Source organism: Bidens hawaiensis, unplaced genomic scaffold (genome assembly GCF_021521415.1).
Source record: "Bidens hawaiensis isolate Kalapana, Puna unplaced genomic scaffold, B.hawaiensis_p1.1 tig00026942_1, whole genome shotgun sequence".
Lineage (NCBI taxonomy): Eukaryota > Viridiplantae > Streptophyta > Magnoliopsida > Asterales > Asteraceae > Bidens > Bidens hawaiensis.
The window spans coordinates 213,881-285,969 of NW_027494351.1; the positions used below are offsets into that span (position 1 = coordinate 213,881).

The 72,089-nt window shown below is 41.1% G+C and overlaps 3 protein-coding genes and 1 pseudogene across 4 annotated transcripts; 1 reads left to right on the forward strand and 3 right to left on the reverse strand.

Moving 5' to 3' along the window:
- Nucleotides 1–21,088: 21,088 nt before the first annotated feature.
- On the forward strand, nt 21,089–23,859 carry LOC143574485 (transcription factor bHLH62-like). The gene is made up of 7 exons (XM_077059093.1): nt 21,089–22,074; nt 22,400–22,549; nt 22,643–22,708; nt 22,827–22,895; nt 23,422–23,493; nt 23,585–23,692; nt 23,737–23,859. The coding sequence occupies exons 1-7, from the start codon at nt 21,475–21,477 to the stop codon at nt 23,857–23,859; spliced, it is 1,188 nt and encodes a 395-aa protein (XP_076915208.1). The 5' UTR covers nt 21,089–21,474.
- A 6,998-nt stretch (nt 23,860–30,857) lies between these two features.
- On the reverse strand, nt 30,858–33,514 carry LOC143574492 (peptidyl-prolyl cis-trans isomerase FKBP15-1-like). The gene is made up of 6 exons (XM_077059100.1): nt 33,328–33,514; nt 33,155–33,201; nt 32,146–32,208; nt 31,939–32,029; nt 31,596–31,700; nt 30,858–31,103 (listed from the first exon to the last, which is right to left on the reverse strand). The coding sequence occupies exons 1-6, from the start codon at nt 33,389–33,391 to the stop codon at nt 31,021–31,023; spliced, it is 453 nt and encodes a 150-aa protein (XP_076915215.1). The 5' UTR covers nt 33,392–33,514; the 3' UTR covers nt 30,858–31,020.
- A 20,952-nt stretch (nt 33,515–54,466) lies between these two features.
- LOC143574476 (putative glucan endo-1,3-beta-glucosidase A6) lies at nt 54,467–56,535 on the reverse strand. Its single transcript, XM_077059086.1, has 2 exons — nt 54,974–56,535; nt 54,467–54,635 (listed from the first exon to the last, which is right to left on the reverse strand). The coding sequence occupies exons 1-2, from the start codon at nt 56,316–56,318 to the stop codon at nt 54,586–54,588; spliced, it is 1,395 nt and encodes a 464-aa protein (XP_076915201.1). The 5' UTR covers nt 56,319–56,535; the 3' UTR covers nt 54,467–54,585.
- A 1,726-nt stretch (nt 56,536–58,261) lies between these two features.
- LOC143574486 (putative glucan endo-1,3-beta-glucosidase A6 pseudogene) lies at nt 58,262–60,140 on the reverse strand (annotated as a pseudogene). The gene is made up of 3 exons (XR_013142597.1): nt 59,071–60,140; nt 58,492–58,717; nt 58,262–58,318 (listed from the first exon to the last, which is right to left on the reverse strand). The product of XR_013142597.1 is annotated as a putative glucan endo-1,3-beta-glucosidase A6 pseudogene (transcript).
- Nucleotides 60,141–72,089: the final 11,949 nt, after the last annotated feature.

A 72,089-nucleotide genomic window follows, 5' to 3' on the forward strand; every position in this document is an offset into this window, starting at 1 on the left:
ATTATAATCAATGTAGGCAAGTATTATAGGTCGGGGTTCCATGCACAAAAACTACAATTGTACTTTGAAGAAGCTGCATAAAATTGAAACATGAAAGCGTTAAACTTGATTGTAAAAGATGCAATAGGGATATTGAACCAATGTGTAGAAATTAACTACAAATATATCTAAAAAAGATCCTTGCCATTATTAAGAAAGGTCAACAACTTATATAAAAGATAAAACTTAACAACCATGTTGATTGAAAATCCAAATACTCACGTAGGCAATTTGTCGAACAGTTGACATGCATAATTTCTAAACAATGTAGAAAACTTTGACTCTGTTCAATTCAGCCCCAAATTCACAACCTTACATAAGAATCTTTATAGATCATTAACTATTATTAAAATACAAAGTATCCAATGTACCAAATACAAAACAAGTACCTGCACGATCCATGAGTTTGTGATTGGGCAGAAGATGACGTCCTGCATCTTCATCTTCATTTCTTCTTGCTAACTCCTCGACAACAAACATGAGGAAACTGTAGTCGGTTTATAAACGTGATTTGGGAGAGATGAATTTACAATGTGTTCCCGAGTCTCATTTAATGAGGGGAGGGGAAGGAAAAGAAAATAGGAGAGAAAAGATATGAAATTAAAAGCATTATTTCGTGTTCCTGAGTTTGATGGGAGGGGAAGGAAAACAGCGGAATTTAAATGTTTTATGTGTTCCCGAGTTGGGGAGAAAAGAAAAGAAAGTTACAATTTTACTATTATACCCTTTAAGTGAAATAAAAATTGAAAATACATGGAATAACATTTGTTGGCTCTCCTCATTAACAAATTTTTGTCAAACAAATTGCACTTTGACCAAATCACTAACAATTATATTACTAATACGACTGTATGCCAAGTAATTCAACAAAGACACTCAAAGAAACTGATACAGGTTCTAGGTCGTTTCAATTTTTCAACAAATTTTTAACATTTTCATGAAACGGAACCAAGTCCTGTTTTATGGGGAGTATTTTAAGTAAATCATAATCAAGCATTTTTACATAACAGAAGTTTTGGCAAACCAGGAACATTTTGACATAGTTAATCTGAATAGTACCCAGCAAGTCTTGTAACATTAAAATTTCCCTCAGAAGGTTTATATCGTCAAGGCTCTTTTCATTATTACCATACAGGCATACATATACCTACACAACCTCTTCACATAAGAAATTTTTGTGAGAATTTTTCTAATGAATATAGTCAAATATTACCTCATTAATAAGCGATTTACCAATAAAATCTACATGGGATGTTTGATAAGCAGTTATTTTTCGTGTTTAAGTAAAAAGTTGCCTATTTTGACCTTTAAACGGGCCAAATCTTGGCTCGAGCTCGACTATGAAGAGTTAACTAAATAATTTCATCACCCGTGAACTCGCGATGACTAACTCTTTCAAGTATTTTATTGCTCTCCTGAATAATTTTATTACTTTCGGCAATAGCATTAGCCACACTACCAACACCATTCATAATCATTGAGGCTAAACCATCATCTTCTTGTTCGACTTTTCTTTTTCTACTCTTATATTTCTTTGCACTTGAAGATTACTCAGGTAGAGAAGACGTAAGATCAACCACATGCCAAACAAATTGCCAAACTTCACTTTAAAAAAGAAAAAAACAAAAATCTATGAATATTAATTGTTATTAAGGCTGTGTTTAACTGTATATGCATTACAATATATGAGCATTCATAAAGCTTAACCATTACATCATAAGGTTGCATATGTTACAGAAACCACAAAACACACAGTTAATTAACTAATTTCAATACAACATAAGTTTTCCAAACCCTAAGTCTCAAGTATTACACATGCATAATAAATATATCAGCATTCACAAAACTTAACCATTACATCATAAGGTTGCATATGCTACAGAAACAACAATACACACAGTTAATTAACTAATTTCAACACACATAAGTTTTCCAAACCTTAAGTCTCAAATACTATATATGCATAACAATAATTAAAAATTGGATATTAATCTTCATATGAGTCAAGCATGAAGATTGGGCCCCTAAATTATGGTGGTTTGAAGCTGTCGAAGATAGAGTTTTCAATATACAGTTTGGTCCAACAAAGTGCATATATATATATTCAAAAGATGTTTTCAATTAGGACAAAATATGAAATAATTGATAGGAAAAAGCTAACCTGATTCAGGATGAGATGATTCCAGGATGATGAGTGATGAGAAGTTGAGCAGACTTTAGGTTGCGCCAAAAAGAACTAACAGTGTCGCCAAAAAAAACTGCAATTTGGGATATGGATGTCACACCCTCAAATTCCACTTACGGAGTTTTACCTTCAGAGGGTGTGAACTAACAGGATCGGAATCATTAGTTATAATCAAACCATAAAAACGTTTAAATGAAATTAAGTGCGGAAGCGAAAAAACCAAAAGACAAAAGTTGCGTCACGCAGGACGACTTAAAAACCCAAGTAATAATAGTTAAAACATGTTTGCATATCAGAATGTTCAAAAACCATGCATGATCCTATACCGCGCGCCCGCCTCGGCTACCTGAGAATAACATACTAAAAGTGTCAACACAAGGTTGGTGAGTTCACAAGTTTAAATAAAATAAAGCGTTTAGCGTTTGCGTTCAGCGTTTTGCGTTCAGCGTTTTGCGTTACCAGATAGTGTTAAATCAATTATATATCGATAGGTAGCTAGCCTATACAACAAGTATTACTAAGTGTTCGACACCGAAGCTGACTGTTTATCAAGTGCCTTGTCACCAGGTCATCCAGACCATGGTACGTGTTAGCCAAAATTACACCCGCTCGACCTCCAGTCGAGTTTAGCGTTGGGTGGGGTTTGTCAAACCCAGTAGTACTGCTCAACAGTGACTCGCTATTCCAAATATTAACCGGTTCGATGTGTAGGACTTCAAATGTTTCGTTTGCCACTTAGCCTTTACAAGTGATATATAATTTACTAACAAAATCTTAAATGCGTTTATCGGAGTATGTTATCTCCCCCAAGTGAAAAGCGTTTAAAACAGTTTAAAGGGGTAAGTAAAACTCACTGTTTGCGAAGAATTCCCAAAATAAATCACCAAGTGATGCGCGTCACATAAAACTCTCTCTAGCGTTCTAAAACAACAAGGAGATTTTCTAAGTATCGGAACTAATATCGAGTCTCTAGACCCGGCACATAATTCCTAATCACAAGATACGTTTCGTGTTTGTTTGTGAATCGTGTGTGACTTAACGAGTACATTTGTGATACGATACGTGTGTGAGCAATTATTTACGGGTCATGAATTAATAATGTACATCACTAGCAATTACTCCCCGTAAGGGCAATTTGGTCACACATAACAATTAACTAGCAATTTTTCCCCGCAAGGGCAATTTGGTCAAATCATGACAATCAATTAGCAAGTATTCCCCGCATGGGCAAATTGGTCAAAACATAACAATTAACTAGCAATTGTCATGTTTCATGCATTTTCACAAAATTCAGCAGCTAGTTTCACCGAGACAGAAATTCTACTTGAAAGATTGTACTATTCCACCGATCATAGCATCTCAATTAATTTACCAAAAATCATCACTAAAGCATGCATGTGTTAGGTTTCCAGAACATATTTTATCTTATTTTTATTCCACATAGATTTCTCATAATGATCAAAACACTACAGCAAGCTCATAACAGTCAAATTCATGCGCAACAGAATGTTATTTGAAATTCCCGTTAAATGAAAAATCCAACAAATGCAAGACCACTTGGGTTAGGTTCCTAACTCAATAAGTCAACTTCCAGAAGCGGAACCAACGCAATTGGTCTCGTAGTTCATGAGATATAACATTTACAAAACAACCTAACAGCAGGTCTAACAACTCAGCTTTGCACAACGTTTTTGTAAAATCATAAAAGTTAACTTTTACTTGTCCAAAAATTACAAGTTTGGACTTTATAGAAACTAGACTCAACATAGCACCTTGTAGTGTTAATAACCTCGACCAATTTCCACATTAACATTTAGTTACAGTTGTTTAATCATAACTTACAATCTGTCCAGTACCAGTTTTGACCTTTAATTACATCTAAATCATTTGACTAACCAAAACACCTCCAAATTAGGCGTGGTTGGACTTTCTGAAAACTAGACTCAGAGTACTACCTTGTAGACTCATAATTAGCTCAGTTTGATTTTATATTTAACAAGTTACACATCGTTCAAGTTTAACAATCACTGCTGTCAAAACTCAGCAAGCATAAACGATCATCTAACATGCATTCTATGCATATGACATAACTCCAAACATGTAAAGAACGTAACTAATCACCAAAATCAGTAATAACCCTCTAGGGTTTACAAAAAATCAATGATTCATCAATCTTTCACCGTTCAAAATCACATATGACTATCAATATCAAACACTAACACATAATCAATCATCCTCTAGCCAATACCAATCATAAAACACTTAATACATGATATTCAATAATTAGGGTTTCATATTTTATACCTTAAAAATTCAGGAATAGCCAAGAGACATGTGAGAGGTGCTTAGAAACGAGTGTAGGATGCTTCAATTGTGAAAACCAAGATCAAACAAGGGTGGTATGGTGGTGGTGAGGGGCTGCCGATCGCAAGGAGAGGGAGAGAGAGGCTGGCCGTCGGGTTTAGGGAGGGGGGAAGAGGGAGTTAGGGTTTATATTAATATTATTATTAATAATACATGTTACATCTAGGTCCCTCAACATCTAAATATTACTTATCTAGCTTAAACTAACTTGTTTACATCTTGAGTTAGTGTTTTAACCAATATTATCACATAACACATAAGTCTAACACATAATTATCACATAATTATTGTTTTGACGTTTTTCGTTTATTCACCAATTGTTTGCGTCAACTCGTTTGCGTTTTGGTGCAATTCCCGAAAGACTACACATGTAGTAAGTGTCAAGCGTCATTTAAAGCCTAGTTTAAATGTAATGAGGTGTGCGTTACAGATTCAAAGATCTTAAGTTTGAATTGACAGAGTTGAGTTAACGGAGTTAACGGAGTTAACCTGAAATTGACGATTGTCACAATGGAGAATGTGATGGTAGTGTTTATAACATGAGGGTAATTTAGGAAATAAAAAGGAGATAAAATTATGCCAGATCTTTTCTCTCATAGTCTCTCCAAATTGGGAAGACATATTTTCATTCCAAGTTTTTGGTCTTTTCTCTTCCCCCTCCTCTCATTTTTTCCATAAAAATCTTGGAAACATGAATTTTATACATTTTCCTCTCCTTTCCTTCCCCTCCTCTCATTAAATGAGACTCAGGAACACACCTTTAGAGGATGTGAAACCAGTGAATTAGTTTTGGGTATAGAGTGGGAGGGATATCAAATATTAAAATATATAGCGGGAATTTGAAAAAAATCAATTTTGGTTCTTAAATGGGAGGGAAATCATAGATATAGAAATATCGAGAGGAATTTGAATGAAAATAGGGAGTGTAACCAATATATATATATATATATATATATATATATATAAAGCAGTTATTATTTTTTATAACAACTTGTTCTTGAGTTTTTTAATCAAGGAAAGGAAAGGAAAGGAGACGGAAGAATAAGAAAGAGAAGGGAAGGGAATAAATTCTTTTTAATTAGGTGTGTTCTTGAGTTGGAAGGAAATTAGAGGAAAGGAAAGGATAACTATGTTATCCTTAGCAATCATCTCATTTTTGGGAGGATAATTTATTTTGAAAAAACATAAATTTAATCCCTCCTAACTCCTCCTACTCTTTTCCTTTCCATCCTAAAAAAAACTCAAGAACACTCATTTCTTAACTATCCTTAGTTTTTCTTTCTTTTCCTCTTTAAAAAAAATCAAGAACAGGAATATACCAATAAGTAATAATAACATTGATCATAATAGCTATTATTAAAGAAAACTAGTTAAAAAATACCATGCATTGCGATAGCGAGTCCATAAAAATCCGGTCATTATCGGTTAAGTTTATTACAGTAACGGTACTAAATCCAAAATATAAATGAATAGACAACCAAAATAGTATCAACACTCATATAACTTATGCTAAAGAAATTAAACGCCAAAAATAGTATCACCACTATAGCTTATGATATGCTTATATTTTTTGATTTTAAGTCGAGCTGTTCGCGAGCTACTTGAGCTCAAATAGAAAAAAAAGCTCGAAACAAACAACCCGCTCGCTAGTTATTGAGCTCGGGTTGATAAAATAAAACTTGAATTGATACAAGCCCGAACCTCAAATAATGCTACTTTAGTTATTGAGCAAAAACTTGAGCCTTGTAAGGGAAGCTCTTTTAGGCTCGTCGAACCTTACTAAGCCTTGTGTATTTTTTTAGTTTCTCTCTTTTGCATTTAAATGTAATAATTTCACACAACACAATCAACTCTTCCTTCGCTTTGCACGGAGGATCTCCTTTGTAGTAGATCCAACTCTTATATTTACATATACACATACATGCATACAGACATAATAACAATAATAATTATTATATAATCATATAGTTAAATCAAGAGGTGGCAATATTAATGGGTATGGATTAGATAATGAGTCAGAAAAAGTTTGGATTAGAATGAGATTTTTACAAAAAAAAAAAGTTAGGATGAGTATGATTCAAAATGGATAAAGTTAACCCATCTTAACTCACGTAAAAGTTATAATACAAAGGGTTCCAAAAACCCCTAATAAAATTCAAAAAAATCAATAAAAATATAATAATTTAAAATATAAATAAAAAACGAAAAAAAGTAAACTAACTAAATGTTTCCCCCGTCGTCCTCGTTCATTAAAAAATCTGGTTTAGTCTCGATTTAGGTTCGGTTTTTTGTGGTTCTTTTTTTTTGTTTTGGTCGGTTTCAATGTTTTTGGTTTCTATTCGGTTCCGATGTTTTCGGTTTATTAGGTCTTGTTTGAAATAGATTAGGATGAAGCTTGTTTTAGTTCATTTTAACCCATAAACCAACTCATTCTAAACCATAATCAAAGTCACTAGTATTTTTCCAACCAATCTTAACATTTTTGAAAAATTGTTTTGATTCATCATGACATGTTTCAATTTTAAAAGTTATTCATATTGGACCCAAAACAACCCATTTGGGGTTTATTTGGCCACCCCTAGTTACATCTTAGAGATTGTAATGACACTTGACGTTGGGAATTCGATGGGGGTGGTGAGGTAAGTATAAACGAGCTCGAGCTCAGCTCGTTTACACCAGGGCCGGCCCTTAGGGGTGGCAGGGTGGCCGGCGGCCACAAACCCGACACCCTGCTAGGCCCGAAATATTTTTTTTTTAAAATTTATATGTATTAATATTAAAAACAATATGTATATTTAATGTTAAACTTATTTACATAATTACTAGCTTGCTCTAGTGGCAAATGGGTAGTACTCCCAACCAAAAGGTTATGAGTTCTATTCTCATGTGAGACATTTTAATCTTATTTTTATACAAAAAGTTTTTTACCAAGCCCAAATTATAACTTAATAACCCATATAAAATAATGTTTAAACCTAACAAAATACTCATTTTACTTAAAGCCTAAAAAATTTTCGCCTTCGGCCCAAAACTTTTTTTGCTTTCTTGGAGCCGGCCCTGGTTTACACTCATTAGTTATATTTACTTTGTTATTAAAAATAAATAGATATGTATTATCACTAATATATATATATATACATTTGTTTTTTTTTCTTTTCTTTTTTTCTACTTTGACAAAAAAGTATTGAATTAAAAAGTAAATTAATACATATTACTGTCATCATCGATATGCATTTTAGATTTAAAAAATGTATAATATTATAACAGTAATCTAGTATAAAAAACAGTAAATTTTTATACTGTCACTATTATTACTAATAATAAATATAACTAATTATAAATAAAACAATTATTATATTAAAAAGTAAATATCAATAAGAATTAATGTGTTGGAATATTTCCTACACATTTTTTACGAAATCTATTATTTATTTATTTTGTTTGTTTTTCTTACGCATTTCTCACAAAAATGTTAAATAAAAGCGTACAACAATTATTTTGTAGGAAATGCGTAGGAATGTTTGCTACGCATTTCCAACACCTTTGCCTTTTGTCATTATCTTGTCACAATTTTGTTGCAAGTTTATGATTTTCTTTTTTCGTTAGAATTTCGTTGAAAATGCGTAGGAAGTGGTGTTCGTAAGAAATGCGTTGGAAAGTTTTGTAGGAAACATTACTCTTTTCTAGTAGTGAATATAATGTTGATTTTATTCGCTCTAAGAGCATTCTCATCCTATTCTCTATAAATATGCGTTGGAAAGTTTGTAAATTATGAAACTTAAATTATTCGATGTAGTAGACTAGTGGTTTCTCTTATTTCGATGCAACGAAATAAGAGAAACCACTAGTCTACTACATCTAAGACTATGAAACTTAAATTATTCGCTCTAAGAGCATTCTCATCCTATTCTCTATAAATATGTGAGGGAAGTTTGTAAATTATAGGGTGGGGTGATGAGTGGTTGTGAGTGTAAATTATAGGGTGGAGAGAGAAATGTAGTGATTTTTTGTAAATTTGGTAAAACATTTGGGAAAACATTGTTTTCCCTATTTATTTTTTAATATTTGTTGGATTGGTTGTGAGTAGAGGAGAGAGAAAACTGTAATGATAAATGTATAAAAAATACTATTTAATTAAGCATGAGAGAGAAATGTAGTGTTTTTTAGTGTAATTATAGGGATAGAGATGGGGAACGGATTGAGAATGCTCTTAAAGTGCGAATAATTTTCATAGTGTTGATTTTATTTCTAAATATGTAAATAAAGAAACTAAAAAAAATTAAAAACAATTTAAGTTTTCTCAATATGATGAATTTATTTAGACAATAAGTTTTTTCACTTATGATGAATTTCCACCTAAAGGTGATATCTAGATCGGCAGGGCCGGCCCAAAGGTGTGGCAGGTAGTCGACGGCCACATGCCCGACACCCCGTTAGGCCCGAACTTTTTTTTTTAAAAAGTTATATGTACTTTTTTGAAAATTATATGTATAATCAATGTTCAACACAAGTATATACCCACTAGCTTGGTCTAGTGGCAAAGATGTATGACATCTAACCAAGAGGTTGTGGTTATATTTTTATTTGAGACATTTTTAATTTTATTTTTATACAAAAGTTTTATATACAACTCAAATCATAACCAAGTAGACATATTCAAAATTAAATTGTTTAAACCCAACAAAATGTTCCATTTACTTAAGGCTTAAAAAAATTTTCGCCTTTGGCCTCAAAATTTTTTCGTCTTCTCGGAGCCGGCCCTGAGATCGGGACTAAAGTATGAGCTACCATTTGAGGACGTGTCAGCCTAGCACCCCATGATTCCGTATTTAAGGAATGGAGATGATTGATGGGCCGATTACCCGTCTGTAATCCAAATTGCCGTTAAAAAGAAAGGGGTTTGTCTACTTATAGTTTAGTTGCATGGTTGTTTAACATGTTATATATATGTATGTGAAGAAACACTAACCGGACCCCGGACAGATTACGGGTAACCTGGGGGTTAGATAGATGTTTCCCACGAGGGGTTAGACCCAGCAAAGATGGTTCTTCTGATAACCTGCAAAACAGACACCGTGAGCTTGTCACTGAGAAGGGGGGGTTCCTCCTTGTGACCACCCTCCGGCGTGAGAATCAGACTAGATTGCTCTTTAAATATAAATGTATATTAAGAGATTGCTAGAGCATATATCAGGTATAATATGATGATAATGTGATAAGATATGATAAGATGAGATGATCATACCATTTGTGGTATTTATAGCCGAAGGTAGGTTTCCAAGGAGGTGTGGCCGGCTGAATAGTATTCCTGTTCCACCAACTGTGGCCTACGCACGTGCTCTGCTGGTAGTTGGTGGGTAGGCAGCGGCTGACAGTGACCAGGCCTGCTGTGTACTATTCCTTTTCCACCAACTGCCGGCTATGCACGTGGTATGACAGGAGTTGGTGAGTAGGCAGCGGCTAATAGTGACATACAGTACAGGAGCATGCTGCTCGCCATACTGTTGTCAACAAGCTGTCGTATCTTTAGTCAGATCTTTTGCCCATACCTCGTCAGGTACAGTACAGAAGATCTTCCCGTATCATACGGACTGGCTTTTGGGTGGGAGTATTCCCCCTCCCGCCTTTGTGCAGGATTGTTCCCGGCTTTGCTCATTCCTTCAGGTGACACTGAGTGATTGAGAGCTAAGTGCCTTGTGCGTGTAGCCTTGCTGCGCGGGTGGCCTTCCCTGATGGCTTGTATCCGCAGCTGCGGGAACAGGCAGATTACTTCACCATTGGGAGGCGTTTCCTGCGGGAACAGCTTGCGTACTGCGCGTAAGGACGTCACGTCTCTGAGCCTGGTGGGTCCTGCGGCTCCAGTTGGTTTCTGCGCAGACGTCCCTCTTCAAGGTGAGTCTTGCGGGTCCAACTGGGCTCTGCTGGGACCTACCTCTTCAAGTCCCCCCAGTCCAATGTTCTCATGAATGTTTAATAAAGTGAGGTGAACTTTTGGACTTAAGCAAAGGGTTTTGAAAAGGGTTTTAGTTTTAAGGTTTTCCACGGGGATTCTTCCCGCGGAAGTCCTTGTCACTTGCGGAAATTCCCGACTTTCCTGCTTGATCTTTGGGTATGATGCGGGTAGGTCTGTAACCTCCTCGCAAGTCAGGAGCGTTGAGTCCTAGTGTGGATTCTCCATGAGGTTTTGGTAGTTTTGAACATAGTGATCAATTATGTTAAAACCACCAATTCCATCCTGGAGCTTCAAACAATGTAGTTCTCGACGTTCCCGCTATGCGGGGATGTTATTTCCGTTTCAGTAAGCATTGCCCAGAAGATCCTTCTTGGTTTCAATTCTCTGCGGAGCGCTAGGTATGTGAAAGGTTTTGCCTTAACACTGTACCCGCGCTCGTCTTACGGTTACTTTACTTCCAAGGTATTCCTGGCGTCAATTCCCTGCGGGTGCTAGGTATGTGAAGGGTTTTGCCTTAACACTGTACCCGCACCCGTCTTATGGTTACTTGGTTGCCGAGGTATTCTTGGCTTCAATTCCCTGCGGGTGCTAGGTATGTGAAGGGTTTTGCCTTAACACTGTACCCGCACCCGTCTTATGGTTACTTGGTTGCCAAGGTAAGGGGTATTTTCCCGCTTACTTTTGAATCTTTTTGAATTTTGAAATTCGAAGAGTTGGTGAAAGGATAAGAACAGTCCAAACGTCTGAAACGTCGTGCGACGGTTTCTTCTGACTGTGTCAGGACGTGCAGGAAGTTGTGACGTGACAGTACATGGTCATTCCAGACGCTTTTTCAGGCGCGTGGGCGCGATTCTTCGGGCGCGTGGCCGCGAAATTAATGGTACACGTCCTTTCAACAGCTGTTGCCAGCTTGCTTTTTGCCACGCGTCATAGTTTCATTGCACCTTCGATTTCTCTCTCCTCCGCATTAAATTCATCGCATTAATTGCGATTAGTATATAAAGGGGGAGAGGGTTCTTTGTAATCCACACTTTTCACTTTTCTCTTCATCTTTAACGATTTCCGGCGAATACTCATATTTTCAGTCGAGTCATTCCCTTGAAATCGTTTTCTTCTTTCATCTGCAAGATGTCTTCACGTGATCTCGAATCTACAGCCGATGACAAGAGTACTGCTGGCGAGTGCCAGTGTGCTCTGCCTGTCGATCTGTATCAGTACATCGTCAGGAAGTTCATGCTCGAGTCTCTCGAGCCTGAGTTTCCTGAACCCCATCAGACGGTGTATGATGCCCCCAGAGGCAAGATCGGGGTATATGCTGCATTCTTTGTCTATGGGAATCTTAGGTTCCCATTGACAAAGTTTGTTTACCGTGTCCTGAAAAGGCACGGTGTTCACTTGACCGAGGTGCACCCGATGGCGATCGCCAAGATTCGCCACTTCGAGTGGGTGTGCCGGATTCTGGGCATTGAGCCCTTCGTCGACCGCCTGATGACCTTTTACACTTGGAGGTGCATCCAGGGGTGGTATACGTTGATAACCCGGATTAAGGGTTTGAAGATTTGCGCAACCGAGCGCAGTCTTCGCTCGTGGAAGCGGGAGTTCTTCTACATCTCCGCTCGCGCCATCCCCCTTGCCATGAAGTTCAAGAATGGGCAAGCACTTCCCAGCCTTCACGCCTCCAACTACGAGGAGGCGGAATGGTTTTCGAAGATATCCCGAGTCCAATCTCCGGTTTACCGGTTTGCGGAGTCCGGGATGGTAATGCTCGGGATGAGCCGGGTGTGGAAGGATGCGGATGCGCGAAAGATCCCGATCGTCCTCGAATACGGTTCGAACTCTGTTCCTTACGGTATGCTTTGTTTCTTTTTGTTGATTTAGAATCTCTTCTAACTTCTTTCCTGTTTATTTCAGAGGGGAACGACTTGCAGTCGCTCATGTACCCGCGGGAGGCTGATGGTCCCGCTCGGATGGGTACTCGCGCTCTAGACGAGAACGAGTTGCCCATCCTAGAACAAACGGCGGATCGGTTCGTGGAGGTCTACCCGCTAGGCCACGAGATCCTTAGGGCCAGGCGGCCAGGTAAGGCGCTATTCAACCCTCGACCCCTCAATGTTGAAACCTCTGCTGGAATTCCTCTAATCGTATGTTCTGATGAGGAATCCGCAGATGGTCCTCCGTTGGTGTGGAAGAAGAAGGCTGCCGGCGGGAAGGGGAAGGAGAAGGTGGCCTCCACTGCCGATCCGGTGCCTCGGTCTGATTCGGAGACCGATAGCGAAGAGGTGGCGGGGAATCCCGGTGGTGATAAGACCACTGCTCCGGAGGCTGCGACGATTGTCACCTCCGGAGAGCCCCGGATGACGACGGTGAGCGGCGCAAAGAGGCCGGCTCCATCGGGTTCGTCCCCGCCTGTCCGTACCTTTAGGCTCAAGAAAACCCGTAAGTACAAACTTCCTTTATCTTTAACTTCATAGCTTAATATCATTAACACTTTTCTTCTTTGTGCAGGCGTGGATGTTGACGCATTCCAGGGTGGAGCGCAGAGGAGTACCCCTCCGCCAATGACGGTAGGCTTGGTCAGCCTACCTGAGGCGACGACCCAGGCGCCTGCGCCTGCTTCCGCTGGTTCAGTTGCTCACTCCTTTGAGCCGACTGTTCCAGCTGTGATGACGTCACCGCCGGCTGTGAGTGCCATTTTTACCGCATCTTTCACCGAGCCGGCGGTTACTTTTGCTGCGGATTCCGCAGCGGCGACCGTGGCGCCGCGGTGGCCTTTACCATGCCTCCTTCGTCATCGGCAACGACGGCCGATCCTTCAGGTATGCATGGGGCGTATCGCCAACCTCTGCCACCTTCTCATCTGCCTGACCTCTTGGATGGATTTCCCTTGGGTTCAGGTGATGGGTTCGGCGGCTATCGGCCTGTTATTGACCCTACAGGTGCGTAGGGTTCTTTTAGCCTATTTTATATTTTTCAATCATCTTTTCCTAACTGCTCTTTGTTTTTTGCAGTGTCGGATTCCAATGAAGTGTATGTTCCACGATGGAACATTCGCCGAGGAACAACCCTTCGCACCCTGTGGAGTGCGTGGAGTGGGCTCGTCACGCTGCTCCTAGTGGTGCGTTGGGGGAAGCCATGGCTAGCTACCAGGAGGGTAGGCTAAGCAATGAGCTTCGGGTTCTCCTGGCCCGGATGCAGCCGCGCGTCGAGCTGCTTTGTCGTGAAAACGACAAGTTAAAAGCAGCTCGCCTTCAGGAAGTAGCTCAGGCGCGGGCTGTCCGGGAGGAGAATAGGAGGCTCTCCGCCGCGGCGGCGGAGAAGGAGAAGGCGTTCAAGGCCCTTGAAGTTGAGGTTCAGGCCCGTCTCGAGGCTCGCTCCAAGGCTGCCCAAGCTGTTAATGAACAGCTTCGGCTGGCCAAGGAAACTGCTAGGAACGCAACTGAAAGGGCCACCAAGGCTGAAGCTGTTGCTGAGCCTCTACGCCTGGAGAATGAAGAGCTTAAAGCCAAATTAGAGGCTCTCCAGCATGCTCATGATGCCTTGGCGATGGAGGACGCGAAGAAGCTCCAAGAAATCCTGGACCAGAGGGGCGTGCTTGACCATACTGAGCGGAAGCTAAAGGGCGTCGAAGAGGCTGCTGCAAAGGAAGTGTTGCTTGCCAACCTTAATAAAAGTGAAGCCAAACGCGCCTGTACCCAAGCTCAAGCCGCTCTCCAAGAAGCTCTGGTTGCCAAGGAATGGCTTCTTCGAGAAGCGTTGTCTCAGGTAAGCTTTTCATGTCTTTACGCTTTTCTTTGTAAATAGAAAAGGTTCTGATACTTGTATATTTTCTTTTGTAGGTTGTGCATCGAGTCTTCACTGAGACGTCTTATGACGATGCTATGAGCGCAGCCCTCAACGCTTCTCATGAGGATGGGGAAAAGGCCGGTTTCCTGCTTGGTCTAGGGTTCGTTGAGAAAGGCATCCCGCCTTCCAACTTCCCTTTATTTGATGTAGATACTGAAGCTGTATACGACCAAGCAGTGAATCAGTATGCCGCCTTCCCGCATCCGGTGGTGGAGAAGGTAAACGAAGTTGCTGCTGCTGATGATGGGCTAGCTATCCTTAAAGCTTTCCTTGAACTGCCACGCTCTACTGATGGTGATGGTCCAAGTGGAAGTGGCCCTGAAGCCTGATCCTGAAGATCCCTTCCCACTGCTAGGATAGATTTAGCTTGTATAGATTTATTTTATTGTAGGCGGGTAGTTACCCGGCCATTGTAATGAATCATTTTGAAATATAAATCTTTGTGCGGGTAAGACCGCTATTTTCTCTGGATTCCTTGCTTTATAAACGTTATATGACTTGCATACTTTAGTTTAAATTAGCAATTTTCCAAGTGTTTAGAATAAGTTAACCTTTGAACGTGGTAGATAATAGGTTGAAGTTTTGCTTCCTCTTTCGTGATTGTGCGGGTAGGACCGTCACTTGCACTTAGTAGGATGGCTAAACTTTACCATCTGACCTGCGTGGAGGTTTTCCTCATCTTTTTTTTGAAATTTCTAAGTCTTTAGTATAAGTTAACCTTTGAACGTGGTAAATAATAGGTGTGAAGTTTTGCTTCCTCTTTCGTGATTGTGCGGGTAGGACCGTCACTTGCACTTAGTAGGATGGCTAAACTTTACCATCTGACTTGCGTGGAGGTTTTCCTCATCTTTTTTTTTGAAATTTCCAAGTCTTTAGGATAAGTTAACCTTTGAACGTGGTAAATAATAGGTGTGAAGTTTTGCTTCCTCTTTCGTGATTGTGCGGGTAGGACCGTCACTTGCACTTAGTAGGATGGCTAAACTTTACCATCTGACCTGCGTGGAGGTTTTCCTCATCCTTTTGTTAGAAATTTTCTTGAATAAGTTAACCGTTCGACGCGCGGTTGTCAATAGGTTAGTGTTCAGTTTCCTCTATCATGATTCATGCGGATAGACCGGCACTTTCATTTAGTGGGATGACTGAACTTTTCCCCTTCAACTGACCTGCGTGAAGGTTTGCCGTTTTTTGGGTTTATGCGGGTTTTGCCGCCTTCCCCAACCAACGACTTTCCACTTAATTATGCGGTGAAAACCGGCATATTAGTGTTGAATAAATTAACCGTTCGACGCGCGGTTGTTAATAGGTTAGTGTTCAGTTTCCTCTATCATGATTCATGCGGATAGACCGGCACTTTCATTTTGTGGGATGACTGAACTTTTCCCCTTCAACTGACCTGCGTGAAGGTTTGCCGTTTTTTGGGTTTATGCGGGTTTTGCCGCCTTCCCCAACCAACGACTTTCCACTTAATTATGCGGTGAAAACCGGCATATTAGTGTTGAATAAATTAACCGTTCGACGCGCGGTTGTTAATAGGTTAGTGTTCAGTTTCCTCTATCATGATTCATGCGGATAGACCGGCACTTTCATTTAATGGGATGACTGAACTTTTCCCCTTCAACTGACCTGCGTGAAGGTTTGCCGTTTTTTGGGTTTATGCGGGTTTTGCCGCCTTCCCCATGCAACGACTTTTCACGTAATTATGCGGTGAAAACCGGCATATCCGTGTTGAATAAATTATAAAGTATAAATGTAAAATCATCAGCGTCGATGTTCTAAGGAGAATCATTTCCATTAGAAGTGGCTCTTGGCATTTTCTTTACAAATTTGGAATTGATCTACATGCAAACTGTGTAATTGAGCTCCCTTCCATGTTGTTGGGATGGGAGTGCCATCGAGCCGATACGCACCTGGTTCGGGATCTCGTTCTTTACGCAGCATGTAGTCTCCACATTGAAGCTGGAATTTTTATTCGTGTTTTCCCCAGCTGGGGTTCTACACGCATCAGCCTGCTCAGCGTTCATTGCGCCACGAGGTGCGCGAGCGTCCCATCTCTGACAAATGCTTCGACCATGTCCTTCACGTCTGTGCATTCTTCAGTGTTGTGGCCTTTTGTCCTGTGAAAGTCACAGTATTTGCTCCGATCAGCATTGGGACGATGTCGGATTATTGGAGGCTTTGGCCATGGGAGCTCCTCAGTGGCGAATATCTCGGTGACGCTTTTGGTGAGCGGCGTCCATCTGGAGTTCTGGTTCGAATGTACGTTACCCCTTCCGCCTAACCGATGTTGCAAGCCGGATGAGGTGTCAAAGTTTACCCTTGACTGCTAAATGCCTAGCTTCCGCTTTTTGTTTAATCGGGCGGTAAGGACGTTGTCTTCTCTTATTTTCTGGGTGTAGAGGTTTGTGCTCTGTGGGAGATCTCTACCCAGTTGCTTCTCCGTTTCCGCAAAGCGTTTAGCTGCTGTCATGATGGCATCCCATGTGGATGGCATGCCATCTTTACCCGTTAAGGTGCGGATGAGCTCTGGGTCGTTCGCGCCCTGAATAAAAGCAGCGCGAACAAGATCTTCGCTAATGTTACCCAGACTTAGCTTCTTCGAGTTGAAGCGAGTGATGAAGTCTAGCAAAGATTCATCTTCCTCTCGAATGCATTTGAGGATTGTCCATTGCTCCTCGGTATACTTTCTTTGCTGGCTGAAGTGTTGGCTAAACTTCTGTTGGAAGTCTGCCCAGTCGTAGATGTGGTTGACCGGTAGACGATCGAACCACGCTCTAGCAGCCCCAACAAGCGTCATTTGGAACATGTAACACCACGTAGGTTCCGTCCAACTACTGACGGTTGCCCCCGCTATGAATCTGTTCAAATGATCATCTGGGTCAGATATACCATCATATGTGCCTATGCTGGACATTTGTTTGGCACTTTTTGGGGCAATTGCTTCCGCAATGTCCCTTGCAAATTTGGACGTTCCCGCATTTGCAACGTTTGGTCTGAATGTTTTGGAGAAGTCACGTGGACTTCCACCTGTGTTTTTTGGTTTGAAGGCTTCTCCAAAATGCCTTCTCGGTTGGGAGTCCGTTTCCTTACGCTTCCCTTTTGCCCTATGGCGAGGGTTCGCGTCGGTGTCGGATTCCTCCGAGTCATCGTCCAAGTATTCTTCGAATTCGTCAGCCTGTTGGACGGAACGCAATCGTTCGTCCAACTCAGCTTGGAATTCCTTTTGACGTGCCTCCGACCATGCCTTAACTTCATCGAGTGTTTGGCGGGGGAGTCTTGTTCGTTTCTCTAACTGGGTATCGGTGAATCCCAGTGAGCGATTATTTACTGCACTTGCCCCAGCTTGGGTAACTGGGGTAGTGTTCGTAAAATTTACTTCACTTGCCCCGGCTTGGGTAATCGGGGTAGTGTTTGTAAAAACTGTGTAGCCGGTATTCCCCCCAGTAGCTGGGGTTGTGGTTACCGGAGTTTCTTTAACCATCTTTCCAGAAGTTTGAAAAAACTGGAGAAAAATGAAGTTCTAGCTTTATGCACGGATGGCGCCAATGAAGAAACACTAACCGGACCCCGGACAGATTACGGGTAACCTGGGGGTTAGATAGATGTTTCCCACGAGGGGTTAGACCCAGCAAAGATGGTTCTTCTGATAACTTGCAAAACAGACACCGTGAGCTTGTCACTGAGAAGGGAGGGGTTCCTCCTTGTGACCACCCTCCGGCGTGAGAATCAGACTAGATTGCTCTTTAAATATAAATGTATATTAAGAGATTGCTAGAGCAGATATCAGGTATAATATGATGATAATGTGATAAGATATGATAAGATGAGATGATCATACAATTTGTGGTATTTATAGCCGAAGGTAGGTTTCCAAGGAGGTGTGGCCGGCTGAATTGTATTCCTGTTCCATCAACTGTGGCCTACGCACGTGCTCTGCTGGTAGTTGGTGGGTAGGCAGCGGCTGACAGTGACCAGGCCTGCTGTGTACTATTCCTTTTCCACCAACTGCCGGCTATGCACGTGGTATGATAGGAGTTGGTGAGTAGGCAGCGGCTAATAGTGACATACAGTACAGGAGCATGCTGCTCGCCATACTGTTGTCAACAAGCTGTCGTATCTTTAGTCAGATCTTTTGCCCATACCTCGTCAGGTACAGTACAGAAGATCTTCCCGTATCATACGGACTGGCTTTTGGGCGGGAGTATTCCCCCTCCCGCCTTTGTGCGGGATTGTTCCCGGCTTTGCTCATTCCTTCAGGTGACACTGAGTGATTGAGAGCTAAGTGCCTTGTGCGTGTAGCCTTGCTGCGCGGGTGGCCTTCCCTGATGGCTTGTATCCGCAGCTGCGGGAACAGGTAGATTACTTCACCATTGGGAGGCGTTTCCTGCGGGAACAGCTTGCGTACTGCGCGTAAGGACGTCACGTCTCTGAGCCTGGTGGGTCCTGCGGCTCCAGTTGGTTTATGCGCAGACGTCCCTCTTCAAGGTGAGTCTTGCGGGTCCAACTGGGCTCTGCTGGGACCTACCTCTTCAGTATGACATTATAGGAGTTATTTTCCATTCCATGTCTTCATGTATCGTGAAGGTTCCAAATGTCTGTCTGTCCTATGATCACAGGCGATTAGTTTAGTTCACAATCATTTAATGATGTCATCCATGACTGCATTTGGAAACGTTTAGAAAATATAGAGGGTCTAGCTGCACTTAAGTCAAAGTTGAAGGGCTTAACTAATTTACAAAGGACTGTTCACACCGAAGAGGATTTTGTCTTCAAATGAACTTTCAAGGAAGTTACAGTTAAGCCCCATTATAATTCATGCCAGACATTTGTTGACCCTAAAAGACATGGCCACTATGTTGGTACGATATATGTATAACCAACCCTTCAATTAGTACAAAATTCAAATGCATGGTTGTCTGGGGCCTTAGATCGGACCGACCCGATCACCGGATTGAGACAAAACACTTGAAAATTAGAATGTCTGCCAAACACATAACCTAAGTCATGTTTGTTGACTAAAATTTGTGAGTACGTGGTTCTTGAACTGTTGCCTGCCAAAGAAGAAGAATGAAAATCAATGTGTCGACTAGGGTTAAGAGTTACTAAGGAACATATTTTTTATCGAAATAAAATATGAATAGGTTAACGGTGTTTAACTTGTTTAGACACAAATTAAATTATGGCTTATACGTGCAAACATGTTTATTACACGAAACATGTTAAGCTGAAACCTAATAATAACAAGCCTAATTGTAAGAGTTGGGTAGTTCGAAGCGAATAACGCACAACCCTAATTGCAATGGTGAGATTAAAAATCTTGTCATCTAATTCCGTATGTAATAATCAATTCTAATCTAACAACATAAATTTGTTTCTTAAAATTTATTTTTCTAAATTTATAAGTACAATTACATAAAGAACTATTTAAGTTTCAACTATAATACTTATAAATTTAATGCATTAAAATGCCCTGATTGACAACACATAACCTGTTTCGTTACTTTCTGTACTTGTAATAAAAATCACCCCCTTACAACATATAAGTAAATGAGTTATGGGGTCGAGTCGATCAATAAGCCACTCATTTTAAATATTTGATTAGTTAACCAGTCATTTATGATACTCATAGATGCATAACTATACACATTGAAGATAATTCAAAATGGATAACACCAAGGTCAGACACTACATTAATATTACCCCACTGTCGTCGTCATCATCATCATCATCGTACTCAGTATATCCCACTAATAGCAAAGCTATGGTAGGGTCTGAGGAGGGTAAGATATAGACAGCCTTACCTCTACCCCATAGGGATAGAGAGGCTGCTTCCGGTGAGATCCCCGGCTCAATAGTGGTTTTGCATCAAGCCTTGGACATAAGGCACATATCACTCAATCATCAGAACACCGGTTGATCGGTGCATGCACCCTTGTCTTTCGGCTATTAACGCCACCACCTGATGCCTGATTAACCTTCCGCCACTTTTAACGTTATTTTCACGATATTAGTAAAATAACGTCAAAATTAGTGCAATTTCATTTTTGCAATTTCACGAGATTAGTAAAATAACGTTAAAATTACCCCATTGTCATAATGTTAATACAAACAAACATCATGGTGAAAACAACTTAAATCTTGCAAATGCACCCAAATCGCAATGATATAAACCAGTTTTTATCAATATAATGGTATTCTAGATATAACAGATTAATAGGTGGCTAAGTGTATGAAACCGAGTGTTATGTTGTATTCTAGTGTAGCCTCGCCTCATGCTAGTCTAGTAGTGATTTTTCATAACTAAAATGGTCGTTAAAAAATGTTTATTGACATACATATCATGATTTTATATATAAAACCGGTTCAGCTAGCTTGTAAGAAAACATGCTTACCAACTTGGCTAGCAGATTCTGCCAATACCAATGAAACCGAATCATAAACACCCCTAACTAATTTTATTCTTTTTTAAACAACCCTAATCTAATCCTACTCTACTCTAACAAATCCACTCTACATCTCAAATAAGGTTATAACCCAATACCTCATGGATGACCACCATACACCTTTACTAGCATGCCACTATAAATGATTGTAATATTCCCAAATTTTTTTATTCATGTTCTCCATTATTAATAAACTTTTTATGATGTTTTTAGTATGTAACCCGGATTTCAATGGCAGAAACCTTTTGGTGTTTTAACGTTGAAGGCCCGGCATTTACACTTTACCCGATTTTATGCCCCCACAAAACAACCATAATAAAAAATAATTAATAAAATAATAATAATAACCATTATTATGAGTTGTTCTATACTTCTATATAACTTCAACATAACTCACCCTATACCCTCCCCCTTCTATCAATCACTTATTCACTCCATAATATATTGCTTGTGTTTTCATCACCATCACACCAACCTCTCATCATCAAACCCAACTTCCACAATCACTCCATTTTCTTACTATAATAACTTCTTATATATATAAATGTAACACTTTCCATTTTTTCATATTTCACAACATTTTACTTACTCATTTTAACCAAACAATATTATTAATCTTTCACTTCAAATCTTCAACTCCTTGTTCCACCATGAACGGTGAATTCTTCCATCAATCTCCATGGATGCTCATGATGCAAATGCCCGATATTCCCGAGATCCCCACCGACGTCTTTTCCCGACAAAATTGGGACACCTTGTCCCCTGTTTCCTCTGTTTCCCCTGTTTCCATGACTAACACAACACTAAATTTGCCAATAATGGATAATTTAGTAAAAGAAAACTTACCCGGAAGCCGAAATTCGATGAATGTGAATGTGAACTTACCTATGTTCCCATCTGATCCCGGGTTTGCTGAACGGGCTGCAAAGTATTCGTGTTTTGGTAGTAGGAGTTTCAATGGAAGAATTGATCAATTGGGATTGAATTCAAATAAAACCGAGGCTCCGGTTGGATCGAATGTTTCTCCGGTGACCGGAAAGTTTAATCGGGTTTCAAGCAGTCCTGTTTTGAAAGTTGATGAAAGTAATGTTAATATGAAAGTCAGTAGATTATCTGGTTCTGCTTCAAACTCCAATGAGGGGTCCTCTGTTTCTGAGCAAATTCCAAGTGGATTTAGTAATCAAAACAACACGAATTCGAGAAAACGTAAAGGGGGGTCTTCGAAGGGAGTCGGATCGAACACGAAAAAGGTACTAAACCGGTTTTAGTTTCGCATCTGGTCTGTATCAGGGTCGGGTCAACCTTTTTAGAGTGCTAACACGTAAAAATACGATGTCACGCTATTCTTGTTTATTTTTATTTTTATTTTTAAAAGGTACATAGTGACAGATATTTCATATTAGAGTTGAAATGAGTTTTAGTGAAAAAAGAAAAGAAAATTTTTAAAATTTAGTCATTTGTTAAGACATGAAAATTAAACGAAGTTAAACCTTTAGAGACCGTATTTAAGTATTTTTTTTACAGTTAAGCCGTCATGCGAACTTGAATAAAAACTAAGAATGTGTGATTTTACAGGAAGAAGATGATATTAATGAGTCGAAAAGATTGAAGAAAACCGACGAAGGAAATGGTGAAAAGGCGAAGACACCGGAGCCACCGAAGGACTATATTCATGTTAGAGCAAGAAGAGGGCAAGCTACTGATAGCCATAGTTTAGCAGAGAGAGTAAGCTTTTGAAAATATTTCTTGGTTTGATAATGGCAATTTTCAAGATTCTGGTGTTCATAAAATTTACAAGTTTTTATATTTGGTTTCCAGGTTAGAAGAGAAAAGATTAGTGAAAGAATGAAACTTCTACAAAATCTTGTACCAAATTGTAACAAGGTGAGCATTAAAAAAGAGTAGTTATTTTTTTATTGTTAATAGTTATGAAAATGGTTAAATATGTTAACTTTGATAGTTTGTACAAATGGTGTAAATCTTTATACTTTGAATGATTTAGGTGACGGGAAAAGCACTTATGCTTGATGAAATCATCAATTATGTACAATCATTGCAAAGACAAGTTGAGGTAACATAACAATATTCAATTATGATGTTTTTATACCCTTTAAACCCATCAAAATTTTGTAAACGAAAGCAAGTAGGTTGGTTGCTCGGTTTATATGATTTATACAATTCGGCCCACGATTCAGTTTTAGTGGTTTAATGGTTTAGCCATCGGGTTGGAACTTGAAACCAATCATAAACCTCAACCCGACGGTTTTATTATTATTATTATTATTATTATTATTATTATTATTATTATTATTGTATTTTACTTTATATTTTAAATTTAAAGTTATCTATGTGTATCTTATTTGTAAATCATTTTTATCATCTTACAAATTTTAATACAAATAGTGACTTAACAAAATCAATATGAACAATTAAATTGTTTGAATTATTAAACCACTAAAACCAAGCGGTTTGACCAAGTGTCGAACTATTCAATCTGGTCAGTTTGTTATCATTATTCAAAATCCTAGTTAATTGTTCGGTCATAATTCAATTATTTTAACCATCTAACTTTTCTTGTAATCCTTATGTTTGTGTAGTTCCTTTCAATGAAGTTAGCTACAGTTAATCCAAGTCTCGATTTTGACACCAACAACTTAATCTCACAAAATGTAAGTCAATTTCTCAATACAAAAATCTATTTCTTTTTTATTTCACATTTTTAAATTTTAGTTTCATTCGTGGGTGTGAACCAAATTCCAGGTTAATCAATCAAATGGGAATTTATCTCAACAAACATCAACTTTTTATCAGCAAAACCCGGAAGTAGTCTTTTTATCAACTTTTTATCAGCAAAATCTTAATATTAATGTAGAATTTAATTAGGAATTTGAATTTTGTTATTGTGGATTCAGGGATTTGGTCAAGATGATCTTCAAAGCATTGTTCGAATGGGTTTTGGAGAAAATTTGGATGTTGATACATCGTTTTTTTATTCGGCACGTGATCAACAGTCTAACATGAAAATCGAGCTATGACTGCGAGTTTCAAAGACTAATGTATATACAAAAGAAGATGATTCTTATTTTGCTAATCGATCCGTTTTAGGTCTAATTGAAGCAAATTTTTTCCTAATAGTAGTTATTTTTTTGGTCCATTTATTATGCATTTGTAGTATGTATCATGATTTGTGAAATATTGTTTGTTGATAGAGAAATTGAGATGTGGAATCTACATCTTCAATGTTATCATTGACTTGTATCATCTTGTAATATGAATGACATACGTGTTTAATATAAAAACAAGTTTAAATATAGAACTATCATAAATAAAACAATATTTTCTGGTGTTAATACATATCTTTATTTTGTATTTAATTTTACTTTTATTGTTAAATATTAAATTTAAATGAATGATTAGCATAAGTTCTGCTGTGTGATTTCGCAGACTGACTTGTACACAGAAACTTCTGTTATTCCTACTTCATGATTACAGATATAAAAAGATATTAATTAAATAACTTTTAAAATCAATATTTACCTTTTGAAAGTTATTGTTAGAAAATTAAAGTTTGCCGTTAAAAAAAAAAAGAAAAGAAAATCGCACTAATTAGAAGAATCCCAGGTTGGCTTTGGTGAAATCTGACTAGACCCTGTGAACACAAACCTAACTTACAAAAAGCAAATAATAATAATAATATTAAATAAATAAAGTAACAATTAAATAAATCTCATACTTATTTTATATTATTATATATATATTTTTTAACACCTAATAAAGTTCCGCCCCGGTATACCCACTGGTAAAAATCAACACACGCTCAGGATTGCATAAGCGTTGTTGATCAGCCACCATCAATTCTAGGGAGTTCACCCTCCGACGAACCACTATGGTAAAACCCCTGCGTTAAGTACGGCGTTTCATTATGAACGAGACTCGAACATGTGATCTCCCCTAAAAAAGTCACCGGTGTACTGAAAAGATAATAACATTTTGATCTAAATCTATTTTAATGATCCCTAATGAGGTAATAATATCATAAAGTATAAAAAGAAAAAGAAATAGCATGTTATTTATATCTTGTAACATAGTTAATTAATTATTTAAGCGGTAAAAAGAAAAAAAATTAAAACTATACAATAATTTTACATGATGTAAAATAAGAAATATAAAAAAAATTCAGGAATATCACTACTTAAATATACATCACGTAATATATTCAAAAACATAAAAAAGACATTTATTTGGATGGAATTTTAAAAACTTTATTAAAAGTCTCGATGAATTTAGTGAAAGATGTCATTAGTTACAACATAAATAAAAAAATCAAATGGAATTTTAAATTTTAACCGGCTATTGAAGGATTAAAATTTATAATAAAACACACCAAACAAAAACCACACTAACAATATCCACCATTAGATGATCACATCCAACGTCTGATATTACTTCTCACACTTCTTACAAATAACTCAGTTCTTATTATAACCCCACCCTGTTTATAGAGCAAGGTTAAAATAATAAGTAAAACTATCCTAAGAAGTGTAAGAAGTGGTTTTTACCCTTAAAAAATAAAATACACTGAACAAAAAACACACCGAACTAGCAAAATAAAACACACCGAGCAAAAAACACACTAACAATATCCACCATCAGATGATCACATCCAACGCCCGATATTACTTCTCACACTTCTTACAAATAACTCACTTCTTATTCTAACCCCACCCTATGTTTTTATATATATATATATATTGTTTTAATTATTTTTTTTTTACTTTTGACCGTTGAACGGTATTATTAATATAATATTATTATTATTATTTAAACTCGCCGGCGACAAAAGAACCCTGCCGCCGCCCCAATTCGCCCACATATCGCACGGGGGGGGGGGGGGGGCGGTGTCCGCGCCCCTTCTAGCCCAATTTTCGCCCTAACCCGCGCCCACTACACATTGCCTAAAGGTTTAGGCCTTGGGAGGTCTTGGGTTAAAAAACAAAACAAAAACAAAGATGGCGTGTTTTATATTTATAATTTTAGTGGGGTAGTTGGTAAAAATCATTTTTAAGGGTAACTATTTAAAATGTTTTCGACACTTTGGACATTTGCAGCTTTACCCCTCCTTTTTATTATGGCTTGCATTATTGGATTGATTTTATTAATACAAAGATTCTTTGAAAATGATATGTTTGACAGAAGATTTACATTATATTAAAAAGTATATTTTTTAATTTTTAGTTATGTATTTACAAAAATGTCTAGATGCCAGAAACTATAATATATTAATATTTGTATTAAAGTCTTAATCACACAGTGAAGCTCTACCTGGAAGCAGAGGTATAATTCTTTTATATTTTTTGTATGAATTAATATCCATTACAAGAGAAAGTATTATAATAATTTATTGTATTTAATGTGCTATAAAGTCTTTGCTAGTATCTTCTTCGGTTGTTCCGTAAACAAATGTTGACTATTTACAGCTAGTTGTTACTCTTGTCAGAAATTATATTCAGTATATATTATCATGGAATAAATGAAAATTAGAAGTTAATTAAATCAATTTATGACTTAAACTCATGTGTTGGTACGATTATTAACGTGAAATAACTATAAGCAAATAAACTTGCAACTTTGACGTACATTTAATTTATTTATTTTGAAGTAGTGAAATCTTTTATCCCACAAAAGAAACACCACAACAAAGGCCACCAAGGGGCTCAGCCACAACAACAAACAAAAACTAACCATTTGTTACATGACCACGATCATGAAACTCCGACTACGGACTATTCTCTCCAATCCGTAATCGAAGACTTTGACCGACTAATAACCACAAACTAGTTCTTTAATATCTTCCACCACTCGGAAGGTCGAAGTAGTCTTCCCCTAAAAAACTTTGTCATTCCTAAACATCCAAATCCTCCCTTCAGTGATTAAAGATATATATAAGCTAAAAAAATAAATTAAATTGTTGTTTGTAGTAGAAAACTACTATTTACAAAATATAAGTATTTAATAATAAAAAGTTATTTTTAAATAAAAATAATTAATTTAAAAATGTTATCTGTGATATTAATTTAATTAATACATAAAAAAGTTATCTGTAAAATAAAATTTATGAATAAAAAAATTATTAATTTGTAATATATGCATTATATTTTGTGTGTACGCATTTTGTAAGGGGAGATCACAAAAGAACCATTCCTATACGTACAAACCAAAAAAAAACTCATTTTTGGCTACTTATTTACTTTCTATATAGTCTATTAATTAAAACAATTTCATTTAAAAATTCATAGTAGGACTTCAGGTGGCAGGTTTTTACCTTAACAAGAAATGTTGGGCTTGGGCTACCCAACGATGTTTTCGATCGCAGATGTATGAGGTCGTCTTTTACAATTGGATTACACCGGGTAGTTCAATTTTATTCTTTGGTGATTCAAAAATAATTTTAATTTCATTTATCAAATGAGATGAGTTTGTTTTTACATAATAAGTTCTTACCCATATATTTTATTTTTACATAACTAGTTTTTATTTCATGGGCATCATCTTTAAAGAAAAATTATTTTATTACATTGTATGTAATTCTTTTGGTCTCTTTTTGAAAGCCAATATCATTAAAAAACCAAAATGAACCATTACAAGAAGTACATGGTCAAGTTATATAAGAAATGAAAATAACGTATAAACAAACAATTATGACGAGGAATTTACAAAATTAATCTTTCATCACTTCTCTCAATCAAGACTAAAGTGTTTGCTTCAATACTTTATCCATAGAAAGAAAGTCGTTTTTATATCATTCATCACTTTATATATCGAGAAGAGGAGTGCTTATTCTACATTACATTATATGTAATGTAATATACAAATGAGAATCCAAAAATAATGGTAAAAGCAGACATAAAATGATTGATCGTACAATAATGAAATGTTTTAACGCGTTTTGCTTTTTAAGTATTTTTTTTAATTTAAAAGGAATCTTGAGAGCATATTTTAGATTAAAATTTGTGGAGTTTTTATTTGTGAGTCTTCATTCAATGCATGGGTTTCTTTTTATTAACTTCTTTTAAAATGAATGTTGATACTTTATCGAGAGCTATATTTAATTAAACACTTTGTATATTGGGTTTAAAATTTCGTTTGTCCAAGTGATGGGCAATGATCACATGGCATGTCTCCAAAGGACATTTTTTTGTGCTAAGTTGGTTTAGACCGGTTCAACAAAAGGTGCTAATTCTTTATTGAATAAGATAATAATTATATATTTAACTTCCATATATATACTTCATGATATACAAGTTATATGATAAAAATCTACCATTTTATTATGTATAGTTTGGAAAAAAAATCTATTTTAATTTGTGTAATTATATATATGGTTGCATAATCATATATATAAAGTAGCGATAGATAGCTAATGAATTTTCAGTCGGGTATACCTGAAACTTAATGGGTAATCACTTGATAAATAGTCGAAGAGTTTGGACTATGGAATGAGTTATACTAACCCGGTAAGGTATGAAATGTCTAACCATGTTACAAAGTAGACCCATTACCATCCCTACCTATATATTAATATATATTATATGTCGATATATATTATATGTCGGAATGAGGGTGGGCCGGGGGGGGGGGGGGGGTGTGTTCTAGAGGAAGAAGTTGATGGTGGTGGTTACACTTACACCCCATGATAATTTAGGGTGGGTCTCCGTTTACCACAATATCCACTTGCTTTGTTTCATTTAGATTCTTTTTTACTATTTGGAAAATATCTTCACTTAATAATTACAATATAATATATTATTATTCAAAAGGAAAAACCAGGATATTCATTATAACATTTTTAGGTGAGTTTCGTATGTCCATCTAAACAATTTTAAACAAGTAAACGACTAACAAAACCTGGTCATCGGGAGTACGTTTTTTGGTAAAAGGTCGCCCAAACATGCGATCACAGACAACGCTAATGACCCAGGCCGCTAACAATTCCCGGAAAAACCCTCCATCCAAAGGTCCATTGTGGTAAAACATTTGGCTCACACACGACATTTTGTCACGAACGAGAATCGAACCATTGACCTTCCTAGAGAAAGTCACTGAGGTATCGCGTTAGCATTGCTCGTTCAGCATACCCATCTAAACTTTAAAATATTGTTTTATTCTAAAACACTAGTTTCAATCTATAATACTACATAGTATGACGAAAAAAATATATGAAATTATATCATATTTTATATATTAGATAAGTATATAGTATTTTAAACTTTTTAGCATGGGTGGGTTTAAGTGTGGGTTTTCCATGGTGCCATCCAACGTGTGTGTTTTCCCCTTTTGGTCGAAAGCAACTTTCCGTTGGGCACACATGATGTGCCTACCTTCGGCAACCAAATCCTATAAATTTAGCCTTATGTTGTCTACCTTCCTTCATATGGGGCATGAATGGCATCCATAAATTAATATTTTATTATCCATTTTCTTCTATTATATATAAAAAAAAAAAAAAGAAATCCTGAATATTAGTGTTAGATCAATACCGTACATATATACCCTATGTATGGTTAGTCACAATGGTATATTTGCCTCAGTAATAGCTTAAAGCAATATAAGGCTCACCCTAATTATATTTATATCTTATAGTTTTATGATTTTGTTTAGCGAAAATGGTTACGCTATTATTTTGTCTTAGTATTGTGGATTGAAATTCATTACAATTGGGTAGCATGGCTCAAAAACAATAGCATGTAATTTTTGCTTTATGCATGGGTATGGTTTTTATTACAAGTTTGGCTTTAAAAAAAATAAACTATCATGGATTGAAAAGCTGATAGATTGTTTTTGTTAAATAAAAAATATAAAATCAAAATCGAAAGTTACCGTAACCGGCTAAATTATCCGAAAATATAAATTTCAAGAAGCACCATAACTTTTCTAAAATCTTCACGGTAATAAAATTAATAAATGAGGATTGATAATACAAACTTCATTTTAAGGTTACATGTTCAAATCGTTGCAGGACAAGGTAAAAGGTAGAATTTAGTTAAAAAAATCACATACCTTGTTCTTCTTTATGTCTCTTACTCTCTTTAACGTTGAATTATTGGTCCTGACATTTGCTAGCATTTATAAATTATATTTTATATTTTATATTTACATAATTGGCTGTCTTTATCATAATCTTTAGAAGATCCTAAGCAATGATAAAATGGTGCAATCTTCAACAATAAAGTTGAAATTGATAGCTTATTTGACCAAGAAAATTTTGCAATGAAATCACCAACTACCCTTTTTTTTATATTGCTACCTACAAATAGATACAAATCTTGAGATCAAAAATTTTAAATTGGCAAAATTGGGTCAACCTTTTATAGTGGGCACTTGGTCCATCTTAAGCCTAGCCCATAAGACTGGCCCTAACGGGTTTATGTGATGTCTACGGCCCAGTTTTGAGCTAGGGGAAAAAAATGAAAAACATTTCGTTCATTTATTCTCGTGAAAGTTCGTTCATTTAAATTCGTTTATGTTCATTCTTAATGTTTACGTTAGCTTACGTTAGTTACTATATTCATTTTAGTTTTTTTTGGTCAATTACAACTTATTCTAGTTTTAATAACTTATTAGGGCCAACACATTGTCTTTTCACATTACCTTTTAACTAGTTTAGCACATATGTTCATTCATTTGTGTAAAGTTATGTTTGTTCGTTTACGTTCGTGAATCGTTTGTTTATACCGTTAACGAATAGACATAAACAAGCATGAACATGTTCATTTTCTTAACGAAGAACACAAACAAGAAATCTTTGTTTGTTTAATTGCTCTATCCGATCATTTGTTCAACTAAAGTTAAATGAACAAACACGAGCATGTTCCGCTCGGTTTGTTACAAGCCTTGTTTCACGCTTACGACTTAATGGAATTAAGCATGGGCCGTCCGCCATAGGCCCATAACCTTGACTGTGATTCTTTGATAAAAGCTTAATGACCGATAACAGTTTATTTTCTCTTAAAAGTGATTATAAGATTATAGCATATTTTCATAAACCCTTTCACTAAATTTGGTCCAACAATTTAGATGGTGGAACAAAATTACAAACTGTCAGTCATGTTACAATTAAAAAACAAAAGCAAGTCATGCTGATGAAAATTTGATACAGTCTATAAGTATTAATGTATTATCATTAAGCTTTTTTGAGATCATAGCTCGCTTTTGTCGTCTCCAGCGACACCTTTTCCATTAACTGCAATAAGCTCCGTGTCGAATATAAGTGTGGCCCCACCTGTGCAGTAATCAGAATATTATTTGATTAGAAATTAGAAAACTATCAGATCCTAGTACACATCAAACAGTTCAGTTTAGCTTAAGCCCAACCCGACCCAAAAATACTTTTTTTTATTACTTTCTCTGTATTTAATAATGACAGAAGTGTTGGTTATGATTGTCGAAACTATCTTATTACAATAATAATAATAATAATCTAAACCATTTATTCTTTAAACAAGTTATTATCAGATTATATGCGTTTGAATACATTTTGGATGACTTTTGGCCCGTTTGAGCCATCTGACACGTTAAATTGAATCTTTTTAGCTTAACCCATTTGACCAATTTGAATTTGCCCAACCTTGGATGAATGCAAGTTACATTTGCCCAACCATTTGAGATTTGAGAAGCGATATGTTACGAATTAGCGAGCAAACTTAGTTCTTTTTAATTTGTATAAATTGTTCTTTTTATGGGTTTCTAGAAAACTACAAGAATGCTTTATTACCTGGGATTTTAGGAGGTGAACCCCGCTCTCCGTAGCCCATTTTGGCAGGTATCTTCAGTTTACGCTTCTCTCCAACGCATGCTCCCAACAGTCCTTGGTCCCACCCTGCAAACTTAATTAGTTAAACAACAATTTACTTGAAATATAATATATATATATATATATATAATGGTTGATATATAGATGGACTTATTTAGAGAAGCTTGATCACCATTAGATTACAAACACCTTTCACAGTAATGCAGAATAGAAGGAAACACAGTTTTTGTTATAACAGAATAGTTTCTAGGGTTAAATGTTTGGCTGAAACTTCTAAATTAATGGAAGTTAGCAGATTTCCTACCTTTAATCACTTGACCACTACCAAGCTCAAATTCAAATGGGGTTCCCCTTTCGAAACTGGAATCGAAAACAGTGCCATCAGTAAGTTTTCCCTGTAAAACAAGTGCAAGTTAAAATCTGTTTATTTGGATGTGTTTACAGTGGCATAATCATCTACCACTGAGTTCTACAACATAACATAGATCAACTCAAAAGACCATATTCTCACCCGATAATGAACCTTGATCTTATCGCCTTTGTGTGCTTGTATTTCGCAAGATGCCGGCTTATGCTGTAACAACAGTATATTCAAGGTTCAGGAAGATTAATAACATTAAAAGGTGTATGCTACTCATGCATCATTATGAAATCAACCCAAGGCATTACTAGTTTACAACCATAAGGCATCATCAAAGAAGAAACTAAACCAAATCACCAGCTTTATATAGGTAACAAAAAGAGCATATGGAATGAATAACACTATTAAATATGGCACAAGTTCATGCTAATGGAGGGTGACGACGTGACGTATTATAGCCAACTAACAAGTCATAAATCATTACAACTATAAATATGTAAATCTTAACTTTCCTCTTTTGTTATTTTTCAAATTGAAGAACACTGGCTAGGTGTGCTAGATCTATAGGTGCATTCAATTTCATAGGGGTGCAAACGAGCCAAGCAGCTATCGACAAAAAGCTCGAAACAACCCAAGCTTGTTTGAGCTTGAGCCTTGCCCGAGCCTCAAATAAAGCTCGTTTAGTTATCGAGCCCGAGCTCGAGCCTTAATGAGCTTTGTGTTTTTTTAAGTTGCATATCTTTTGGACTTCTGTGCATTAGTGTCACACTAAACAGCCGAGCTTTAGCCATTTAAGGTACTACACGAGCTAGACCGTGCTTAGGCTCGTTTAAGGTTTTCACAAAACTAAAAGAATATAATTAAAAACGTATAAAAATTAATTAAGTAATAACAAACGAGCCGAACTTGTAACTAATAAACTCATTTACACTCACAATTTCAATATGAATCTAGAGATCTATTCTGTTCCCTTGCTCAATCAATAACAGATCTGAACTAAAATATCACCTTAATCCTAAACAATCACACCAAACCATAATTTAATTAATAAAACTAGCCCAATTCATCAACAAAAATCGACATATTTTGAATGCAATACATAGCGAACATCAATATAATAAATAATAAAGGATGGATGTAAGTCGATAGTGTCTGTTACCTTGACGCCGATCTGCAACTCCGTCACATCTCCTGACTTAGCTGAAACTGTTTAATTAATTAGAATACATCAAATTGTTGTTTGATTTACACAAACAATGTGAAGACTGTGAATGCAAATTAATAATAATAATAATAATAATAATAATGTGATTCAGTTTCGATTATACGCACCTAGTGTAGCTGCGATTAGTAGAATTAATATTGAGCTTGCCTTCATAGTACGCAAATTCGCCATGAGAGTCAACTCGTCAAGTTAGTCTGACTCGATTTGCATTGTATGTCTTCATATCTCAGATGGTTGAAAACTTGATGACGAGTATTGTTCAATCAGGTGCAGCCACGTCAGCCTTCTAATATGAAAAAACAGCCACGTCAGAATCGGAGACCTAGAATTTAGCTGGCCGGATACGGCATGGATATGTAGTTTTCAATATATTCACTATTAATTAATAAAGAATAGTGGAATTTGATATGAGCCCGTCCGATAATATTTAAGATTGAATATTGGTCGTTCGATAACGATGGATTAAAAAGCGGTTGCTTTTCCTCACATGTAACTACTCCACTATACATTTTTCCTCATATGTAACTACCCCACTATACATTTTTCCTCGTATGTAACCACCCAACTACACCTATTTATAAGGGTAACCACCCACTACTAGATTTATTTATATAAACTTTGAAGCATGTTTTATGCATACATCAACAACTGCACACAGGATAGAAGAAAACCAAAGTGATAAATATGTCAAAGTAATGTGCAATACATACATAAGTTGCTTTTGTCTTTCCTTCATCATTTAATCATATTATATGTAGATGATTATGTTGTATTTTTAATTGTAATGATAATGTACCCTTAATGTTTTCTTTTGTTGCTTTGTAGTCTTGCTTATTTTTAGACATGATGTGAGGGTGTTGAAGTTGTGTCACTGGACCCTACAGTCCGTACAAATCATAACTTTCTCGTGAATTCAACGACGAGGTAGTTTGCATGAAGTTCTTCCATTCGACTTTTAATGTATTTATGTCTTATTGAGTTTATGAACTTCCAACAAACAAATTATTTATGTTTTGTAGATCCGTGGTATATAGAAGAAAAGAAAAGGAACCGGATGCTAGAATGGAAATGGAATGACATTGTCGAAATCAGCAGTTTAACAGGTGTAATTATTAGGGCTATATAAATAGATTTGTGATAGTCGAGTTGCTAGAATTTGGTTTTGTTTCTCAATGCAAGTTTTAATCACATGTTTTTGTAATGTGTAATGTAACCGAATTGAATAGTGGTTGTGTTAGTGGAGAGTTACTAGGGGTCTGTTTGGTATAGGGTAATGGAATGGACGACGGGATGGAATGGACGTGGTAATGGAATGGACAAAGGAATGGAATGGGTTATTACCATTCCAATGAAATGTTTGGTTACCACATGGGAATGAAATGAATTATTACTTTGTGTTGTTGGTAGGTAAGAAAACATAAAAAAATAAAATTAAAATGGTAGTGAGTGGTGGTGGGAGCGGTGGTGGTAACGGTGGAGGTGGTGGTGGCGGTAACAGTGGAGGTGGTGGTGGGTAGCGGTGACGGTAGGCGGCGTGTGTGATGGTGGGGCGATGATTGATGGATGCAGCGGGTCGCTGGAGGTGATGGGTGGCTGGCACTGATGGCGATGGTTTGTGGAGGTGGGTGGTGACGGCGGTGAAAGCCGATGGTGGTGATTGGTGACAGTGGCGGCGGTGGTGGGAAATCTTGAGATATATGCGATGGGCGGCTGGCGGTGCTAGGTGGCTGGCACCGATGGCGATGGTTGGTAGAGGTGCCGGTGGCGACGGCGGACGGCGATGGTGGTGGCTGGTGGCAGCGGCGGCGGTTGGTGGTGGTGGTGGGTGTTGATGTTGGGTGGTGGTGGTGTTGGGAGGGTGGTGGAGGCGATGTATGGTGAAGGAGAGAATGGAATGAAAAAAACATAGGGGTATGGATGGAATGAAATTGAGGTATTTTAGAGGGAATAGAATGAACTAGGTAATGGGTCATTCCATTCCTTTGGTCAACCAAACACACTATTTTTCATTCTCTCACAATGAGTCATTTCATTCCAACCTCCATTCCTGCATACCATACGCTACCTAGATATTTTAGGTTTTTATTATTTAGATACATTCGGCCCATTTTCTAACTTAGTTTTTCGTTTACTTATACACACACACACATACAAATTGATAAAACTTCCAATTTGCTAGGAATTTGGTTAACAATATATGAAACGCCAATTAACTCCATTTTCCTATTAATTATGCTAACTAACACTGTTATATGTAGCAGTTAACTTTTCTGGATTTTAAAGTAATTCACTAATCACAAGTTATTATTTGCATTGATATTTATGTAAGCATGCATACCAAGTGACGGTTATAGATATATATACTCAACATTCAAAGTAATAAATCTTTCTATTATCCTAACACCCACTAACCCCATTTACATATAACTCATGATCTCCCACAAAATAGGGGCTGTAGTTTATGAGAGGGAACATGTTTTAAAACAACATTTTTAAAAATGTATACCACTTTATAACTGCTATATCTTCATTCATATTATACGTATATATTATATGGTAAACTATTCAATTAAACATACTTTCACACACAAACAGAAAATCATGAAAGATGGCTTAATCTCAAAAGATTTTCTTCATGTCAATGTAAAAGTATGAGTGTTTCATTTTCCCTTATATTTTCTATACTACCATTCTTATTAAGAGATATCAATATTTTTAGTTATATGACATATTGTGCCGAAAATTATGCCAACAACTAATAAAACATAGGTTTTTTCATCTATTACATTATCCTAAATTCGTTACTACAAACTCTTATTTGTAATTCTAATAAGTCATAGCTAAGATTATAAATTTCGTACTTACAACTTAACTTAAATGGTGAACTTAAATACCAAACATGATGAAGTTGAGCATGAGAAAACACCACCTTCTCCTAATGACACCAAGGTATTTATAACTTAAGTCAATTTCAATCAAATTAATTGTTTATTAATTTAAAATACACTAATCTTATTACATTTGTTAATATCATGTAATAGTAATAGTGACAGTATTCAGATTATTGACTTCAGTCCACACTTTAGTCCGTACAAATCTCAACTTCAATGTGAATTCAACGAAGAGGTACGCTCGTATTTTTGTCTTAAATTTAATGTTCTTCATTAAACTAACTTAATTTTTAATAGGATCACGAACTTGAAAAACAAAGCAAAAAGGGAAGAGCACTTATTCATTAGAAATGAGATGAGGTAATTGATGTTTCGAGTTCCAAGGATGAAAACCGACACGAGGTAATTGAAGTTTCTAGCCATGACGAGGAGAATGAAAAGGTGATACTGGAGACTCATATTCAAGTTCTCCGCCAAATTCCAAGATTCGAAGAATTAGGATCCTGAGCCGCAACCGGGTTGTTCAATTTTGACTGGTTTTTATAATAAGATTCGTAGAACGCATGCATGTTTTGATTAAGTCTATGTTATGCTTTTTAAATTTGTTATTCAAGTCTATGTTACGGTTTTTTAGTTTGTTATTTCAAGTTTTTATCTAAATGAGTGTTACAATTGTTTTGATATGCATATATATATATATATATATATATATATATATATATATATATGTGTGTGTGTGTGTGTGTGTGTGTGTGTGTGTATAACCTATATAGGGGATGGATCTTGCGAGAAGTGATATTTACGAGTAGTTAAATGACTATGTTAATTTCGTGTCATATATTAATGTAAAATATATTTATGAGTATTTAAATGAATCTCTTAATCTGAAACATAGCTTGACAAACCGTCACATGTGTTATTGGCTTAATGTTAGTATCACATTACTGCGTTTATATTCCCGTCCACAGGACGGGTAGACGGCTAGTTAAGTATTAATATAAGTTGTATAACTATTGGTATTCGGGTGTTCTGTTATTTGATTGTCTAGTTTTTTGTTAGTCTTTGTTTTTTAATAAAATTGTATGTTAAAAAAAAATATGACTATTGGTATGGTGAGTGATCATGTCGGCCGAGGGGTCTAAACCAATTTTCAAGTAACATATAAGTAAGTGATAGGTTCTTTTAAAAATTTTGACTAATGTTTGTATTGTTTTTGCTAATTGGAATGTACTTTTTTAAAATCTTTTGTTGATTACACAATCACAAGGGGCTATAGTGGTGAGTGGACAAAAATTTATCTTAAGTTTATCTATACTAACAATATCTAACTAACTGTGCGAGTCTGACTGAACATGGTAGTGAGTGCTTTTACAAACGTATCATTAAGCAAGGTAGCGGTCGTCTTTTGAAACATTTCATTAAAAAGTAGTGATCACATCTTGAACATCTCACTAAGTTAATGATCATGTCTTTACTTCTCATTAGTTGGGTAGTGATCACCCTTACATGTCTCCTCTAATCTAAATAGGATTCTGCATCTCTAAGATATGAGTGAATGAGTAAAGATACAATGAAATTATTTAACATTCATTTTCTTGACATTGAATCTTGATATTAGATATGAACTGATATAAAGACCAACGAATGTGATAGTATTTCAAGTTTGAATTTAAAAGAAGGTTGTTAAGATGTTGAAGAAATAGGTACTGAGATACCTAAGAAGATGTACATCAAATCAAATTTTACTCTACAAATTACTATGTTGTAAATATTTTATGATACCAAAACCCGAGCAAAGTCGCAAACCATGGGTTGGCTGGTGACACAAATTTTATTTTGGAGTATTTTGGTTTTACAATTCTAATTCAAAATAAAGTAAACAAACAATTAAACCCATCTTTTATAATAAAAGTAAATTCATTCACTAAATTAAACCCATAACCCACCACCCATTTAGTAAACCTTAACAAGCCTACTTTTTAAGGTCACGCTAATTTTAACCCCATTCTCTTAACCCTATTAATCGAACTCGCACCCCCTCCTGCAATTTCGTTTTTTACACCCACGTCAAAACCATTAATTTTGTTCTCAAAATTTACTAGACGAAATAAAAGAAGTGGCAGGAAAGAAAGAAAGGTGAAGAGAAAGATATAACGTGATTTTGTGCTCAAAGTTTGCAGAAAAAGAAAATAAATTAAATATATATTAGTTGAAAGAAAAAAAAGGAAATTAGTAAGTTTATGTTGTGTTTTTAATAACTGTTTGAGGACAATTTAGGAACCTTTTAATAGCTAGAGTTTTGGTTAGACTAATTCTGTTACAAATTAAAAAGATGAAAATTGGTATCATTTTCTCATAGTCTACCTTTTAAGTAAAAAGTTGGGAAAATGACTTTTATCTCACTTTCATTTTTCCCGTTAAATTAGATTTAAGAACGGAACATTAAAAAAACCCTACCCATCTCATACCAAAGGACTCAATATATGGAAGACATTGAAGAATCAATTTCATATATCAGCCAACCAGTCTTTCAAAAGGTCTCATTGTGATGAAGATATGCGTTGAAAGAACGTATGAAAATTTGATGATTAGGATATGCATTGAATAGTCGTGAACATGACTGGTCTATAGCATATCATTTATTGTCGATCTAAGTTAGTTAAAGTAAACGTAAATTCGTTATTGTCTTCTTTGTAAGAATTGAAAGTAAAAATGGTTAAATTTTTCAATGTACATACCTGCTCACGCTACTTTTAGCATGCCATGTTTTTGTAAAGTACTTTTTCTTCTTTCTTTCTCTCCTTATTTTTTTTTGTCTCTCTTTTATGAAAGTGAAAATTCGCTACTTCAAAAGAGATGCTATAAATCATGCCGACATGTCACCTCTAATATCTAATAACTTCTTTCTACTTTCAATTAACAATTTACTTACGTCTTATACGATGATTTTTATTATTTTTTTATTTCGGTAAATAAGGTGTTCAAGTGCCATTGTTTCAAACTTTCAATGCCCATGAAAGCGAGTAAAATGAAAAAAAAAAAAAGAAAAAGAAAAAAGACATGACATGTACACCTTCATGTTTCGGTATAACACTAAATTTCATTAAAATCATTAAATAAATAGTTAAGTACGTATAAAATAACTATTTTATTTTATTTTATTACACAACTAACGATATGGATGAGCTCGATATTAAACCGGTATCGATTTCAAATTTCTCAAAAACTAGGTACCGGCACCGGTATCGAAAATGCTCGTTTCGGTACTAGTACGGTACCGGCACCGGCACCGGCACCGGTACGGTAAGCAAACTCGGAAGATAGCAGTAACAATCCCCAAATTTCCCGTTCCCAAAATTTTTTAATGATTTGGTACCGGTACCATTACCGAAATGCTCCCCGGTACCGTAAACAAAAATTCGGTAGATAGAAGTAACGATCCCAAGTTTCTTGATCCCGATTTTTGTAGAAACTTAGAATAGAATCGTTAAAGAAATGCTCGTTTCAGTTGATATAGCAAACTAGAAATGATAAATCTTTAAAATAAAGCTCTTAGGTAAACAACTTGGTCTATGAGATTAAAACTACCTATTTCCTTTGGGTGAAATATTGAAGTAAAACTGTAAAAGACTAGACCATGATTGTGAAAAATGTAGCATGTTTAGTTTTATCAATTTTTCATTGTAATTGTTTTCTAAAGGTGGTACACCGGTACTTTTGCTGTTTATTTCCCTTCTCTTGTATATTTGGGTAACACGCGTGAAGAGGTAGGTCCCAGCAGAGCCTAGTTGGTCCCGCAAGACTCACCTTGAACAGGGACGTCGGCGCAAAGACCATCTGCTCCCGCAGGACCCACCATGCTCATAGAACCTTACGCGCAGTACGCAAGCTATACACGCAGGGAAAGCCTCCCAATGGTGAAGTACCCCGCCTGTTCCCGCAGTTGCGGATACAAGCCATCAGGGAAGGCTACCCGCAGACAGCAGGGCTACACGCACAAGACAATAGATACTTCAGTAGTCACATGAAGGAATGAGCAAGGCAGGAACAATCCCGCCTAAATGAGCCAGTCTGTATGATTCTGAAAGATCTTTTGTACTATACCTACCAAGGTATGGATAGGACAGACGATCTGACCAGAACAACCCATGAGCCAATCACAGGGTGACAGCTCACCGACAACAGTGCGAGGAGGAGCACCCTCTAGTACTGTTTGTCACTATTAGCCGCTGCCTACTCACCAACCCTTACTGTGGGACATGCGCAGCCTACAGTTGGTGGAATAGTGTTACTATTGGCCGTAACCTTTTCACCAACCAGCATGGCCTGCGTACAATCCACAGTAGGCGGGACGTGCATAATCTACAGTTGGTGGAATAGTGCAGCCGACTTTGTCACTGTTGGCCGTAACCTACCCACCAACCAGTATGGCCTGTGCATAGTCCACTGTTAGTAGAACAGGAATACTATTCAGCCGGCTGTACCTGCTTGGAAACCTACCTTCGGCTATAAATACTCCAACATCTTGGAATGGTAAGATCATCTGCTACCCAGTTATCTAGCAATCTCTTAATATACACTTATATTCAGAGCAATCTAGTCTGATTCTCACGCCGGAGGGTGGTCACAAGGAGGAACCCCCCCTTCTCAGTGACGAGCTTACGGTGTTTGTTTTGCAGGTCTCCTGAAGAACAGCCTTCTCAGTTAGACCTCATCCGTGGGAAACATTACTTAACCCCTAGATTATCTATAATCTGTCCAGATTATCTATAATCTTTCCAGGGTTCACTTAGTGTTTCTTCAACGCGGCTTTTAAGTTGTCCCTATTTTCGTTTTTATAAGATTTGGCCTTCAAAAAATTAATATTAATCTTCAAAAAAGGTCTCCTGAAGAACAGCCTTCTCAGTTAGACCTCATCCGTGGGAAACATTACTTAACCCCTAGATTATCTATAATCTGTCCAGATTATCTATAATCTTTCCAGGGTTCACTTAGTGTTTCTTCAACGCGGCTTTTAAGTTGTCCCTATTTTCGTTTTTATAAGATTTGGCCTTCAAAAAAGTAATATTAATCTTGAAAATGTGTGCATTTTTATGCAAACTGATTACGTATCCTCAATTTGTATATTAAACGTTCTACATTCGTGTGAATTTACTATCTACATATATGTAACCGGTTAAATTAATAATCGATTTCTTCAAAAATGAACATCTGTTTTAACATGTATGTAACAAGAAAGTTTTAACTAGTTTCTGTGGTATCCACACAAGAGCAGCAGTCCTCCAAAATGCTAGGCTGCTAATCATGAACAGCCAAGTCAAGAATCAGGCTAAGACCACCCGTGGTGGTAATGTTATGAAAGCAAATTGAGCTCCCAAACTAGCCCCCCCCCCCCCCCCTTCTCCTCTTTACTTTGGTAATGTTTTGAGCCTCGTTTTGGAGGCGCTCGTTGTGTACACAACAAGAGGTTGTGTGAAAGAAGGCTAAAAAGGTAATGGTCACAAAGAGACATTGAGCATTTTACCACTACACCATTTTTTTTTTCAAAATTCTTCATTAGTGAACGCGACGTTACACGTCGCACAACCACTTGCTTTTTACCCCTACACGTTGTCTTAGTTTGAATGGTCCAATGTGTTGGACTTAGTTGACCATATTCTCAGAATTGCAGCATTACTTGTGAAGAAACGTGGATCTACTCACTGGTAGCAGATCTACTTTCCTCGGGTGTGATTAAACTATTTCACCGATGGTTCTTCTGGATCCGAGTTCTTCCACCTACAAAATGAACAGCGCCGTTACTTACCCCTCAGAAAGGGACAGAGGGGTCCTCTTTGGGGTAACCCTCCGGCGTGAGAATCAGTATCTTTTGGAGAAGATAATAATGTTTGTATCTAAGTCAATCTCAAGAGTATTGCTGAATCGCTGAATACCCTTGATGATGTGACTGTGTGTTTTTCTGTAACTGACTGTGAGTGAATATAATTCAATATGATTGAATGTGATATCACTGCTTGTAACTGTCAATGATTGAGTGTGAATGAATGTGTCATCAAAGTGGAGTTGATGCTGTATTTATAGTGCTAGGGTTTTTACTGGTTGGGCTCAACCTCGTTGGCCTCCTCCAATCGCACTGCGCCACGTGCCCTCTGGGACACCTGGCGCTTTCTCGTTGGTTGTAATCACGTGGTAGCACATGTGTCATGCTGAGTTGTCGACCTTTCATTTGGCCGTTGTCAACATCAGCATATTCTTACTCCTTAAAAAGATGCCTTCTGGAAGATTGTCTGACGTGCACAATCAAGGTTGCCCTAATCCTGATTTGGATAAGGACGAGGTTGATTATGTGCACGTGTGATATGCGCCCATCCTGAGGATGCGCGAAGTCTTCTTTTTATTCTCACGCGCAGATATTTCATGCGCAAGTGTGATATGGACGAGCGTGTGATATGCGCCGCGCGATGGTGCGCCGGGCGCATATGCGACGCGCGAGCATATGTGATGTGCAAGAGCATGTGATATGCGCCGCGCGTTGATGCGCTGCGCGCATATGTGATGCGCGAGCATATGATGCCTGAGCATGTTTTGCATGCGCCATGCGCCTAGGTTTTGGCTTTGTGCCTTGATAATGTCTTTATCTTGTGGGTTGACCCGCCTTGATTGGTGTTGAGGCGGGTACATACCTCTTCAAGCCCCCCCAGTCTAATGTGTGTCTTATCTCGCGCGAGCGTGGTAAGATAGATATTAGACTCACTGAATTGTCCTTTTATAGGGGGTTTTGTCGTTTTCCTGGTTGTTTCCATCATCGCGCGAAGTTCTATCCACTTTGTTGAAAACCAAAGGTCCAAACACGTGGTTGGTTGGTGGTGACGTGCGCCGTAAACGTGTCAGAGGTTTCGTGTGCTCGAGGTGCTACAGTTGCCTTTCACGTCCCCTCACAGCTGTCCTGAACACGTGTTGCACTCGCATTGGTTAGTACCTGCGAGTGGGGGCGCGTCACTGTGCCGTGGCAGGTCGGTTACAATTTTATGTCCCCTCACACAGCTGTTTGGGACACGTGTCATTCCTTCGTTGGCTTGCACCTGCGAGTGGGGGCGCGTGGAATCCGATCAGCTGCCACTTTTCTCTCTCTTGGTCCTATAAAAGCAGGCCCCTAGAAAATTTTTTATCCTCATCTTTATTGTTGTTCAAATTCGAATTCCTGCTTTCACATTCTGATTTGAGTGTTTACATCGATTCGAATCCTCGATTATCGGCTATTACAGTTGTATGTCTGATAGTTCATACTCGTCTAGCCCTTCAATCACCTCCGTTGCCTCTCGAAGACGCCGTGTGAAATCTGTGGTGATGTCGACATTGAAGCAAAAGGGGAAGGGGAAGAAGGTTGTTGAAACCACATCGGAGGAAGTAGGGAGGACCAAGGCCACCAAAAGGTGGAATGAAATCCCCTGCAAATTGAAGCAGGCGGATCTCGACAACCTCATCACCTCTCAGGGGTTTCCCACCCTGTTTGGCTGCATGTTGCCTAGGTCCGGGCAAACGGCGGCGAACCCGCCTGCCGGCTATATATCCCTATATAGCCACTTTTTCACCCACTGCAACCTTCGTCTCCCGATGACAAGGTTTGTGGGTGCACTGTTGAAGTTCTATGGGATTCACATATCCCAAGTCCATCCGTTTGGACTCGTGCGCGTGACTCACTTTGAGTTCATGTGCAAATCCCAGCGCGAGGAACCCACTCCTCGGCGCTTTCAATATTTTTATAAGGCCAAGATCCAAGACAATTGGATCTCTTTTATTCCTCGCAGTCAGAAGGTGAAGTGCTCCACTGTTTCATTCAAGAGCCTTCATGACTGGTCAGAGAGGTTTTTTTACATTAAGGCCGGTGTGATCCCCATCCGTATGACTATGCGCTCTATCACTTCTGCGCCTGCGGATGAGGGTGTCCTCAAGAACCCAACTGGCGCATGGGTTAAGAAACTGACCGCCGAACCATCCCCCGCGAAGAAAATTTGCGAGGAGGCGCTGGTTGGGGTCGGCATGAGCAGGCTCTGGGCCGACAGCGCGCTTGAGCCCGTTATCCAAGTCGACGGGTTGTGTAAGTTTTTTTTTTTTTTTTTTTTTTTTTTTTTTTTTTTTTTTTTTGTTGTTGCGCGAACATCCTTCTTTTGCTGATATCATTTAACTTGTCTTTGCGCAGTCACCAAGGATTACATCCTTGCCGCTTATGATGAACATGTGGAGGGCGGCTCCGTCGAACTTGGCATTGGGGAGGTTGGTTTCCCGGATCGCTTCGATGACATGTTCATCCCAGTGGATCTGGATTTTGACTTTGACGGTGACGCGCCTGGTAAGCCTTCGCACTCTTGCTCATTCCTTTAGAATACCCAAGCTTATTAACAGTTCTGTCGCTTGTTTTTGTAGATGCGCTTGAAAACTACGAGCTAGAGCTCGCGGAAGAGGAGGAGGAGGAGGAAGAGGAGGCGCCTCTACTAAAGCGCAAAGCTAAGGGGAAATCGGGCGCAGGGGCCAGTAAGAAACAGAAGAAAGAGGACACCCCTGTCGCTCATCCCCATGCTCAAACGAAGAGACCTAAGGAAACCACAAAGGTTTCTTTAAGTTCTCTGCCTGTGAGAGTGGGCAGACCTCCTGTCCACTTGAGGTATGGTGCCGTCGCCTCCTCCGTTCGCGCTGCTGAAGAGAGAAGCCGCGCCGCGCCTGCAACAGGTATACTTTGCCTATCTTCATCTGATTGAGTTGTTATTAAACCGTTGGTTATTTGAATGTTTGCAGAGCCGGCGACGGTAACAGATCAGCCGCAGGCGCCACAAGGTGCTACGGCTGCGCCGGGGACTCCATCGAAGTCCCCTGTTCTACCCTCTGAAAAGGGTAGAATGAATTTTATGGCGATGTTCGACGCGCGAACAGAGTTGCGCCAAGGTAAGTTTTGCACATTTGTCCTCTGAATTTTTCCTTTTGAACTTAGTCATAAACCATTTTTCCTTGTTTATTTGTTCATAGGAGTTGTAGCTGGCACAACAGTTGCTGGTGATACTCCTGGCGCCGCTTCCGGCGCCGCTGGTTCTGGTCCTGCTTCTGCTAGTGCTGAGTCTCCCCTTATTGGGATTACCAAGGAGCAGGAGACGGTGTTGCGCGCCGAACTGGCGGCGTCGAGACCTCCTTCGCCTCCTCCTGCACGTAGCCCTCCCCGCGAGGCTGGTTTGGAGCCTTCCAGGTCGCAGCAGAAGAGGCCTGTTGAAGAAGACGAGGAGGACGAGGGGGTTCAAGGTGAAGACTCCTTAGGAGATCGCGCCAGCCCTGCGATGCCGCAAGTGTTCGCAGCGCAGACCTCTGGTGGGGCTGGCGCTGACTTTCCTGCTTCATCCCCGCAGGTATGTATTGATTTGTTGGTCCGCTGCGCATATCTCCCTATAAGTATGTTTTATGACTTAGAACTTTTCTTACGTTTTTGCAGGAAGGTGACCACGTTTACCGCCCGAGATGGAATATTAATGAAGAAAGTTCCTTTCAATCCATGGGCGTATGCGAGGACTTCTGGGCTCATGCCGTGCCTCCTACTGAAAGGAGGTATCAAGAGGAGCGCACTCGCGCGGACTTGCTGAACGACCATGTTTTCGCTGGGTCGGCTTTTTTCGCTGCTTCCCAAGAGCTTCGTCGTGATTATATTAAAGTACGCGACGCTCTTGTGGAAACCCAGCGAGAGGCTAAGGTGGCCGCCTGGAACCTGTCTGATGCTCGCGCGCGAGCTGAGAAACTCCAGGCGGAGCTCAGTGAAAACCGAGCAAGTGCCAACACCGCATACATCAAGCGCGGGCATGAGCTCCAAGCTGCGCGGGAGAAGCAGCAGTTAGCGGAGGCCGAAGTTGCCAAGTACGCGCGCAGAGTGCGTGTCTTGGAACAGCAGGCCGAGGCGCGTGACCAAGCTATCATCCAGAGTATTACTGAGAAATCATCTCTGGAGAGCGAGGTTGCGCGCCTGAAAAGGGATTTGGCGGCCGCGCAGGCCGATAGAGATGAGGCGTTGGCCACGGCGGCGTCTAGCCAGGAAGCACTTGGTGCTGCGCAGGCGGAGAAAGAAAAAATTTTGGCGGCAGCAGCGTCTGATAAGGAGGAACTAAAAAAGGCTAAGGAAACTGTTGAGTTATTAAACTTTCAGGTTCCTGCCCTCGAGACGTCTGTTGCTGGCCTCGCGCAGGATCGCCAATGGCTGGTGTCACAGGGCATGGCTCGCTGCGCTTTGGCGATGAAATATTCCGCCGAGTTTCAAGCCCTTGTGATGGACTGCAATGCCGCCGCGCGCTTGGTTGGCCGAGCTGAAGGGTTTACGGATGGGTATGAGTATGGCATGTTGAGGAAGAACCCATCCGAGTACCCTTACAAGAGCGATGCGGCCTGCGCGGACATGGCCACGGTGGGGGAAAAGTATATGAATACTCCCATCCCCATCCTTATGCAGGTACCTTGATCCTAATGAGTTTTACTTTACTAACTTTTCTAAGTGTTTTGTACTCATTACTTTTCTAATGATTTACAGATAGCTGCGCTTGCTGACCAGCCCGACCTCGGCGCACTAAAGAAGTTGCTTGATGATTGCGAGAGGGTTGGTGGCGATGATGGTGGCGCGGGGGATGTTGCCCCTGCCAGCGGCTCTGGCGCGGCGAAAGAATCTGCTCGTGACACCGTTGTGATCGAAGACTCCAACGAGGAGGAAGAACTTGACTATGGTCAGTTCGGAGATGAAGAGCAGACCGCGCCAGATGCTGCGCGAGATGATGAGGATGATGAAGCGGCTGACGTCGACGTGGAGACTTGAGAAGCCCTTCATCAAATTTTGTATATTTATCTTTTATACTTGTAGTTTGTAACTCATCATACTTGTAAATTTCGATCCAATGAAATGAAACTTGTTCTCTCCTTTTCGTATCTTGCGCATTTCCATTCATCTCTTCATGTTTGGTTGTATAGATATAAGATATGCTTGAACGTTAAAATAAGAACAAGGTTGTAAGGAAATTATTCACTTAACCTCTGTTCTATTTTGTTTGTGGTTCTCGCAGTATCTTGCTCATGCTGACATGCGCGCTAATTTTTCGTTATTTCTTTTTCGCGCGTTGGTGTCACGCGGTATGGAAGTATGAGTTTAGCCATTACATGTCAGCTTGTGTTACTCAGATATCCACTATGGTTCCGCGCGCGGCCTCGACCTGAGACCTTAACATGATATGGCATGTACTTTGCCTTAGTTTTGTTTAAGGATTTTTATGATCACGCTGCGCGGGGTGTAAGATGGATGTATGTGAGTGTTTTGAGCTAAGGCTCTTTGTTTTGGGCTAAGGCCCTGACGATTTTAGAGTTAAGACTCATTAACGTGTTTGAGCTAAGGCTCGTAATTTTGGGCTAAAGCCCTGACGTTTTAGAGTTAAGACTCGTTAACGCGTTTGAGCTAAGGCTCGCGCATGTATGTTTTACTTCGCTTTATTTTGTTTTGAAGTCAATATAATGTTGTCATATTGTTCCAATTTAATAAAGGAAGTGTGAAACATGTATGCAAAGGTAACAGAACCAATATTGAAAGATAGCGCGAATCAGCATTCATGATGGCTTAAAAGCCTTGATTACAAATTTGAACTTTTTACATGAAGCATTTTCTAAGTTGTGCCGCGTTCCACGCGCGCGGTATCTTTTTTCCGTTCAAATCTTTTAAAGCGTACGCGCCTTTCCCCAGATCTTCTGAAATTTGATAAGGTCCCTCCCAATTGGGGGACATTTTTCCTGGGGGTATTGCGCGACTAGCTTCATTGTTTCGAAGGACAAAATCATTTTTCTTGAAGTGGCACTCTTTAACGCGCTGATTATAATATTTTTCCAGCTTTTTCTTGTATCTGGCCTCAGTAATGATAGCCGCTTCTCTGCGCCCTTCAAGCAAGTTAAGGTCCAATCTTCTTTCGCGGTCGTTATCAGTTTTGCTCATCATGAGTACCCTATGGGATGGGCATCCAATTTCCGCTGGGATCATAGCCTCTGTCCCATAGGTTAGGCTGAACGGGGATTCGCCATTGCTAGTTTTGCTTAATGTCCTGTGCGCCCACAAGACATTAGGTAACTCTTCGACCCAAGAATGGGATTCTCCCTCCAATCTTTTCTTCAGCCCATTTAGTAAACTTTGATTCGCGCGCTCCACTTGGCCATTCCCTTGAGGATGGTAAACGGACGTGAAGATTTGGTTGATGTGCAATTCTTTGAGCCAGCTTGACATCTTCCTGTCAGTGAATTGTTTGCCATTGTCGCTCACAATTTCCATAGGAAGGCCAAAACGGCAAATGATGTGGCTCCAGATAAATTGCTTCATCGCCTCAGCTGTGATTTTTGCTAGTGGCTTGGCTTCAACCCATTTTGTGAAATAGTCTATCGCCACTACCAAAAATTTCACTCGCCCTTGCGCTTGCGGCAGGGGCCCCACAATATCAATGGCCCATTTGTGGAAAGGCCATGCGGAGGTGACTGGAATCAAGTTGTTCTTTGGACGCATGGTGTTTGGCGCGTGGCTCTGACATGCCTTGCATTTTTGGATTTCTTTTAGCGCATCCAAGTACATGCCTGGCCAATAGTAGCCTGAGCTCATCGCCTTGGCAACCACCATGCGCGGACCAGCGTGAATTCCACAGATTCCTTCATGAATCTCCCTAATCACATAGCTTGCTTCTTCCGCATCCAGGCATTTCATGAGCGGTCCAAGATAAGAGCGCCGATACACTGTACCATCAAGTAGTTCATAGTTCTGCGCCTTGTGTCTTATCTTTCTCGCCTGTGCGCGATCATCCGGTAACTTCCCCTCTTTCAGGAATTCCATTATTGGAGTTATCCAGGATGAAGGAGTTGTATGAATTACCAGGACCGATTGCGTTTGCACTGACGGGCTGCTCATTATTTCCACCCTGACATCTTTGCCAAAGTGATCAAAATTAGTTGATGCCATTTTACTCAACGCGTCTGCGGACTTGTTTTCGCTTCGCGAGATGTGTATGATTCTGAAGAAGTCAAACTGCTCAACGAGCTTTTTTGCCTGCTCTAGATACAGAGGCATTGTGTTCTCCTAGGCGTCATATAGGCCGTTGACCTGAGCAGCTACCAAGTAAGAATCAACATGCGCCTCTAGTCTTTTAACCCCAAACTTGCGCGCGATGCGCAGACCAGCCAGCAGGGCTTCATACTCAGCCTCATTGTTGGTACTCTTGAAGTCCAACCTGATAGCATAAGTATATTCATGATTATCAGGGTCCACCAGTTTGAGACCTGCGCCAGACCCTTCGCTGTTGGAGGCTCCATCAGTGAATAGCCTCCAAACATCTTCTTCATCATTTGCTCGCGGAGGGTCTACCTCGCGCTGAGCTTCTTCAATCTTTCCCTCTGGGATTTCCGTGATGAAATCCGCCAAAACTTGACCCTTTATTGCTGGACGGGGCTTATAAGTAATCGTGTGTTCACCTAATTCCAGCGCCCACTTTGTCAGCCTTCCGGAGAGCGCGGGACGTCGCAAGACTTGCTGGATGTTGTAACCAGTCAGTACTTCAATAGGATGACCATTGAAGTATCTATGGAGCTTGCGCGACGCGTGTGTTAGCGACAAAACTAACTTTTCCATGATGGAATAGCGCGTCTCAGGGTCTGTGAGCACCCGACTCACATAGTATATCGGCGTTTGTATCCCCTTGCGATCCACCAATAATACTGCGCCGATCGCGCGGTCTCCAGCTGACAGGTACAATGTAAGGGTCTCGCCAGGAAGTGGAGCTGTGAGCGCTGGCAATTTAATGAGACATTCTTTTATCTCAGTGAAAGCTTGCTCAGCCTCAGGCGTCCACTTGAATTGGCTCTTCTTCAAACAGTTCCTCAAGGTGTTAACGAATGGAGTAGATTTGCTGGCGTGGTTAGCTAGGAACCTGTTGATTGACACCAATCTACCATTCAGCTTCTGAACCTCTTTCATGGTGGCTGGTGAAGGCATGTCAAGGATGGCTTCCACCTTCTCAGGATTCACCTTGAAACCATCCTTAGTGACCATTACACCAAGAAATTTCCCCTCTTCCGCGCCGAAAGTACATTTGCTCGGGTTGAGCTTCATGTTAACTTCCGTTAGGCGCTGAAGAGTTTCCTCGATGTCGTTGAGCATTTGTCTCTCCTCCCTGCTCTTGATCACCAAATCATCAACGTAGACTTCTAGATTCCTTCCGATTTGTTCATTGAAAACAGAATCCATAAGTCTCTGATAGGTGGCGCCCGCATTCTTTAAACCAAAGGGCATTTTTGTGTAACAAAAAACACCCTTGTCGGTTCTGAAGGCCGTCTTGTCTTCATCCTGTGGTGCCATTTGAATCTGGTGATAGCCTTTGTAGGCATCCAAGAAACATTTGAGTTTGAATGGCGCCACGGAGTCCACCTTTGCGTCGATGTTTGGTAGTGGGTAACAGTCTTTCGGACATGCTTTGTTGAGGTCCTTGAAGTCAATACACATCCTCCATGACCCGTTGCTTTTCTTTACCATCACAGGATTGGCTACCCACGTCTGGTATCGGATCGGGCGGATAATGTTTGCGCGCAACAGGTCCTCAACTTGCTCATTCATGGCCTTCGCCTTTTCATCCCCCATGATTCTCTTCTTCTGAGCAATTGGCTCCACCGACTTGAACGTGTTAAGAGAGTGTTGCGCCAAGTCTCGCGGGACCCCAGTCATATCGGAGTGTTGCCACGCGAAGACCGACATGTATTTTGTGAGCAACCTTTTCACTCTCAATCTCGTGTCGTCTGAAATGGTAGCGCCAATTGTGACCGTTTGGTCGGGGAATTTTGGGTTTAAAATCCACTTCTCTGGCGCATTGTCCGCCGTTGGAAGTTTCATTCTCCCTTCCCGCGGCGTGGTTGTCACTGCGCACAAATGATCGCGGTAAACAAATGCTACGCCTGTTGGTGTAGGGATCCCCAATGCGCCGTGCGCTGGCGATGGTACAGCATTAAATTGGGCAATTGTTCCCCTACCCAGGATCATATTGTGGCATGACGTGGTGGGCAAGACCAAGAAGTTAACAACTTCGGCTCGCTTGTGCTCATCATCCCCCATAGTTAGTTCAAACTGAATCTGGCCTAGGGGATGTATGATTTCATTTGAGACACCACAGATTGGTGCGTTCACAATTTCGAGCCGAGCTTGGTCTGCCGGGTCTAACTTTCTGAAACACTGCTCATACATAATGTCAGATTCGCTTCCAGTGTCCACCAGGACCTTTGACACTTCGTAATGAGCAATGTGTGTGGTAATGACGAGAGGACTGCTTATTGAAGGGCCTCCCCTGATTCTTGGGAAGATGACTTGCTGCTCGCGCCAATCTCCGTGAATTTGCGCGCTTCTCTTTCTTGACGTGTGCCCTTGTCGTCCCCCCTCAGCCACACAGATTCTTTTGTACTTCTTGCTGGCAGAGGCTCCCTCCGGTTGCTCATCTTCTATTCTCTGGTTTTTCACCAAGTGAGCCAGCCTGCCAGACTTTACATCCTTCTCGATCGCATCCTTTAAATGATGGCATGCGTCGGTGTTGTGGCCCGGGGACCTATGAAATTCACAATATTTACCACTGTTTTGCGGCCCCTTGTAGTGTAGTTGCTTGGGAGGCTTGAATTGGACATTCTCAGTACTTAACACCTGTGAAGGTGTTTTAGTGAGGGGAGTCCATATTCTTGGCAGAGGTCTGCTAGGATCTCTGCCGCCCTCCCTCTTGTCACCCTCCCCGTGTTTACGAGCATCCTTTTGGGGCTGGGGTGAGCTTGGTTGCGCTTGTTTTTCCGCGGAAGAAAAACTTGTTGGCTGCAACCTGGACCATACAGAGTTCTGTTTGGCCCTCTTCTCTTTGCTGCGCGGTGATTCAGCCTGATGCGCTCTTTCTCTTGCCCTATCTTGGGCAATCTGTTTCTCATTTCTCGCGAAAACTCGCGATGCCTCCATTAACTTGGCCCACGTGGTGGGCATACCATCTTTGCTTACGAGAGCTCGTCGTAACTGATCACTGCGCGCGCCTTGTATAAAGGCCACGCGCAGGAGCTGCTCAGTTATGCCCCCGATTGCCAGGGACTCCTGATTGAAACGAGTGATGTAATCTTCAATCGTTTCATCATTCCTGCGGATGCAGTGCATGATGTCATCAGGATCGCGCGTGTGCCTGCGCTGCTGTACGAAGTGGGCCTGGAACTTTTCTAATAGTTCCTCGAACCCATCAATTTGCCCTGTCGGCAAGCTCTCGAACCATACTCGCGCTGCGCCTGTGAGGCAGCGGGCAAACATATGACACCATGTTGGCATCGTCCAGCTCTCTAGGTTTCCCGTGTTATAGAAACCTTGCAAAAAGTCATCTGGATCTGTCGTGCCATCATATTTCCCCAGACCACTTGGCATCTTGGTCTTGTGCTGGATGGGAGCCTGCGCGATGCGCGCAGTAAACTTTGAGTGTTTTACCAGGATGGCTGGTCTGTAGGGTGTGGTTACGTCCACTTGCCCTCTGACCGGTGGGCTGTATGGCATGTGCAGATCCGGATCTGCTCTGGCTCCTGGCGCCATGTTCACAGGCGCGCGGAGCTGCGAGCCTCCTGCATGAGTATCCCTTGTCTTTCTCATGCTATGCACCTCTTCATCACTGAACTCTGTGTGTGCAGTGTGAACAGAATGCCCTTCTTCCGGCGCGCGCGGCCTTTTTGTGGGCTGCTTCTCCATCGCTTGCCTTTGTGTTTGGTCGGCTAGCTTCTTCTGTTTGATCATTTCAGTGTACTTTTCCATCAGACGCCGCTGCTCATTTATGAGCCATTCATTCGGATCGTCTGCTTCATCTTCTGGACCCATTGGTCCTTTCAGCTTCGCGCCGGCCATATTTTGTAACGTGTGATCGTCTGGAGGAGTTTCAGTCTGGCCGTGAGGGGTTGTGACGAAGGGACGGTTGCTGGTGGTACGCGTAGAATCACGCGGAACCCTCAGAACCTGCTGTCCGTCGTTAACACCCTCACGTTCAATATCCTCCAGAGCTTGATCAACGTTACGAACTCCAGAAACCATGGTGATTGAATTTTTTAGATCTGGATGAGATCTGATTGCCGTTTGTAACAGTGGATGGCGCCAATGAAGAAACGTGGATCTACTCACTGGTAGCAGATCTACTTTCCTCGGGTGTGATTAAACTATTTCACCGATGGTTCTTCTGGATCCGAGTTCTTCCACCTACAAAATGAACAGCGCTGTTACTTACCCCTCAGAAAGGGACAGAGGGGTCCTCTTTGGGGTAACCCTCCGGCGTGAGAATCAGTATCTTTTGGAGAAGATAATAATGTTTGTATCTAAGTCAATCTCAAGAGTATTGCTGAATCGCTGAATACCCTTGATGATGTGACTGTGTGTTTTTCTGTAACTGACTGTGAGTGAATATAATTCAATATGATTGAATGTGATATCACTGCTTGTAACTGTCAATGATTGAGTGTGAATGAATGTGTCATCAAAGTGGAGTTGATGCTGTATTTATAGTGCTAGGGTTTTTACTGGTTGGGCTCAACCTCGTTGGCCTCCTCCAATCGCACTGCGCCACGTGCCCTCTGGGACACCTGGCGCTTTCTCGTTGGTTGTAATCACGTGGTAGCACATGTGTCATGCTGAGTTGTCGACCTTTCATTTGGCCGTTGTCAACATCAGCATATTCTTACTCCTTAAAAAGATGCCTTCTGGAAGATTGTCTGACGTGCACAATCAAGGTTGCCCTAATCCTGATTTGGATAAGGACGAGGTTGATTATGTGCACGTGTGATATGCGCCCATCCTGAGGATGCGCGAAGTCTTCTTTTTATTCTCACGCGCAGATATTTCATGCGCAAGTGTGATATGGACGAGCGTGTGATATGCGCCGCGCGATGGTGCGCCGGGCGCATATGCGACGCGCGAGCATATGTGATGTGCAAGAGCATGTGATATGCGCCGCGCGTTGATGCGCTGCGCGCATATGTGATGCGCGAGCATATGATGCCTGAGCATGTTTTGCATGCGCCATGCGCCTAGGTTTTGGCTTTGTGCCTTGATAATGTCTTTATCTTGTGGGTTGACCCGCCTTGATTGGTGTTGAGGCGGGTACATACCTCTTCAACTTGGCCTCTCATATCAAATTCGGTGAGTAGTATCTTTTTGTAGGCATTCAATTTTTGTCAACTTTAAGCAGATTTTAATATTTACAAATTTGGTAAACGTTATCAGTAGTGTTTTGCGTGAGGGTAAAACGGGCGAGTGAAAAATCAAAGGCAACCCCTACTTAAAAAGTTAAAGTTAATGTTACAAACATACCAAATGTCACAAATGACATCCTACTTAATGATAGATAAATGCCTCGGGTACAAAAGATGCAAAGTAATAGTTAGGGAAAACTACATCAAAATCTTCTAGAGCTTGTCTACTAATGTTACACTTGGAAATTTGCAAGAACCGAAACCTACAAAACACAAAAACATATAATTATGGTTATGTTAATAGAGAAGGGTTCAAATAAAAATAAGAAGTTTTCTAAGAATGGTAAGAACCAACAAATTTTTGACATTTGGCACTACGATTGATTGTGAAAGAACAATTCTAGGAAACTATGTCGGTTATAATGATTAAAGAGTATTTCTAGGAAACTAAGTCGGTTATTAGTAATTTTAAATCTTAACCATTGATTAACATGATCCAATAGCTATGAATTTATTCCTAGTCTTCCTAAGAAACTACTTATTTTTAGGATAACCCTCCCCACAATAATAGATCAAGGATATATAACTAACTACAACTTACTTGGATTTTTGGTTGTTTGAACAGCAAGCCCATCAAAATAACAAGTACCACCAGATTTCCGAAACTGCGCCCAATACGAACTAAACGCATAACTCGCATGCCACCTCAACAAATCGGGTTTAAAACACTTCCCACCCGTTTTAATCGGGTCACAAGTCCGGTTCCCCTGCCCACACGCATACGACAGCGCACCACCAAGCGCCGTCACATTAACCCCACGCGCCGCCACACACCAAATCTTCCCCTTATACGGCTCATTATTAGTAGGCGCCGGCAACCCCTTCGGATACTCCAACGTCTTACCTGACAAATCAATCGGGTAAATACCCGTCCCATTCGGATACAACAACCCAAAATGCCGCTCCGTCCCCAAACCCGGTTTCTGATTCTCGTTATACAAAGCGAATATAAACGACGGCAACACGACAAATGGCTTATACGGAGTACCCCTAACCGGTTTTTCCGTTAACAACTTAATCACATTGCGGTTGTAAACCGCGGAATTGTAAATACTCGCTCCGATTTGGTCGATATCCCCGCTATTCGGCCAACCCGTTTCCGCTATAAATATTCTAATATTCGGGTACCCGGCCCGTTTCATCGCGAAATAAACCGCGTCAAGCATCTGCTCAAGCAAATTAGTATACATTAACCCGGTAACCGGATCGGTATAACCCGAAACATTGGGTTCAAGTAAAGCATAATCCAACTTAATATTAACCGGATCCGCAGCCCACGCGAAGTAAGTATAAACATCAATAAAGAAAAAAGACTTGGTCCGGTTAATAAACTGTAACAACGGCGTTATAACGGAATCCGTTACACTTGTACGGAACTTCCCACTGGACGGCGGGAACGACGTTTCCAAACAGTCCATCGCTAACGGCGTACCGACTTTGACTTTTTTTAGCTTATAAAAAGTCAACGACTTCCGAATCCGACGCATGGCCGGTACGAGGTTGTGCCACGTCACGTTGTCTGGCTGCGAGAGGATTTCGTTGCCGACGAGGAGGTAGCGGATGATGGTTTTGGGGTGGAAGCGAACAACGTTGGAGTGGACCCAGTTGTCGGATAAGGTTTGGTTGGAGGATATGGGTGTGATGAGTTCGTTGGGTACCATGATTGATACCTGGAGTTTGGTGTTTTTGAGGGATTTGAGGATTTTGGGGTTTGCGTCGTAGAGTTTGACGCGGCCGGCGTTTAAGGATTTGATTAAGGTGATGGAGTGTGACGGTGGTCGGAGGTTGTTGCCGAGTTGGCCGTAGCAGATGCCTGGTTTAGGGGCAATTTCGGCATTTGTGGAAATAAATATGAATGAGATGAGTATGAGAAGGATTAAACCCATTTTGGGGGTTTGGTTTGGTTTGGTTTGGTTTGGTTTAAGGTTTAGAGTGTAGTTTATATCATTATATGGCCGTTGAGAGGATGAAAGTGAAGATTTTTTTAGGGTTTAATTTGAAAGAAAGAGTGTTTGTGGGACTCAAAATCTCTGAAAGGGTGTTGGGTGAGTGGGGAAAAGATAAGAAGAGAATCTGGTGCTAAAGTCTGACCTCATTAATGGAAAGTAAATGATGTTTGTTTTGTGTACTTTTATTATATTAAAACTAGAATAGTGACTATTTTGTCAAAATAATCGGTCTGGTTATCACAACGTGACTATAATCTAGAGTTGAGCTCACTAGAATACTGGTATTGTATTATACTATATATAAAATAGCAAACTAAGCCTTTTTTATATAATATTCAAAATTCTATTTTTGCATTTATAGTCATGAAACTAGCCAAATAATAAATAATTAAGATAGTGTGGTGGTAATTCTATTGTTTGTAAACCGGCAAACCAAGGTCCGAACCAGTGGTGATTCATGAATTTTTTTCAGATAGTGCACTAGTTATATTAATTTGAAAACATTAAAAAATGAGCTAATGTCATTTGTTCATTTCTACCGGTTAGTATCAAAAGTTTATTGAAAGAAAGCCCATACTATGTTGCATTAATGTGGCACATACTAGTACAGTAGGACTACAACTCAGACTCGTATCGTTTTACATCGGTTAACTCGTATCGTATTTTTGATCAAAAACCTTAAAACATCGATTTGAAACTCAGAAAAAATAGCGCGTCAAGTGTTTTTTAAAGGAGGTCAACTGAGAAAAAACTGAAAGTTGGGATGGTGGTGATTTTTAAAATTATGATTATTATCGATCAATACACACAAGTTGAGATTATTTATTTCCAACTTGCCCTATAATAATTATTTAACTTATACAGTACGACGTTATGTTTTCTATTAAGGCAGATAGGTTGAGACATGCGTATATCCGTTGAACAAACACGGCGGGGTAAATGTAAAGCACACGCCCAGGTTTTCCACAAAAGCAAGAGCTAGAACATCATTTTGATTAAATTAGATGATATAAAATATAATTTTATATAACAAATAAAATATGAAGTAATGAAACACCATATTAGTTTGTGGTGTTGCCGTTGTTTATTTCGGCTTTGTATACGAGAATCAGAAGCCAGGTTTGGGTATGGAGCGGAATTTCAGGTTGTTATATCCGAATAGGACTTGTATTTACCCAATTGATGTTGAGTAAAATGTTGGAGACTCATAAAGGGGTTGCCAGCGCCTACTAATGATGAGCCAAAAGGGAAAGTTTTGTTGTGGTGATGGGTGGGGCAGGGCAGGGCCGGCCCATAGGGGTGGCGGGGTGGTCGACGGCCACAGGCCCGACACCCCGTTAGGCCCGAAATTTTTTTTTTTTTAAATTTTAAATTTTTTTATTTTTACTAAAAATAATATGTAAATTTAATGTTTAATCCTAATAACATGACTACCAGCCTGGTCTAGTGGTAAATAGGTATTACCCTCAACCAAAAGGTCATGGGTTCAAGTCTCATTTCAGACATGTTTAATCATATTTTTATACAAAAAATTTTTACACAATCCAAATTATAACCAAGTAAACCTATATAAAAATGTAATTGTTTAAACCAACAAAATACTTCTTTTTAATTAAGGCCCGAAATTTTTTTTGCCTTCAGCCCAAAAATTTTTTTGTTTTCTCGGAGCCGGGCCTGGGGTGGGGTTAATCCAAATAGCCGTTAAATAAAACATAACTAGCATAATATGCAACTTTAAAATTTATTGACGCATTCATAATAAGAACAAGAGTACAAATGCAGCCCATCAAAATAACACTTACTGACGTCTTATTTAATGTCTCATGTTCCTAGCTACAAAAGTACATCAAAGTTCTCATTTCCGATGCTTCCTCGTCAACAATTCTTCTCGACCATGTTTCACAACGTTACACTTGGGAATTTGCATGACCCAAAACCTACAAAACAAGTATTTCTTATTATCAGAAAATGTTATAGAAATCTAACTACACAAATTTAGATATGATATAATTTCAACCTATTTGATTTATGATTTAGTTTACTAGTAATCCGATTACCTTTAATACCTACACTAAAATCACTAACAATTATATGAATACAGAATACTTACTTGGATCTTGGGTTGTCTGGACCGCAAGCCCATCAAAGTAACAAGCAGCACCGGATTTCCAAAACTGAGCCCAATACGAACTAAACGCGTAACTCGCATGAGACGACACCGAATCGGGTTTGAAGCACTTCCCACCCGGTTTAATCGGGTCACAAGTACCTTTCCCTTGTCCACAGGCCACCGCAAAAGCCCCCGCAAACGCCGTCGCGTTAGCCCCACGTGTCGCCTGTTAGCTACACGTAGAGTGGGTAAATCTCCAAGAAGAAAGGTTAAGAACACAGAGGAATTTTGGAACGATTTTCTTATATATCTTCAAAAAGGAAATTACAATGCAATTTAAAAGAAAAATTCCTAGATGCACTCTATTGTTTGCTAGAAAACTGGAAACGTGGGGATACTTCTACCACTAACTAAATGCATGCAAACATGGGAAACATGTAAATAACTACTAAAAACGTGCAGCACTCCTTCTTCATTAATCCAGCAAACAGGCTGGAGTTTTGGTGTCACGTCTGGGCCGGCCTGCATTGGATTGGACAACGGATTGGGCTAGGCTAGTATGTTGGGTCGTAACATCGCCACACACCAAATCTTCTCCTTGTACGGCTCATTATTAGTAGGCACCGGTAACCCCTTCGGGTACTCTGACAGCAACGTCTTACCCGATAAATCTATCGGGTAAATACCCGTTCCGTTTGGATAAAACAACCCGAAATGCCTCTCCGTCCCCCAACCCGGTTTCTTATCCTCGTTTTACAAAGCCGAAATAAACATAGGCAACGCGACAAACGGCTTATACGGAGTATCCATCAGCGGTACTTCCGAATATATACTAACCAAATTTCTATTGTACATGGCGGCATTGTAAATATTTGCTCCGTGTTGGTCGATATCACCTCCGTTCGGCCAACCCGTTTCCGAGATAAATAAACGGATATTCGGGTACCCGGCCCCTTTCATAGCGAAGTAAACCGCATCAAGCATCTGCTCAAACACATTGGTGTACATTAAACCCGCAACATCATCAAAATAAGTTGTAACATTGCGCTCAAGTAGAGCATAGTTGAGGTCAATGTTATTCGGGTAAGCTGACCATGCACAATACGGGTACACGTCAATAAAAAATAATGAGTTCGTTCGGTTAATAAACCGTAACAACGGCTTTATAACGGTATCCGCAACATCTGACTGAAAGTTCGCACTTGAAGGCGGAAAAAGGTTCCCACACAATACATGCCGAGCGGTGTCCCGACTTTTATTTTGTTTAAATTTTGTGAAACCAAAGATTTGCGAATCCGACGCATTGCGGGTACGAGGTTAAACCATGTGATGTTGTCCGGGTGGGAGAGGACTTGCTTGCCCACGAGGATATTTTGGATTCGGGTTTTGGGGTAAAAGTGGGCCACGTTGGAGCGAACCCATTCGTCGGCTAGGGATTGATTAGAGGCTAGAGGAGTGATGATATTATTGGGTACGGTTATGGTGATGGGAATGTTGGTGTTAGCGAGTGCTTTAAGGAGTTCGGGGTTGGCGTCGTCGAGTTTAACTCGAGTGGCTTTTAAGGTTTTAATAAGCTCCACGGATTTAGACGCAGACGGGAGGTTGTTACCGAGCTGCCCGTAGCACACCCCTTCGCACCTATTAATCATTTACAAAGAACCAAAATATAAAACCATTGTTCAAAATCATAGATTTACAAGATAATCTTCTGGTCTTTTTCAATGTGGTGTAGTGGTAGAACGCTCGGGTTTTTCAAGACCCAAGTTTAATCCACACTTACAACACTTTGAGGGGACATGGGTGACTCAACGAAGAAAGACTGAGATATTTGCGATCTTCAGTTCGATTCTAAGGGTGTCCCGGTTTTACCACCAGTGGGCATTCGGGCGGGTGGACTTTCCCCGGAACTGAATATAACTTAGAGGTGCTTATGGGCTCCGTACGAATGGATTAGGCCAGCTGACGGTGGTCTTTTGCCATTGGTCACCCCGTACAAAGTACAACGTCATTCTATGTTTGTTGGCCGTTAAATAAAAAATAAAAAAATAGTCTTTGTAAATAAAGTATATAAAACCTTGTAAAAAGTTTTTTTTTTACATATAAAGGAGCTAACTTTACATTATTATTTTCAAAGGTTTTACATATAAATAGCACATAATAATATAAAAGCGTGGCATTTTAATAACATGAAGTTAAGAAAACAGTTAAAAATAGTGATTTTTTCCTTTTACAAAAATATTTTTTTTATTGCATGTTTGGCATCTACATAGGTTTATACATAAAACCTTTAAAAATAATTTACCTAAAGAGATATTTTTGTAGATATAAAAATGAGTTTAAGAACTTACTTGATAGAGTGAGAAGAAGACATGAAAAGGGTATGAGAAAGATTAAACCCATTTTGTGGGAAAACTTCAAAAACTGCAATGAGGGTGGATGAAGATGACTCTATTTATACAACTGTTGGAAGGATCAATGTGGGTTTAATTTGAAAGGTTAGGGTTTAATTTGTGTAATTGTGATTTGTGAATCTCAAAGTATTAAATAAAATGACACGTGAAGTGTTTATCATAATAATAAAGTAATAAAGTTAATATAATTTGTACTTAGTAACAGACTAGGTGAGATCATATCAGGGGCTTTTTGGTAGAGTCTGAATCTGAACCATTAAGAGGCAAATGTCTGAATTGGTCAGATTCAGAGTGTTTGGTTAAACCCTTGGGTCTGATTCGGTAAGATATTTTACCTCTGAATGGTTCATTGTTGAAGAGGTAGGTCCCAGCAGAGACCAGTTGGTCCCGCAAGACTCACTTTGAACAGGGACGTCTGCGCAAAGGCCATCTGCTCCCGCAGGACCCACCATGCTCATAGAATCTTACGCGCAGTACGCAAGCTGTACACGCAGGGAAAGCCTCCCAATGGTGAAGTACCCCGCCTGTTCCCGCAGTTGCGGATACAAGCCATCAGGGAAGGCTACCCGCAGACAGCAGGGCTACACGCACAAGGCACTAGCTACTTCAGTAGTCACATGAAGGAATGAGCAAGGCGGGAACAATCCCGCCTAAATGAGCCAGTCTGATTCTGAAAGATCTTTTGTACCATACCTACCAAGGTATGGATAGGACAGACGATCTGACCAGAACAGCCCATGAGCCAATCACAGGGTGACAGCTCACCGACAACAGTGCGAGGAGGAGCACCCTCTAGTACTGTTTGTCACTATTAGCCGCTGCCTACTCACCAACCCTTACTGTGGGGCATGCGCAGCCTACAGTTGGTGGAACAGTGTTACTGTTGGCCGTAACCTATTCACCAACCAGCATGGCCTGCGTACAATCCACAGTAGGTGGGACGTGCATAATCTACAGTTGGTGGAACAGTGCAGCCGACTTTGTTACTGTTGGCCGTAACCTACCCACCAACCAGTATGGCCTGTGCATAGTCCACTGTTGGTTGAACAGGGATACTATTCAGCCGGCTGTACCTTCTGGGAAACCTACCTTCGGCTATAAATACTCCAACATCTTGGAATGGTAAGATCATCTGCTATCCAGTTATCTAGCAATCTCTTAATATACACTTATATTCAGAGCAACCTAGTCTGATTCTCACGCCGGAGGGTGGTCACAAGGAGGAACCCCCCCTCTTAAGTGACGAGCTTACGGTGTTTGTTTTGCAGGTCTCCTGAAGAACAGCCTTCTCAGCTAGACCCCATTCGTGGGAAACATTACTTAACCCCCAGATTATCTATAATCTGTACCTCCAATCGCGGAGAGAAACCCGCGTGACTTCTCCAAAACCTTTAGACCAACTGCTACAAATGCAGGAAGGTCAAAATTCGCAAGAGACATTGCGGAGGCAATTGCCCCGAGAAGTGCCAAACAAATGTCCAACATTGGCACTTATGATGGTCTATCCGACCCTGACGACCATCTGAACAGGTTCATTGCGGGGGCTACCGTCAGCAACTGGACGGAACCCACGTGGTGCTACATGTTCCAGATGACTCTGGTCGGAGCGGCCAGGGCATGGTTCGATCGTTTACCGATCCACCACATTTATGACTGGGCGGACTTTCAGAACAAGTTCAGCCAGCACTTCAGCCAACAGATGAAGTACACTGAAGAACAGTGGACGATCCTCAACTGCGTGAGAGAGGAGGATGAATCTTTACTAGACTTCATCACTCGCTTCAACTCCAAAAAGCTTAGTCTCGGCAACATAAGTGAGGATCTGGTTCGCGCCGCCTTCATCCAAGGCGCCGAATACCCAGAACTTATCCGCACGTTGACGGGTAAGGATGGCATGCCATCAACTTGGGATGCCATCATGACGGCGGCAAAGCGCTTTGCCGAGACGGAAAAGCAGCTGGGAAGAGATCTTCCCCAGAGTACGCACCTCTACACGCAGAGGACAAGAGAGAACAATGTCCGGATCGCCCGGCAGAACAAAAAGAGGAGGCTAGGTATTTGGCAGTCAAGGGTAAACTTTGACACCTCATCCAGCTCTCGCCCTCTTGTTGGCGGAAGGGACAACACACACCCTTCAAATCGAAAACACCGGTGGACGCCACTCACAAAGAGCGTCACGGAGATATTTGCCACGGAAAAATTGCCATGGCCCAAAGCCCCATCGATCCGGCAGAAACCTAATGCGGATCAAAGCAAATCCTGTGATTTCCACGGGACAAAGGGTCATGGTACTGAAGAGTGCACATCCTTGAAGGATATTATTGAAACATTTGTTAAGGATGGAAGGCTTGCACATCTCGTGGCATCGATCAGGAAGGGAGGAAGGAATGACAACCGGTACAGAGGTAACGGACGAAAGCCCGTCGACATCAGCATCAACATGGTTCATGGCAAAGTCAGAGGAAGAAAAAGACGGGTGACAGAACCATGCGCGTGGAAGGAAGCTGAGGTGCGCTTCCCGCGAGTGCCAGGAGGCCCCAGCAAAGAAGGCCCCATCGTCATCAGAAGCCAGCTGGGGCACTACATCACCTCCCGCACTCTTGCTGACAACGGCGCTTCGTCGACAGTGATGTACAGGCAGTTCTTTGATAAGCTGGATGATGAAGACAAGGAACGCTTGGAAACGGTCTACGCTTCAATGGAAGGGTTTGATGGCAGTACAGAAACACCCCTGGGTATCCTATCTTTCCCCGTTACTCTTACTGATGGGAATCACTCACGCACAGAAGACGTGGATTTTGTCGTGATGAAAAAGCCACACCACACATACGACATCCTATTCGGAAGAGACGGGATGGCAAGATTCAACGCCGTGGTATCTTCAGTCCACGACATGATGGGATGGCCAACAGCTGAGGGTGTAGCAATGATCTCTGGCATTCCCCAGGTATGCATCGCATCTGTCTCATCTAAACCCAAACCGAAGAAGGCTAAACCAACCATCACCGAACCGGAAAAATGGGCCTTCAATGGTAAATACCCCGACCAGGCCGTTACCATTGGACCAACAATTGTTGATCCCACCCGCACCTTACTCAAGCGCTTACTGCAGAAAAACGCTGACATCTTTGCGTGGACACCAGCTGACATGACTGGTGTACCCCGAAGTAAGGCGGAGCATAAGCTCAAATGCGATCCGGCTGTTACGCCAATCGTACAAAAGCGCAGGGTAATGGGGCCTGAACAAACTAACGCGTGTAGAACCCAAGTCAAGGAACTCCTTGACGCAGGCATCGTACGCGTTAGTAGATATCAAATATGGGTTGCAAATCCCGTAATGGTACCGAAGAATGACAAACAATGGCGCATGTGCATAGATTTCAAAGACTTGAACAAAGCATGCCCCAAAGATTGTTATCCGTTACCAGAAATTGATCTCAAAGTGGATTCGTTGGCACCATTTCGCCTTAAATGCTTCTTGGATGCGTATAAGGGGTACCACCAAATCCACATGGCCACTGATGACCAGGACAAAACCGCATTTCGGACGCCCGATGGTACATTTTGTTATAAAATGATGCCATTCGGACTTAAGAATGCAGGGTCCACGTACCAACGACTAATGGACAAAGAGTTTCATGCCCAAATCGGGAGAAACTTGGAAGTCTATATGGATGATTTGGTCATCAAAAGCCTCAAGCCTGAGGCGATGTTGAAAGACATTGAAGAAACTTTCAACACGCTCCGAAAGATAAACATGAAGCTCAACCCGAGCAAGTGTTCATTTGGGATGGAAGAAGGGAAGTTCTTGGGAGTCATTGTTACTAAAGATGGCTTTAGAGCGAACCCTGAAAAGGTCGAAGCCATTGTTAAAATGGAATCACCTACCACCATCAAACAGGCTCAGACACTGAATGGGCGACTAGTCGCACTTAATCGCTTCTTGGCAAACCATGCGGATAAGTCGTTTCCTTTCGTGTCAACACTGAGAAACTGCTTGAAGAAAACGCACTTCCGCTGGACACCAGAAGCGGAAGCAGCTTTTCAGGAGATTCGGTCACGCCTGATCGAACTCCCAACACTTACAGCACCACAAGCGGGAGAGGAGTTAATCCTATACCTTTCCGCAACAGATAGAGCAACCGGGGCAGTCTTACTAGTAGAACGAAAGGGCATCCAGATGCCAATCTATTATGTTAGCCGTGTACTAACAGACGTAGAAACCCGGTACTCTACCCTCGAAAAATTGGTCTTAGCACTTATACACGCTTCACGCAGGTTAAGACGATATTTCCAGGGCCACCCAATCACCATTCTCACCAACTTCAAACTCTCAAATGTTCTAGGCAAACCCGAATTATCGGGACGTCTAGCCAAATGGGCAATTGAATTGGGAGAATATGCAATTAACTACAAGCCAAGACCAGCGATAAAAGGCCAGGTCTTGGCCGACTTTATTGCAGAAGTCCCCGTTTCGCGGGAAAAAGAGTGCCAGGAGGAGGCTCAACCCTCCCCAGCACAGGACGTCAATGATGTCTGGCGACTCTACACTGATGGAGCAGCCAGTAACGAGGGTTCAGGCGCAGGGTTAAAATTAACCAACCCAGCGGGCCAAGAATATACTTACGCTATTCGGCTGGACTTTCCAAGTACGAATAACGAAGCCGAGTATGAAGCATTCTTGGCCGGTTTGAGAATTGCGCGTAAGATGGGAGTGAAAAACTTAGAAGCCCACGTGGATTCCATGCTGGTGGCCAACCAAATAAATGGAACATACACGGCTGTGAATGACACCATGGCCCTGTACCTCGCCCAGGCAAAAACCCTTATGCGTGATTTTAGTGATTGTAAAGTCATACACGTCAAGCGCAGCGAAAACAAATCTGCGGATGCGTTAAGCAAGCTTGCTTCACTAGCCTTCACCCACTTGGGAAAGGACATCCGCATTGAACTCCTCGAAGCACCATCAGTCCCGCACAAGGAAATTTGTGTCATCCAGACCAGTACAGAAACATGGATGACACCAATAATAAATTACCTTGCAGCAGGAATACTACCAGAGTCAAAAACACAGGCAAGAAAACTACGCTGTAAAGCACTGAATTATCAACTCGTCAATGACATCCTTTACAGACGTAACTTTCTTGGCCCACTCTTGAGATGCGTGGACAACCAAGATGCCGACTACCTCCTAAGGGAAGTACACGAAGGCATCTGTGGGGTACACGTAGGTCCCCGCGCTGTTGTAGCCAAGCTAAACAACGCGGGATACTTTTGGCCGGGGATGCATACGGATGCGCTGGCATACATTAGAAAATGCAGGTCTTGCCAGCTCTACGCACCCAACACGCATCGCCCGAAAAACGAACTGGTTCCAGTCACTTCTTCGTGGCCATTTCAGAAGTGGGCCATCGAGGTGACAGACCCATTTCCTACAGCAGCAGGAAATGTTCAGTTCCTAGTGGTAGCCATCGACTACTTCACCAAGTCGATAGAAGCAAAACCTTTAGCCCAAACAACCGCAAAGCATATCAAAAAATTTATTTGGGAATTTATAATTTGTCGTTTTGGACTTCCACAGAATTTGGTTAGCGATAACGGCACCAACTTTGCTGACAAGAAGCTACAACAGTGGCTGAAAGAACTTCAAATCACCCACACCTTTACCTCAGTGGCACACCCGCAAGGTAATGGTGAGGTGGAAAGAGCAAACAAGAGCATCGTCGAAGGCATCAAGAAAAGACTTTTGAAACACAGATCCGGCTGGGTGGATGAGCTTCCGCACGTCCTTTGGGCAAACAGAACGCTGAAGAAGGCCAGTACGGGGGAAACCCCGTTCAGCCTCACTTATGGCACGGAAGCCATGGTCCCGGTCAAAATTGGTCTACCCTCACCAAGGGTCTTGAGTCAGCCAGAAGACAATGATGCGGAAAGACGGTTGGATCTTATGCTAACCGAGGAACGCAGAGACTTAGCCGCAGTGCGTGAAGAGAATTACAAACGACAAATGCAAAAGTACTACAACACGCGGGTAAAACTCTGCAACTTCAAGGAAGGAGACTACATACTGCGTAACAACGAGGCTTCGAACCAAGAACGCCCAGGAAAGTTGGCCCCAGTCTGGGAAGGGCCATATGTTATCAAACAAGTTCTGGGAAAGGGCGCATACCGGCTCGAAAGGCTCGATGGCACTCCCATCCCGAGAACATGGAATGGAGCTCAATTACGCAAATGTTATATGTAGATCAATTCCAAAACTTGTAAAGAAAAGGCCAAGAGCCACTTCTAATGGAAATGATTCTCCTTTCATAATGTGTTTACCTTTATTCTTATGAACTCCCCACTGGTGCCGGTGTTTACCACAAAGGGGGAGAAGTAAGTCATTTACGTGTGGAAGGCGGCAAAACCCGCATAAACAACGTTAAACATAAGGGAAACCTACACGCAGGTATGATGTAAGTAAAGTTTAGCCATCCTTGTAAGTGCAAGTGACGGTCTTATCCGCACAATCACAAATAAGGAAGCAAAACTTCAAACTATCATCTACCACGTTCAAAGGTTATCCTAAAAAAAAAAAAAAAAAAAAAAAAAAAAGAAAAAAAAAATATAATAATACAAGGGAAAAAGGAAAACCTACACGCAGGTCAGGTATGGGTAAAGTTTAGCCATCCTACCAAGTGCAAGTGACGGTTCTATCCGCACAATCACGAAGGAGGGAGCGAAACTTTAACCCACTATCAACCACGTTCAAAGGTTAACTTATCCTAAATACTTAGAAATAAGGAAAACCTACACGCAGGTCAGGTATGGGTAAAGTTTAGCCATCCTACCAAGTGCAAGTGACGGTTCTATCCAAATAATCACGAAGGAGGGAGCGAAACTTTAACCCACTATCAACCACGTTCAAAGGTTAACTTATCCTAAATACTTAGAAATGAGGAAAACCTGCACGCAGGTCAGATGAAGGTTAAAGTTGTCATCCTACCAAGTGCAAGTGACGGTTCTACCCGCACAATCACGAAAGAGGAAGCGAAACTTTAACCCATCATCAACCACGTTCAAGAGGTTAACTTATTCTAGAACACTTGGAAAATTGCTAACTTAAACTAAGTATGCAAGTCATGAGTTTATAAAGCAAGGAATCCAAAGAAGGAAATAACAATCTTATACGCAAAAAGATTTATATTTCAATAATATATTACAAGAATGGCCGGGTTACTACCCGCCTAAAAGAAAATCTATACAAGTCTAAGCAATGGAAAGGGATCTTCAGGGTCAAGCTTCAGGGCCGCTTCCACTAGGACCCGCTCCGTCGGAAGAACGGGGTGGTTCGAGGAAAGCTTTGAGGACAGCTAACCCATCATCAGCAACAGCTACTTCATCCACCTTTTCCACCACTGGATGTGGGAAGGCGGCGTATTGGTTCAATGCTTGGTCGTAAATGGCTTCAGTATCCACATCGAACAAAGGGAAGTTGGAAGGCGGGACGCCTTTCTCAACAAACCCTAGACCAAGCATGAAGCCGGCCTTTTCCCCATCCTCATGAGAAGCGTTGAGGGCTGCGGTCATAGCATCATCGTAAGAGGTCTCTGAAAAGACCCGACGCACAACCTACAAAGGAAAAAAATACAAGTATTAGAACCTTTTCTTACAAAAGAAATGCGTGAAGATAAATCTAAACATACCTGAGGCAACGCTTCTCGAAGAAGCCATTGGAGGGCAGCTTGAGCTTCGGTATGGGCGCGTTCGGCTTCGCTCTTGTTAAGGTTGGCAAGTAAAACTTCCTTAGCGGCAGCCTCTTCGACGCCCTTAAGCTTCCGCTCGGTCTGGTCAAGCACCCCCCTCTGGTCCAGGATTTCCTGGAGTTTCTTGGCATCTTCCATTGCCAAGGCATCATGAGCGCGTTGGAGAGCCTCTAATTTGCCTTTCAGCTCCTCATTCTCCAAACGCAGAGGCTCAGCAACGGCTTCAGCCTGGGCAGCCCTCTCGGTTGCGTTTCGCGCAGTTTCCCTGGCCAGCAGAAGCTGTTCATTCACAGCTTGGGCAGCCTTGGAACGGGCCTCGAGTCGCGCCTGAACGTCAACCTCGAGGGCCTTGAAGGCCTTCTCCTTGGCGGCGGCAGCTGCCGCCAGCTGTTGGTTCTCCTCCCGGAGAGCACGCGCTTCAGATACGTCTTTGGCGCGAGCTGCTTTCAACTTGTCGTTTTCACGACAAAGCAGCTCGACGCGCGGCTGCATCCGGGCCTGGAGAACCCGAAGCTCATTGGTTAGCCTACCCTCCTGGTAGCTAGCCATGGCTTCCCCCAACGCACCATGAGGAGCAGCGTGGCGAGCCCAGTCCACGCACTCCACAGGGGTACGAAGGGTTGTTCCTCGGCGTATGTTCCATCGTGGAACATACACTTCATTGGAATCCGACACTGCAAAAGAAACAAAGACAGTAAGGAAAAGATGATAAAAAACAAGGGAAAAACAAAGGAACCCTACGCACCTGTAGGGTCAATGACAGGCCGATATCCGCCAAACCCATCACCTGAACCTAAAGGAAATCCATCCAACAGGTCAGGCAGATGGGAAGGTGGCAAAGATCGGCGGGAAGCCCTGCGCGTACCTGATGGTCCGGCTGTCGGTGCCGGTGGCGCGGGCATGGTGGCAGCCGCCGTGGTCGCCGTTGTGGTCTCCGCCGCAGTCGCCGCCTTCTTAAAAGCAGCAGTAACCGCCGGTTCCGTGAAGGATGCTGTAAAAATCGCACTCACGGCCGGCGGTGACGTCATCTCGGCCGGAACAGTTGGCTCGAAGGAACGAGCAACTGGAACAGCGGATGCAGGCGCAGGCGCCTGGGTCGACGCCTCAGGAAGGCTGACCGAGCCTACCGTCATTGGCGGGGAGGCACTCCCCTGCGTTTCACCCCGGAATGCGTCAACATCCACGCCTGCACAAAGAAGAAAGTGTTAAAAGAATTATGAAGTGACAAATCTACAAAGGCATTATGATTATACTTACGGGTTTTCTTGACCCTGAACGTACGGACGGGCGGGGAGGAACCCGATGGAGCCGGCCTCTTGGTACCGGTCACCGTCGTCTTCGTTGGTTCTCCGGAGGTAACGGTCGTAGCCTCCGGAGCAGTGGTCTTCTCACCACCGGGCTTCCCCGCCACCTCTTCACTATCTGACTCCGTGTCAGATAGAACCACTGGATCAGCTGTGGAGGCCTTCTCCTTCCCCTTCACGCCGGCAGCAGCCTTCTTCTTCCGTACAAGGGGAGGACCATCTGCGGATTCCTCAGAAGAAGATAGGATGTAAGGATTTCCAACAGCGGGTACAGCATTGAGGGGTTCGGGATAAAATATCTCCTTACCTGGCCGCCGGTGGCTCAGGATCTCTTGGCCCGGCGGATAGACCTCCACAAACCTATCCGCCGTTTGCTCCAGGATGGGCAACTCATTGTCGTCCAGAGCACGAGTGCCCACCCGCACGGGACTGTCAGCTTCCCGCGGGAACAGGAGCGACTCCAAATTATTCCCCTCTGAAAGAAAAGAAACAGTTAGAAAATAAACTAATATCAGCAAGAAAGACAAGACATACCATAAGGAATAGAGTTCAAACCGTATTCGAGAAGGATAGGAAACCGAGACGCATCCTTCCATACCCGGCTCATCCCCAGCAGCACCATCCCGGACTCCGCAAACCGGTAAACCGGAGATTGGACCCGGGATATCTTCGCGAACCATTCCGCCTCCTGGTAGCTGGAAGCGTGAAGGCTCGGAAGCGCTTGACCCTTCTTGAACTTCATAGCAATGGGGATGGCGCGGGCAGAGATGTAGAAGAACTCCCGCTTCCACGATCGGAGACTGCGCTCGGTCACGCAGATCTTTAAACCCTTAATACGGGTTGTCAGGGTGTACCACCCTTGGACGCACCTCTAAGTATAGAAGGTCATCAGGCGGTCCACGTAGGGCTCAATACCCAGAATCCGGCACACCCACTCGAAGTGCCGGACCTTGGCAATCGCCATCGGATGCACCTCGGTCAGGTGCACCCCGTGCCTCTCCAGGACACGGTACATAAACTTTGTCAATGGGAACCTAAGGTTCCCATAAACAAAGAATGCAGCATATACCCCGATCTTGCCACTGGGGGCATCGTACACAGTCTGGTGAGATTCAGGAAACTCAGGCTCGAGAGACTCGAGCATGAACTTCCTGACGATGTACTGGTACTGATCGACAGGTAGAGCACACTGGCACTCGCCAGCAGTACTCCTATCGTCGGCTACAGCTTCAGCATCATGAGAAGACATTTTTGCAGAAAGAAGAGTGATTTCGGGAAAATGCTTGCCTGAAAAAGGGGAGTATTTGCCGGAAATCACTAAGAAGAAGAAGAAGAGAGGTGAAAGTGTGAATTGCAAATAACCCTCTCCCCCTTTATATAGTAATCGCAATTAATGCGGTGAATTTAATGCGGAGGAGAGAGAAATCGAAGGTGCAATGAAACTATGACACGTGGCAAAAAGCAAGCTGGCAACAGCTGTTGACAGGACGCGTGCCAGTAATTTCGCGGCCACGCGCCCGAAAAATCGTGCCCACGCGCCTGAAAAAGCAACTGGAATGACCATGTTCTGTCACGTCACCATAACTTCCTGCACGTCCTGACACAGTCAGAAGAAACCGTCGCACGACGTTTCAGATGTTTGGACTGTTCTTATCCTTACCAACCTTTCGAATTTCAAAATTCAAAATTCAAAAAGATTAAAAAATAAGCGGGAAAATACCCCTTACCTTGGCAACCAAGTAACCATAAGACGGATGCGGGTACAGTGTTAAGGTAAAGCCCTTCACATACCTAGCACCCGCAGGGAATTGAAGCCAAGAATGCCCCGGCAACAAAATAACTATAAGACGGGTGCGGGTACAGTGTTGAGGCAAAACCCTTCACATACCTAACACCCGCAGAGAATTGACGCCAGGGGTACCTTGAAAGTAAAGTAACCGTAAGACGAGCGCGGGTACAGTGTTAAGGCAAAACCCTTCACATACCTAGCGCTCCGCAGGGAATTGAAACCAAGAAGGATCTTCTGGGCAATGCTAGCGGAAACGGAAATAACATCCCCGCATAGCGGGAACGTCGAGAACTACATTGTTAGAGGCTCCAGGATGGAATTGGTGGTTTAAACATAATTGATCACTGTG

Bases quoted from the DNA above. Each gene is read 5' to 3' on its own strand.
- LOC143574485 (XM_077059093.1), top strand. From the start codon at position 21,475: ATGAACGGTGAATTCTTCCATCAATCTCCATGGATGCTCATGATGCAA. The intron at 22,550-22,642 runs GTAAGCTTTTGA...TTTGGTTTCCAG, and splicing joins GCCATAGTTTAGCAGAGAGA to GTTAGAAGAGAAAAGATTAG. The intron at 22,709-22,826 runs GTGAGCATTAAA...TGAATGATTTAG, and splicing joins TTGTACCAAATTGTAACAAG to GTGACGGGAAAAGCACTTAT.
- LOC143574492 (XM_077059100.1), bottom strand. From the start codon at position 33,391: ATGGCGAATTTGCGTACTATGAAGGCAAGCTCAATATTAATTCTACTA. The intron at 33,202-33,327 runs GTGCGTATAATC...TTAATTAAACAG, and splicing joins ACTAATCGCAGCTACACTAG to TTTCAGCTAAGTCAGGAGAT. The intron at 31,701-31,938 runs GTAGGAAATCTG...TTAAGTTTGCAG, and splicing joins TAGTGGTCAAGTGATTAAAG to GGTGGGACCAAGGACTGTTG.
- LOC143574476 (XM_077059086.1), bottom strand. From the start codon at position 56,318: ATGGGTTTAATCCTTCTCATACTCATCTCATTCATATTTATTTCCACA. The intron at 54,636-54,973 runs GTAAGTTGTAGT...TGTGTTTTGTAG, and splicing joins TCAAACAACCAAAAATCCAA to GTTTCGGTTCTTGCAAATTT.